This window comes from Phacochoerus africanus, chromosome 16 (genome assembly GCF_016906955.1).
Source record: "Phacochoerus africanus isolate WHEZ1 chromosome 16, ROS_Pafr_v1, whole genome shotgun sequence".
NCBI lineage: Eukaryota > Metazoa > Chordata > Mammalia > Artiodactyla > Suidae > Phacochoerus > Phacochoerus africanus.
Window position 1 is genome coordinate 48,362,936 of NC_062559.1, and position 60,644 is coordinate 48,423,579.

General features: G+C 49.9%; 2 protein-coding genes across 2 annotated transcripts; both read right to left on the reverse strand.

Moving 5' to 3' along the window:
- Positions 1-3,322: 3,322 nt before the first annotated feature.
- On the reverse strand, positions 3,323-24,869 carry UPP1 (uridine phosphorylase 1). The gene is made up of 8 exons (XM_047763646.1): positions 24,652-24,869; positions 14,455-14,518; positions 10,860-10,974; positions 8,641-8,799; positions 7,682-7,796; positions 4,812-5,021; positions 4,425-4,571; positions 3,323-3,524 (listed from the first exon to the last, which is right to left on the reverse strand). Exons 2-8 carry the CDS (start codon positions 14,496-14,498, stop codon positions 3,385-3,387), a joined length of 930 nt encoding a protein of 309 aa, XP_047619602.1. The 5' UTR covers positions 14,499-14,518; positions 24,652-24,869; the 3' UTR covers positions 3,323-3,384.
- Positions 24,870-36,386: 11,517 nt separating this feature from the next.
- C16H7orf57 (chromosome 16 C7orf57 homolog) lies at positions 36,387-58,167 on the reverse strand. Its single transcript, XM_047763337.1, has 9 exons — positions 58,064-58,167; positions 57,678-57,836; positions 50,744-50,929; positions 48,586-48,694; positions 45,993-46,149; positions 41,503-41,600; positions 39,805-40,007; positions 37,934-37,948; positions 36,387-36,904 (listed from the first exon to the last, which is right to left on the reverse strand). The coding sequence occupies exons 2-9, from the start codon at positions 57,730-57,732 to the stop codon at positions 36,858-36,860; spliced, it is 870 nt and encodes a 289-aa protein (XP_047619293.1). The 5' UTR covers positions 57,733-57,836; positions 58,064-58,167; the 3' UTR covers positions 36,387-36,857.
- Between the last annotated feature and the right edge of the window lie 2,477 nt (positions 58,168-60,644).

A 60,644-nucleotide genomic window follows, 5' to 3' on the forward strand; every position in this document is an offset into this window, starting at 1 on the left:
GCTCTAAGAGCCATGGTGATCTCTCCCGGGCAGGGAGAGAGGCCGGCACCCCTCTCAGGTGGGCTCTTCACATCAGGCCACACAACCTGTGCTTGGGCAGAGTGGGCCCACGTTTGAGCAGCTCTCCTTTCCCTCCAGATAGTGGAAGCCTCTCTGTAGGGAACGACGGAGAACTGCAGAATGAACGCAGTGTCCCATGGCTGTTCCACTCCCCTCCTCGCCCAGAACCAGGGAAGCAGAGCAATCCACTACGAACAAGCCAGTAAGAAGGCAGCAGATCTAGACATAAACATAGCCCATGCCATGAGCTGTGATCATCAAACTGGGACACCTTTGGTGCTCAACCAAAGAAAAACTAGACCCAGCCATCAAGGAATTGCAATGGTGTGAGGACTCCTGGGACCAGATCTAAGCACAAAGCGAGAATGCAGTTTATCAAGGGAGAACCCAGAAACTGAGACAAGAGCGTTGGAGTAAAAAATAGTGAAGCCTTAGAGTTCCCATTGTGGCTCAGCAGTAACGAATCTAATATCCATGAGGAAGCAGGTTTGACCCCTGAAGTTGCTCAGCAGGTTAAAGATCCAGTGTTAGCATGAGCTGTGGCGTATAGGTTGCAGACGTGGCTCAGATCTGAGTTGCTATGGCTGTGGTGTAGGCTGGCACTGCAGCTCTGATTCATCCCCTAGCCTGGGAACCTCCATATGCCAAAGATGTAGCCCTTGAAATAAAAAAAAATAAATGAAAATAAGTAAAAAAGGAGTTCCTATCGTAGCTCAGTGGTTAATGAACCTGACTGGCATCTGTGAGGACACAGGTCCAATCCCTGGCCTCGCTCAGTGGGTTGAGGATCTGGCGTTGCTGTGAGCTGTGGTGTAGGTCACAGACGTGGCTCGGATCCCACGTTGCTGTGGCCCTGGCATAGGCTGGTGGCTACAGCTCTGATTCGACCCCTAGCCTGGGAACCTCCATATGCTGTGCAGGTGCGGCCCTAAAAAGACAGACAGAAAAAAAAAAAAAAAAAAGAGAGAGAAAGATGTCAGTTAAGGAAGTTGTCTTGGAGAAATAATATCTTTCATGACCCTGAAGCTGGATCTCGGGCCTGGTCCTTCGTTCACCATTAAATCCCCGCTCCTTCAAGACCTCTGTGAACTGCCTTTCCATCTGCAAAAAGAGATGGCAGGACCTAGTCCTGGGACATTTGTTGAGCTGATTCCTGCTGCACCTGGGAAAACCCCACATCTGACTGTGGTTGTCCGGGGCCTGTGTGGCCTCCAAGTATCTCCTTGATGCCTTTATCCCATCACAAGAGTTCAGCCAGTGTCCCTCACATGGGGGCACCAGCCAGCCCTCGTGCAGGCCATTGTGTGGTCTCACAACCCCCTGTGAGGCTGGGGAGGGGGTCTCCCCAACAGGGGTGCAGAGCCCCACGGGCTGAGACCTGCCCTCCCTCCCATGACCAACAGGGGGTGGCACAGGCCCGCCTAGGAGCCTTCACGTGGCCTCAGCGTCTATGAGGAAGACCCTCACCCAGAGTCATCTACCTGGGCCTCACCCCAGAGTGCGGGGAGGTGAGCAGGCTCCTGGATGGCTCCCAGCAGTGGATACAGTGGAGGGGCTGCCCGCAGGGGGTCGCCGCAGTGACAGCCATGGCAGGAAGACCAGCCCTTCTCTTGCTGGTAACATGCTGCTAATGCGCCCAGGTTCTGTGTTCTCTGCTTTACCACCTGGGACCTGGCTGCTACACTTGCTGGGGTGTGGGAGGGCTGCAAACTGGACCAACCTGCAAGTTCCCCATGGGATACAGTGATGGGCCCCCTGGGCATCCTCAGCCCAGCCCCGGGTCTGGTGCCTACATGCACAGGGATCAACCACCGTCCAAGGGGCTGCCAAGGCCACAGGTCATCCAGCCAGCCCAACTCAGGGAGCTGGGGCATGAGGTGGCACTGACCTGGTCTGGGCCTGAACCAAGGTTTGTCAGAGACATGCACCCCAAGGCACCCAGCAAAGTCTCACTGAAGTCTGGGGCGTGAGGAATGGAGGGGCAGATGGGAGCATGGTGACAAGAGCCTGGGAGGAACCCCTGCAGCTTGTGCCAGGGTTAGAGGCCACCAGCACCAGTGGACACACACATTCCTTGACCTTCCAGCCTTCCCCAGGCTCTGGTTGGAGGTTGGACCCCACCCTCCACCTGCTCCCTCCTGGGTAGCCTCAAACACGGGGTGCAGCAGATAACCACCAGAAGGTTCCATGGGAGAGACTGCAGGCAAACCCCTCGCCACACTGCAACCCCCAGCGAGAAGGGGGGCCGGGAGGAGCGTCAGCATCTGGACAGGTGCACAGCTAAGCACGTCTTGAATGAGCTGCTGTGGACCCTCAATTTGGAGTGCATCTCGGCATCTCAGGCAAGTCTTTCTGAAGAGGGCATGGGCCACACTTTCAACACCACCACAGCCCCAGCACTCTTCCCCGTACCTGGAAAAGTCACAGAGCTAACTTCCAAGGAGCACAAGGGCATACCTCAGTGTGCCATCACTAAAGAACACACCTCAAGCCTTTAAAACCAAATCATGGAGTTCTGGTTGTGGCCCAGTGGGTTCAGAACCCAACACTGTGTCCATGAAGATGTGGGTTTGATCCCCAGCCTCACTCAGTGGGTTAAGGATCCAGCATTGCCACAAGCTGTGGTGCAGGTCATAGATATAGCTCGGATCTGGTGATGCTGTAGCTGGGCCCAGCAGCTGCAGCTCTGATTTGACCCTTACCCTGGGAACTTCCAAACACTGCAGGTGCGGCCCTAAAAAGAAAAGGAACAAGAACAAAAACGGGATTGAACACACAGATGTACACCTGCTGAGAAGTCAGCTGGGCTGGGGGACCTGGGAATACCCCAAAAGCAGATGCTGCCAGACTCACCTGAAACAGGCAGGGACACCCTGGATTCCCCCTTCCAGCCACCCTCCAGTCTCACCCCTGGGGCAGGGGGTGGAGGGCCACACGCGCCTGACTCACCCCAGGAGGAAGCTGAGAAACATGGAGGCGTGGATGTAGGGACAGTGCCAGGCCAGGAGCCAACCTGATTTCTGGCTTAGTGCGTGAAACCTGATTAACCATTCCCACTTACAAGTCTGAAAAATTTCCTCCGAAATATTTCAAATATTCAGAGGAACACTCTTCAAGAAAACCCAAATCAGGCAAATGGAGTGGAAAATCCTCCAATGAGCTTTAAAAAACAAAAAACTCCTGTGGAGTTAATGCAGGATTCTTTGCCTCTAAAACGCAACCCAGTCCCTGGATCCCTATAAAAAGCAAAGTCACGCAGAAGGAGATTGTGGTGATGATTTTATTTGCAGCAATAACACCACTCGTGTCCAGAGATGAGGGACCTCAGGCTGCTGAGAGGCGCTTCTTGATGAAGTGGCCCACCAGCCGCTGGGGCCGCTGCTGGTACTCAACCAGCACCTCGTGGGGGCTGCTGATCTGGTCGCCTTCCAGGCGGTTGAGAAGGGTGACACACACCACCGCCGCTGCAAAGAGCAAAAGCCAAGTCAGTGCAAGGGGTCAGATTTCCAGCTTAGGTCAAGGGATCAGATGAGGTGTGACACCTGCTGTCACCTTGGGAGAAGGGGCCAACAGGGGCTTTGATAGATGGAGAGCACAGAAAGGCTGAGAGGGTTACCCTATCCTGCTCTCCTGCCTTTGCTTCCCCAAGAGATTTCCAAGCAAATCCCAGGAGGAGCGCAGGGACCCTGTACTGCCTGGAAAAGCAAGGCGATGGCCAAGGAGGCAGGACTCTGGACCGCAGAGCTGGACCTTGAAAGGTGAGCCGCTAGGAACTGAGGCGGATAAACCTCTGTTCGGGAACCCAAAGAGCTTGGAAAAGAAGATTCACTGTAGAGTTGACAGGGAAACCTGACCTGAGCTGAGATGAAACGTTCTCATCCTTTTTTTTTTTTTTGTCTTTTCTGAGGCAGCTCCCGTAGCATATGGAGGTTCCCAGGCTAGGGGTCTAATCAGAGCTGTAGCTGCAGGCCTATGCCAAAAGCACAGCAATGTGGGATCCAAGCCAAGTCTGCAACCTACACCACAGCTCATGGCAATGCCAGATCATTAACCCCCTGAGCAAGGCCGGGGATGGAACCCGCAACCTCATGGTTCCTAGTCGGATCCGTTAACCACAGAGCCTCGATGGGAACTCCTCATCCTTCTCATCCTTTAGTGGCACATGAGTCACTGCAGAGACACTGACGAGCCTGCATTTGACCACGTGACAACTCAAGGATGTTGGATCACAAGGGCGGGAGTTGCACCAGGTCCAGAAACATGTCTCGGGGGCAGGGCGGGCGCAAGTCCTATGCTGGCGGTGGGTGGGGGCCCACGAGGCCCTAGAGGGGAAGGAAGGGGGGCTGTGGCCCCCGGGGCCCCACCTCGGAGGCCACAGGCGTTGCACATGGCGGCGAAGACGGACGATTCCATCTCGATGTTGCGGATGCCAGCTGCGTGGGCCGCGTTCAGGTACTCCTGCTTATCCTTCTCCGCGTAGGAGCAGAGAGCGCCGTCCAGGCGGCCTTGCCCTGGAGAACGGAGAGAGCCAGCACTGACTCGGGAGCGCGCCCTACGCACGTAGTAAGCCCCTACTGCATACTGGCCCTGCACCGTGCTACCCACCACACGCAGAGATGCTTTCAGCCCCACGGGCCCCGCCTGCCCTGAACGAAACCGCCCGCAGTGGAAGTGATGATGAGGCCGGAGCCCGCGGCAGGGCGGAACCCCCCAGCCCCCAGCCCAGGCAGGAGACCGGCGCACCCCCTCACCTTCGTAGAAGTCCAGGGTGCACATGGTGTTGCCCACCACCGTGGGGAACTCGCCCAGGTCCGCGGAGCACTGCGCCAGCTCCTCCATCAGCAGCTCATCCAGGTGGGTGCTGCGGACCACCCGCTTCCCGAGGACCACCTGCTCGAACTCTGGCTTGAAGCAGGGGTCCACCGCCTGCCGGGTGATGACCACAGAGCCAGGCTCCAGACCTGAAGGAACAAGCAGGTGTCCAGGCCGCCAAGGGGCACAGGAACGCTCGGGCAGGAAGGAAAGGGTCCTGTCCGTGCCCGGAAACACTGGGGAATTTCTTCTAGAAAGAAACAGGCAAGGATCTCTTTCTGCATCCGATTTTGGGGTTTTTTTTTGGTTTGTTTTTTCAGATGATAAAGGTGAGACGTGCACAGGCAATACAGAAAACATGGCAAAGTGCAAAAGGTGACATTGCCAGAGTGTCCCATGCCCACCAAGTGCTTGTGGTTTCCTAGTTCCTGCTGTCTTCAGTGTCTAGTGCTCCCTTTCTAGAATGTGTGCAGCTGGTCCGTTTTTATTTTTTCATTTCTGGCCGCCCCAAGGCACATGGCATTCCCAGGCCAGGGATCAGATCAGAACTGCCGTTGAACCTACACCACAGCTGTGGCAATGCCAGTGCCAGGCTGGGGATAGAACCCGTACCCTGGCTGCTGTAGAGATGCCACGGATCCCGTTGCGCCAGAGTGAGAACTCTGACTGGTCCCTAGTTTGTGCCTTTTGATTACTTAAGGTGCCAAGTAAATACAGAAGTAGACAAGACCGGGCTCCAGCAGTGCCCAGCTCCTGATGGCCTCCTTTCCCTCCAGGTTCTGCTCCTCGGTCTCTGGTCTTACACTACGTGTGTGGGGTTTGACCCACGGCCTTGCCACACTTACTTTAATGGGATGTCAGTTTTTCTAAACCTTTAGGAAGGAGGGAGAAGCCTGGAGATGATCTGTTGCAAAGGCCCCACACCAGCTGCTTTCGTGAAACATTAGCAAATTGGAGCCAGTTGTCAGGCTCTGGCTCTGCTGGGCCACCTGCGTGCTTATCTGGACTTTCTCTCCCCAGCTGCTTTCCTTCTCTGGTCAACACAGACCTTCTTCGGCTTTCTCCCCACAAGGAGTTAGGGCCTGGATGAAAGCTCAGACGATGGCTTTCAGGAATTCATGGGGCCTAGAATTTTCAAGCCCCTTCAGACCTCAAAGTGGAGGCTGCAGACCCGCTTCTGGCAGCTGCTGCTCCTCACACAGGCCCCACCCTTCCCCGGGACACCTGTGGGCCCCACCCTTCCCCAGGACACCTGTGGGCCGCTGCGCAATCTCAAGTCCGTCAGAAACCCTGGAGTCGCCCTGTGCTTCCTTCCGGGCAGGGGCCCATATGCCACCCGCCCTCTGTTCCTATTTTGGGGTTTGTGGGGATGCCATGGCACACTCTGTCACCAATACTGTCAGGCTTTGGGGTCTGTCTCTCTAGTTGTTGGGCCCATTCTTATGAGGGCAATTTTGGGCAACTTGAAACCCACCCTATCCTTTTCAGAATTCCCTCTGATTATCTAATTTGTTATTTATTTATTTATTTATTTTGCTTTTTTTCTTTTTACGGCTACACCTGCGGCATATGGAAATTCCCAGAGCCAGGGGCTGAATCAGAGCCGCAGCTGCAACCTATGCCACAGCCACGGCAATGCCGGATTCTTAAACCACAGATTGAGGCCAGGGATCAAACTTCACATCCTTATGGATGCTATGTCAGGTTCATAATCCACTGATCAGAATCAACAGAAACTCCTTGAGTATTGGTTTTAAAATCTCTCCGAAACAAGAACTCAAGAAGGATTTGCTAAAGGTCCTGGCCAATGCTGGTGCCATGTGCACAGCTGGGAGTCCATCAGTCGATGGCATCACAGATTAAATGTATCGGACCAAGGAGTTCACGGTCATTGGGATGTTCTCCCAAGAACCCCTTTAAACTTCACATTGCAATCCACAAACGCCAATTTTACATGTCAATCTGTCTACACAGTGAAAGGAAAAAGGAGATCATGTCGCCAGAAGATTCAAGGTCTACAGCAATCCGCTTTCATAGTGAGTAAACCTCAATTTTAGAATTACCCTATAGATGCAGGGGAGGTCAGGCCTGGACCATCAGCAACAAATGCACAGAGGCCGGGCCGACAATAGCAAGCCTCCCTCCAGCAGCTCCCAGCTCCTTGGCAGGAGTGAGAATTGCTAGAAGCCAGTTTCTAGACAAAAACCCAGCCCAGAACTGGGATGTTAGAGGGTAGGACAACTTACATAAAACGAATTTGCCTCAAAGACTTTGGCTTAAAAATGCAACACAGTTTTAAGCGTTTCGCCTCTCACTGCACCCTCTGCTTTCTTTGCTGTCTCTGTGATGTTAAAAATATATGTTGAGCACCGGGGACTTTTAGGCAACTTAAGGACACTTATCTTAATTTTGTATGCCACCTCTTTTCCCCCTTTGGTTTTCCTGTAGGTTTTCTCATACGCTGCTTCAAATCCTTGCAGGAAGAGGGAGGAGGAGTGAGCAAAGTAGAGGAGAAAGGCAGAGAAAAGAGGGATTAGAAAGACTAAAAAGAGAGAATCAAGCAAATAAGATGGCACCCGTGTGTAATCCCAAAAGGATGCGTTTTCGAGGACACGTGGCCTGGTGGTGCCTTTTCTAGCCTGTTTCTGGGGTGTGGTTTGGGAGCAGTAGCTGGGCAAACAAAACAATGTATCGCTTCTTTTCATGCCTGCTGCTGCTGAGCTCTGCTCAAACACAGCCCAGGCAGAAGCTCTGGGGCCCCACGCTGCCCCATCCACGCCCGCATCCACGCGGTGCTCTGCACACTGACCTATCCCGCCAGAGGTGCCGATGCGGATGATGGTGACGCCGGAGCACCGCGCGTGGTACAGCAGCTTGATGAGCTCGTGCAGCATGATGGCAATGGAGGGGATGCCCATCCCGTGCTGGAAGCAGGGAGAAATGGCAACGTTAAGCTCGAGCCGTGCCTCCACGTGTTCTGTGGCGCATTGCAAACTGGTGGTAACAGAAGATGAACCTCAAAACATAAACTGAAACACTCCTAACGCCTTAGGAAGGGTAAAGGTTTGCACAAAGCTGACGACCCCATCTGATGTACACATCCGGTGAAATAGGGGACCCGAGGTTCAGCAAAGAGGCACCAGCCCATTGTCGCTACATAATAAAGAGCCCCTTGGCACTGGAAGCCCTGCACACATTCTTCCCTTTGGGCCAGGAGCTGCTCCTTCCTCACAGGACTCCTTGGAGAATATGCTTGTGATGGAACCTGGCCCATGGCAAGTGCTTCCGTGAATTATCTAGAATTGAATACATCTTGGTTCTTGTGTGTGTCCTGGATGCCTGATGCTGCCTAGGGAGGTGGGGCACTTAGCCTCAGGGGCAGCCTGAACTCCCATGCTGCCTACAAAGGAAAGCAAACCCAGAAAACGAGAAGCACCAGAGATTGCTGTGCTCACTCATTGCTAAATGACTTGCGAATGAAGAAACTCACTGGGATGGGGGGTGGGGGGCACCCGGGACCTGGCCCTGGTCCAGGGAGGGCACGTGGGCCCTCGCCGTGTGTACACAGCCGGGTGTGTCTGCATGGGTGTTTGCAGGTGTATATCGGTCTCTCCTGGAGACGGGCGCCACCGCCTCTGCAGCCCAGCTCCAGGCTCCCTCGTCCCCAGCAGGGCAGAGGAAGCAGGGGTAGAGGGGACCTGGTCTGGGGGTGGAGGGCAGGCGGGGGTCCGGGGGCTGAGCCCACCCCCGGGGAGGGATGGTACTCACGCTGACAGACAGCACCGGGCCCACTTTAAACATGGCATAGCGGTCGGTGCCCACACAGATGTTGGGATAGTCTGCGCCTGGGACGTCAAGGCCCAGCTCCACGGCCACGTACTCGATGAAGGCTTTCATCCGGGAAGGGCTTCCCCCGACGCACACAAACTGCGGAGAACAGAGCCCTCGTCAGAACAGGGACCCTCAAACCACCGCCACCAGCAAATCCCAGAACTTGCTCAAAACGCACATCCCTTCCCCAGCCTCCCCGCAGACTTACTGTGTCTGGGGAGCCAGTAGAGTATGGGATATGGAGCCCCGTGGTGTCTCTCGTGCTTGCTCAAGTTTTGGGGGGGGGTTATGATTTTTATTTTTTCGATTATAGCTGGTTTACAGTCGCTCAGGTATTAAGAAGCACTGGTTCATGGACTCGCAACTCAGTCCAAGAGGCCCCAAGCGTGAGAAGCAATCAGGTGAGCAAAATGCAGGACGATCACAGCCTTATCTTCTTGGGGAAGCTAAGTCCAGCCTCCATGCCTGCCCTGCCTCCATCCACCACGTGGCCAGCAGCTCTCTGCACTGCAGGGAGCCCAGGTTTGGACCAGGACGGCACCAGCCCCTCCATGTGCAACCAGGGCCCCAGAGCCCATCTGTAAAATGGGCTTCTACCTGCTGTCTTTCCCAGGAGTCCAGGGGGCCACATAGCCAACACATGGAAAGAGCCAGGGACCCAGTGGGGGCTCAGGAAGTCATAGCTCTGGGGGTGGGGGGTGCGGTGAGTGAATGGCTATCAGAGAAGTAGAACCTTTATTTTTGTTTGTTTTCTTTGTTTTGCTTTTTAGGGCTGAACCTGCAGCATATGGAGGTTCCCAGGGTAGGGGTCAAATCGGAGCTGTGGCTGCCAGCCTACACCACAGCCACAGCAATGTGGGATCCAAGCTCATGGCAACACCAGATCCTTAGCCCACTGATGGAGGCTAGGGATTGAACCTGCATCCTCGTGGATACGAGTCAGGTTCTTAACCCACTTAGCCACAACAGGAACTCTGGAGAAGTAGGACCTTTAAACAACAAAATGCCATACACGAAAGCTTACAAAAGAAAAACAAGTAAATAAGGCAGCTTTGAGTTGATGATCAAATAATTATTAGTCTCTAGACATAAAAATAAAATTTCTATAGCCTAGAAAAAAATTATAGGTTAAACTTAGTGAAAGGATTTTTTCTTTTTCTTTCTTTTTTTTTTTTCATTTCTGTCCCTTGCTTTGAAATGAAGAGCACAAAAGAACTCAGCAGCTGTCAAGATATAACTCAGTCATGATGTTACAATCCCATGAGGAGCAGTGAATTCTAGGGTCACTGGCTTATTTCAATTTTGAGTTCTAAACATTAGCCCATTTTTTTCACATGGGGATTAGACACTTTAAAAGTCCTCTGTGATGGAGTTCCCACTGTGGTGCAACAGGATCAGTGGTCTCTCTGGAGTGCTGGGACACGGGTTCGATCCCCAGCTCAGCACAGTGGGTTAAAAGGATCCGGCATTGCCAAAGGTGCAGCATAGGTCTCAACTGCCACTCGGATCTGATCCCTGGCCCAGGAACTCCATATGCCATGGGGTGGGGCAGCCAAAAAAAAAAAGGTCCCCTGCAAGGATAAATTAGAACTGAGGAACCTAAGGCTTTGGCGGGGGGGAGGGGGCTGGAATCTGCATTCAGCAAAATAAGCCATTAAAGGCAACTAACTGAACAGTATCAATATGCATCTTGAATTACAGGCAACAGACAGCGGGATTACTCTTCCTGTTCCCTGTGTTCCCCTAGAATATCTACTCTTTTCTAGTCTTTCAATGAAGCATTAGGAAATTTATTTATTTAACTTTTATGGCTGCACCTGAAACATATGAAAGTTCCTGGGCCAAGGACTAAACTCTACCCCCTGCCAAGACCTATGCTGCAGCTACAGCACCTCGGGATCCTTCAGCGGGAACTCCAGGAAATTTATTGTTTCAATTATATACTAAATTTGTATAAGTAGAAACCCATATGACAATATTTGCAATAGTTTCCCTTCACTTAATAGTTCACATTCTTGAAGAGGGGCAGGTTACAAAAATCTGATTCACATATAACTTTATGAGCTTGGGCTCTTGTCACCTCTACCCTCTGTAATGCAGTCTACCTATTATCACCTGAAAGGCAAATCCCCAGAATCAAAAGCCCTGCTTTGTACCTTCACATCTCCAAACATAGCCGGGAAATCGTGGGTGCCTGTGCTGAGGCTGAAATGGTACAGAACGTCTTCTTTCATCGTTGCTAAGTGGGGATTGCTCAGCCGTACGAAGTCACTGTCCCAAAACAGGAAAGTAGAAAGTCTGTAGAACCAGCATCCAGTGACCAGCTGGCCACAGAGGCGCCCTGTGCCAGCGAGGTGTGTGAGGCCACAGCAGACAGGACGATCCCGGCTTCAGAGGCTCCCCCCATTCCCTCCTCACACCCAGGCCTCCTTTTGGAGGATGATCGGAAAGAATTCGGGAGAACACAAAAAGTACAAAATGCGGATTCTGCCCCCATGATGCGTGTAGCCAGTTGCTACCCAACTCAAGTTCATTCAACATATAACCTTGGATTTGTGTTAAAAATAATACATTGGGGAGTTACCGTCATGGCACAGGGGAAACAAATTCAACTAGGAACCATGAGGCTGGGGGTTCGATCCCTGGCCTTGCTCAGTGGGTTAAGGATCCGGCATTGCCGTGAGCTGTGGTGTGGGTTGCAGACACAGCTCAGATCTGATGTTGCTGTGGCTGTGGTGTAGGCCAGAGGCTACAGCTCCAATTTGACCTCTAGCCTAGGAACCTCCATATGCCACAGGTTCAAAATAAGAATTTCAAATATTTCAAAAAGCAAAATAAAACTTCATAGTATTTCAAAAAGCAAAATAATAATCATACACTAAGGAGTTCCCATTGTGGCACAGCAGAAACAAATCCAACTAGTATCCGTGAGGATGTAGGTTCAATCCCTGGCCTTGCTCAATGGGTCAGGGATCCAGTGTTGCCATAAGCTACGGTACAGGTCACAGACGAGGCTCATATCCCTGTAGGGTAGGATGGCAGCTGCAGCTCCAACTCTACCCCCGCCTGGGAATTTTCATATGCCACAGGTGCAGCCCTAAAAAGCAAACAAACAAAAAAAAGAAAGAAAGAAAGAAAAGAAAAGAAAGAAAGGAAAAGATGCAAACAAAGTATTACGAAGAGACAGACCTTTTTAAAAAGGGGAGGGTGCTGGAGGATCAAACATCTCTGGACCCATCACTTAACTGCCACCAAGATCACTAATGGACTGTGCTGATGGCCAGCTCACAGGACCACCCCAGAGAGACCGTCTCCCTTGGGAAGGACAATTAACCTGTCCAAGCCAGCATCTGACCATGCCGCCTCGCTATCAGAGTCATGCTTAGCTTTACTCTCCTGGGGCAGGGAGGTCTCTTTCCAAGGGTCCAATCCCAGTTAGGACAGACCCTAAGTTTCCCAGAATGCCTTCTCCATCTCCAGGCCAAGCTGAAATTCTAATTCCTAACCCAGTCACAGCATCTGAAGTTCCTTTAATGACAATTATTTCAGGGGGAGTTCCCTGGTGGCTCAACAGGTTAAGGATCCAGCATTGTCACTGCTGTGGTTCAGGTTCGATCCCTGACCCCAGAACTTCCACATGCCATGGGTGCATGCAGCCAAAAAAAAAAAAAAAAAAGGTAGGTAAAAGACGATTATTTCAATGTAATTCCTATTTCCCTTCAAGATGTTTTGACCAGAGTACAAAACAGAAGGGCTAACCTGCAAGCATCGGAACTGATGAAACAGGATGTGATAAGACAACTTGGTCACATATTTCAAAATAGAAAACCTTTCTTTCCTCTTTGATTCCAGGAAAGGAAATAGGGCGTAACTATGAAGACCAGTCAGGACTTAAAAATATGTAAATTGGACATGGAACACAGTGAAGAAAGAGCTCGGATTTATTTCTGTTACTGTCGCTGACTCACAGTATTGTGTCCACTTCAGACGTACAACGAAGTGGTTCCATTTTCTTTCGTAGGTTCTACTCCAGGTTCTCAAAAGGATTTTAAAAGAACAAAGACATATATACCACTTGCAAAATGACGTCTCTAGTCTACACACAATTCGAAGTGACTTTATCTTGCTTTATTCTGCCTCTTTATTCGCTTAACAAATACCCGTTGAGCGCCTACACAAAAAAAACTTCTGAGATGAAAACTAAATGAAAATTGCCTTCTGGAGTTCCCGTCATGGCGCAGCAGAAACGAATCCAACTAGGAACCATGAGGTTGGGGTTCGATCCCTGGCCTCGCTCAGTGGGTTAAGGATCCGGCGTTGCCGTGAGCTGGGGTATAGGTCGCAGATGCTTTTTTTAGGGCTGCACCCATGGCATATGGGAGTTCCCAGACTAGGAGTCAAATCAGAGCTGCAGCTACACCACAGCCAGAGCAACTTGGGATCTGAGCCACATCTGCAACCTACGCCCCAGCTCACAGCAACGCCGGATCCTTAACCCACTGAGCGAAGCCAGGCATCGAACCTGTGTCCTCATGGATACTAGTCGGATTCATTTCTGCTCTGCCACAACGGGAACTCCCTACCAGTGTCCCCATTTTAAAGGATCATGGTCACATCTTTAATAAAAGGCTGCACTCCTGAGCTCGACTTCAGAGCTCCTAACAGCAAACAGTGGCCTCTAGAGAGTGGACCACGGCACGTTGGCATTGACCATGAAACTACCAAGAGAGGGTAAAACAATTACGAATCAAAAGGAAGGGGTCACTGTTCCGTGGAGTCCCGTACATGGCATTTGAGGCCCAGCCCCCCCTTCTCCAGCCGTCATTTCAACCACCCCCTCCACCAGCCCCCCCAAAGCCTCAACCCATAGGAGGAGGTGAGGGAGAGAGTGGCTCGGAAACTGGGGACAGGGCATTTTTGGTTGTCCATGATTGAAAGCACCAGGATTCTATTAATTCAGTTTAAAAATGGAGTTCTCCTGCAGCACGATTAAGGATCTTTCATTGTCACTGCAGCGGCTTGGGTGGCGGCTGTGGCACAGGTTCTATCCCTGGCTGGGGATTCCACATGCCTTGGATGGGGCCAAAAACACCTGTGCCTTGAACAGCACACCCCATAGCCACCTCTTCCTGCAATCTGTACCCTCCGGGCACGAACCCTTCCTGAGTTTCCATTGTGGCTCAGTGGGTAATGAACCCAACTAGTAACCACGAGGATGCCAGCTCAATCGCTGGCCTCACTCAGTGGGTTAAGGATCTGGCATTGCCATGAGCTATGGTGTAGGTCACAAAGGCAGCTTAGATCCTGAGTTGCCGTGGCTGTGGCATAGGCCAGCAGCTGAAGCTCTGACTTGTCCCCTAGCCTGGGAACCTCCATATGACACAGGTGCAGCCCCAATAATTGGGGGCAAAAAAAAGACTGCAAAGAAATGAGGAAAGAATTTAAGGAACAGAACCAGGAAGGAGCTGGGGGAGAAGCAGGGGACCGTGACTCAGAAGAGTGTCCAGGTGGAAGGAAATTGCACTGGACACAGATCTGAGCACTGGACCAGCACTCAGACGTTATCAGGAGACAAACATCCCAAGGCCATGAGCAGAGGCCCTGGCACCGGATGCCAGGGGTCTTCTGCCATTTGACCTGTAAGCCTACTGATGTTCGGTCCTCTAAGCCTCAGGCTCTGTCGTAAGAATCAAGGTGTTCATACCACAAAGTATCACAACCAGCCCAACCCTGGCAGCATCCGAGCCTTACTTGTCATTTCCAAGTTTCTTTGTTTCAGCCCCTGCAGAGGCCATCTCTCAACTGAGGCAGGACCCTAGGGAAAAACAACACAGAAGCTGTTAAAAGAGAATATTAAACATTTTAGGAATTTATTTGTGCGCACATCAATTGGAACCAGTGGTTGCCAACGGAGCAGGGGAGAGAAGTAGAGAGAAGGTGGAAGCAAAGCCAGGACATAATTGATGGGCTAGAGCATCAGGCCGGGGTGGCTGTATGGGATTGGTTGTCCTTAGCATTTTGATTTCGTAACCTTGAGGCATTTACAGCTCAGATTTCAGTTTACTGACACTGGATGTCTCAGCATTAGAGCCACCTCACTCCAACAACAAAACAAGTAGGGTTCCTTGTTTAATTAAAGTTCAACCCTCGTAAATCCCGCCAGCAGGAACCAAGGCCCCTGAGCATCAGCAAGCCCACGCCAACTTGTGAAAGATGAGTGTCATCAAGCAGACTCTACAAATTTGCATCACGTACAGGTAGGTATGAGACCTGGAGGGCTGCTCACTTAGAGGGGTGCTGGCAGAAATATGCCAAAAGCCAGCATGGGTTGGCAGCTTATACTCCAGTGGAAAAGCTTCTTCACCTCCTGGCCGCTGGCCTGAGACAGCCTTCACCCAGCAGACCACACCTGGCTGCCTCAGCCTTCTAGAATCTTAGCCTTCCTCCATCAGGCCTGAAGGACAGCTCAGGGGGAGGGAACGACCTGGGGGAGGTATGGATCAAGCATCGCCACCCCCCCCACCCCCCCCACCCCATTCTGCTACCACTCCAAAGCTGGAGGAAGGGAAAGCCACAGGGACAAACAGCAGTTATTGTACTGGGGCTCAGCAACCACGACCCCGACCCTAAGACCTTAAGACCCCATCCCCGCGGAGCTGAGCCTGAGCACAAACCAGAGCTGAACTCAGTCAGCAAAGTTACCGTCTCTGAGCACCCCTGCACCTGCCAGTGCAGCTCCCCTGTCCCCCACCAGCGTGGCAAGAAAGGCACAGCTCTGGCTCAGCAACAGGAAAGTGAAGCCAGGCTTGAGCAAGGACCTGAAGGTGACAAAGAGTCTTTGGGGCGGCCAGTCTCAGGGAGGGAGGAGACAGATGGGTCCCAGGCTGAGCGATGGGAATCTGTCCCCTGCGGACAGATACTTTAAGAGAAAGATTATGACAGGAACAAGGACGAGCTGCGTTCTGCTTGGGAAAAAGATGGAGACCATCCATCCTTGAGGTCAAGGAGACGTCGGAACGACACGCTCGCAAAGAGGTTCCTCGGGGGACAGTAAGGGACAGACGCCAGACAAATAGTGCTTCCTGTCAACTTCCCAGAGATTCTGGTGATAGAATCCATCCAGGCTCCAAGATGCGCGTGTGCACAGGGGAGAGGCCTGAGTCAGGCCAGACAACATGAGATGATGGGCCACGAGCAGCCTGGTCCATCGAGTGAGCGAAGCCACCTCCAGAGCCCGCGCTGCTCTCTTCCTCTGTCTCTCTCTCTGCCCCCACCCCTCACTGGAGCCAGCTTGTGCTTTTTCCACACCTATCTGCTCGCTTGTCTCTCTTTTTCTTGTTTTTTAGGGCTGCCCCTGTGGCATCTGGAGGTTCCCAGGCTAGGGGTCGAATCAGAGCAGCAGCTGCCGGCCTGCGCCACAGCCACAGCCATGCAGGATCCAAGCTGCATCTGCGACCTATACCGCAGCTCACGGCAACACCAGATCTTTAACCCACTGCATGAGGCCAGGGATCCAACTCAGGAGTCTTCGTGGATGCCAGGCGTGTGTGTAACCCGCCAAGAGCCACAATGACAATCCCTCTCTTCTCTCTTAATAAAACACTCTATTTGCTTCACTACCCTCGGTTTCTTGCTGAATTCTTTCTCCAAAGGGACAAGACCTGGGGACCTGCATCAAGGGGTGAGAGGTCAACGCTCTGACCCCAGAGCCACTGGAGGGGGAACACCAGCATCCACAGCTCAGGCTCTCAACCGGGGGGCCTCACCAGCCACACAGCAGAAAAAGAGCCCACCAAGCTAAAACCCAGAAAGCCTTTTGGGAGAAAAGGACTGATAACTGTTATTACACAAATACTGACCATCTTGTAGCAAATTCTGAAAACCAAAGCATAGTCTAATCGTTGGGTCTGGCGCACAAATTTTCCCGGAGTGGCACCTTGTCTCCTTTCTTCTGGCTTTCATGCCCTTTTTTATAGGACACTTCTCTGGAGATGCCAGTCTCTCTCAGGCCAACTAAGGGCAGCTGAGGAAGGGAGGGAGGTTTAAAAGAGGTACCAGCCCTCACCCTGTACCACCAGGGCCAGCCCTCAAGCCTGTGCAGAGGGAAGGAAACAGGAGCAGTGGGCAGTCAGGGAAACGCCCCTCAATGAAGGATCGCAGACTTCCGGTCAGCCTTGTGATTAAACATTTATCTGGTCTTGGAGTTCCCGTCGTGGCGCAGTGGTTAACGAATCCGACTAGGAACCATGAGGTTGCGGTTCGGTCCCTGCCCTTGCTCAGTGGGTTAATGATCCGGCGTTGCCGTGAGCTGTGGTGTAGGTTGCAGACGCGGCTCGGATCTCGCGTTGCTGTGGCTCTGGCGTAGGCCAGTGGCTACAGCTCTGATTTGACCCCTAGCCTGGGAACCTCCATATGCTGAGGGAGCGGCCCAAGAAATAGCTAAAAAGACAAAAAAAAAAAAAAACGAAAAACATATATCTGGTCTTGTCCAGTTTCTAGCACAGAGTTCCTCAAACACTGGGAATTTCCTGGATGCGAGAGCCTAAAAATGTCTCTTGCTAGGTTAATGAGGTGATTTAGGAAAGCACCCTGGGAATCCTGCTGGTTGCCAGGAGAAACAACAGCAGCCTTAAAGGACTGGAACTCACCTAGACCTCTGAGGGGAGAGGGGCTGGAGGTCGAACCACCAGCCAGCAGCCAATGATCTAATCAACCCTGCGAGGGTGCAGCCTCCATAAAAACCCAAAAAGGCAGGTTCAGAGAACAGCCAGACTGGTGACCACGTGCAGATGTCCGGGGTGGGGCCCTGGGGAAAGCACGGAAGCTCCTCGCCCCTCCCCCACACCTTGCTTCTGCATCTCTTCCATCTGGCCCTTCCCAAGTTACAACCTTTTATAATAAACCAGTAATCTAGTCAGCAAAGTTTCTCTGAGTTCTGTGAGCAAATTGCCAATTGACTGACTATGGGACTAACCCCCTCACATAAACCCCAGGAGGGGGTTATGGGAACATCCCATCCATAGCCAGTGGATTAGAAGCACAGGTGACAACCTGCACTCGGGATTGGGGTGAAGGAGGGAGGAAAGACAGTCTTGTAGGACTGAGCCCTGAGCCTGTGGGGTCTGACACTATCCCCAGGCAGAGAGAATTGAGTTCAATAGTAGGGCAGCCAGCGGACGTGGGCAGTTGTTTGTCAATGTGGGTAAAATTAGAACTGTAATTGGTGATCAGAATGTCAGGTCATTAATTTGCCTTTACAGCATCCATCAAACACTTATGCTGGCAGCCCAGCTTCTTTCTTTCTTTCTTTCTTTTTTTGGCTGCCCCATGGCATGTGCAAGTTCCTTGGCCAAGGATAGAACCCGAGCCACAACAGCCACCCAAGCAGCTGCAACCCACTTCGGCAAAAGAGAACTCTGCAGCCCAGCTTCTGAAGAAGTCTGGCTTCCAGGAAATGCAACCACCCAGGCCACAACAGCCACCCAAGCAGCTGCAACCCACTTCGGCAAAAGAGAACTCTGCAGCCCAGCTTCTGAAGAAGTCTGGCTTCCAGGAAATGCAACCACCCAGGCCACAACAGCCACCCAATCACTGCAACCCACTTCGGCAAGAGAACTCTGCAGCCAAGCTTCTGAAGAAGTCTGGCTTCCAGGGAAGGTCTACAGTCAGCCCACAGCCTGCCTGGGGTCAGGGAGGGTCATGGGCAGGACGTGTGGGGGTGGGGCGGGGCAATGTCTCCCCGTAAGAGCAGCACACCTCCTAGCCACCTTCTCCTGCAATCTGTCCGCTCCAGCCAAGCCCTTCCTTTCAGGGTAAGGAGCTTGGTGGGCTGGAGCAGCAGCCCCAGGGAACTCGAAAGATCAAGAGTTAGAGGCACCTTCCCACAGGGCAGCAGCTGAATCAGAAAATGCACAGCACTTCCTGCAAGGCCCCCCAGAGAGAATCCAAACCCTATTTTCCAGGAAAGCAAGCTCAGCCCCAGAGAAGACACCCTGTCTGGCTTTGCAGAGAAAGCATTACCCTCTGGGCCTGGTTTCTTTTCTTTTCTTGCTTTTTAGGGCTGCACCCGAAACATATGGAGGTTCCCAGGCTAGGAGTCGAATTGGAGCTGTAGCTGCTGTCCTACACCACAGCCACAGCCGTGTCAGATCCAAGCCGTATCTGTGACCTATACCACAGCTCACAGCAATGCCAGATCTTTAACCCACTGAGCGAGGCCAGGGACTGAAGCCGCATCCTCCTGGATACCAGTCGGGTTCATAACCATTGAGCCACAATGGGAACTCCCTTGGTTGCTTCTCTTGCCTCTGAACCGAAAACCCATTTCCCCTACCTAGTCCCTGCCTCTGCTGCCCCAGACCCTGAGTCGGCTGGGGGCCTGCTTCCACCAGTACTCTGGGTGCCTGCAGGCACTCCCCTCCAGGCCGTGAACCTCCCCAGAACAACAACTCCTCCAGCCTGGGCCCGAAGCCAGCAAGGCTTCATTTAACCGACTTTGTGCACAGAAAATTGCAGACTTCTGTGATGCTCTAATTGCTAAGTTCCCCAGCAAATCTAGAACCCTCATAGGGGGAGTGACCACACATGCAGGTTTGCCTGGGGACTCCTGGCATAGTCCAAGCTGCAGCATAGTCGGCAAATGGTGTAGGCTGGCAGCTGTAGCTCCAATTCAACCCCTGGCCTGGAACTTCCAAATGCCATGGCTTAAAATTTTTTAATTTTTTTACAAGTGAATAAAGATTGTGGGGAAAAAAAAAAAAGTCACCTGCCATTCCTGTAAACAAGGCTGTTGTTGGCTCCATCTAGTCCTAGTAAAGATGCACATCAAGGATTCCCAGATTCGAATCCGACTAGTATCCGTGAGGACGCTGGTTCGATCCCTGGCCTCGCTCAGTGGGTTAAGGATCTGGCATTGCCATGAGCTGAGGTGTAGATCACAGACACTGCTGGGATCTGGCGTTGCTGTGGCTGTGGTGTAGGCTGGCTTCTACAGCTCCGATTTGACCCCTAACCTGGGAACCTCCATATGCTGAGGGTATGGCCCTAAAACAGACCAAAAAAAAAAAAAAAAAAAAAAGATGCACATCAAGGGAAAGATTTCAGTGAGCCCAGACTCTTGCATCTTCTCAGACACAGAAAAGCATTAAAATCATTATATTGAGATGTCTGGCTTTGTGATTAGCAATCATCTTTTGATATTCGACTACATGGTTTTTTTTTTCTCTCCAGCAAAAACTCCTGTTCTACTTAACTCTTTGGAAGAGTCCCTCAGAGTTACCTAAGAGGTTGTGATGCTGGGCCACAGTCCTCAGTAAAGCCCCAAATAAAACCTAATTCCCAACTTTTAGGTTATGCTTTTTTTTCCCCCCCTCCGGTCAACTAACTGCATTTTGTCCAAACTTCAAAGGAATCCAGGAATAGGTCCAAGGAGTGTTGCCGTTCCTTTCCTATTGAGGCCAGAGTCTAGCCCACTGGGGATTGTCCAGCACTGTCTTTGTACAGTTCCACCAGGAGAGCTCATTCAGAAATTTTAGAGAATAGAGAGTTTCTGTCATGGCTCAGAGGTTAACGAATCCAACTAGGAACCAAGAGGTTGTAGGTTTGATCCCTGGCCTCGCTCAGTGGGTTAAGGATCCAGCGTTGCCGTGAGCTGGGGTGTAGGTCACAGATGCAGCTTGGATCCCGAGTTGCTGTGGCTCTGGCGTGGGCTGGCGGCTACAGCTCTCATTAGACCCCTAGCCTGGGAACCTCCATATGCCTCGGGTTCGGCCCTAAAGAGACAAAAAAAAAAAAAAAAAAAAAGGAAGAAGAAATTTTAGGGGATATTTCTGACAACTGCTTATTAAACTGTTTTACTGAAATAACATTATTGTGCGCCTGGACCTTTTTCCTCCAGCAGATAACACATATAAGCATTTCCTAAGGATACCATCGATGCCGTCCTGAGGACGTCCAGCCTCAGCACCATCTCAGACCCACACCTGGGCAGCTGCCACTTCCGGTTTCTTCCAAGGTTGCGAAAAGCCAAGTTGCCAAACCCTACCCCTGCATGAGCTCGGCAGCCCTGCACACCCCGGAAAGGCTCAACCCATCCTGCCTGGCCCCTCTCCTCACCCCTCGAGCAATGGCTGGTACTGCCAAGCCGGGGTTGGGGGAGTGGGGGTGTCCTGGTGCTTGCCCAGGACTTTAACTTCACCTTTGCGGTAACGCGATGCCTTTCTATACAAGTATCTGTAAGAGAGCAGAACATGCTCAGAATTGCAGGCATCACGCAAGTAAAATCATCGAGCTGTCCTGGCTCCATGAGGTGTGTGAACCTGTTCAGTTTAGATGCCGCCTCTGCTGTGGTTTATGGTTTGAGGGATGAGGAAGATCAGGACTCAGAGCAGCTGGAGTCTGGTGAAGCAAGTATGTGTAGACCTGAACCCCCGTGCAGGTCCGCTGAGAGAGAGACAGACAGGTCAAGGTGTAAACACCGCCCCCCCCCCCGGAGGTTTCTTTCCTTCAGGGTGAGTAATGGGTTGGTTCTTAAGGGGCCCTGACTAGGAACAGTCAGGAAAAAATGCAGCAGAGAGAGGCTAGTATTTATAGCAAGGAGACATGAAAGCCCCACGGAGGATACAGAGAGAAACGGCTTGGCCAGCTCAGCCTGGGGGTGGCACTAGGCAGCTGGTCGGGAGCCAGGTGCCCAGGCAGTTGTGTGTCACCACCAACAATGTAACACCATCTTGGTGGGGACAGGGCGGGGGACTCTGAAAGGTTGGAAGCGAGGAATAATAGAGACATATTTGCATATGAGATCCACATAAAAGGGGCCAGAATAAGTCAGGGTCACGTAACAATTATTCAGAGCTCAAGACTTTTCTTTTTAATGGCCACACCCATGACATAAGGAAGTTCCTGGGCCAGGGATTGAATCTGAGCAGCAGCTACGCCCTAAGCCACAGGTGAGGCAATACTGGATCCTTTAACCCACTGTGCAAGGCTGGAAATCAAACCTGCCCCTCTGAAGCAACCTGAGCAGCTGCAGTCTGATTCTTAACCCACTGTGCCACAGCAGTAACTCCCGAGCTGAAGACTGAGTTCCTAAAAGCCCTTACCAGCCGGACCAGAGCCTTCCCAAACAGTGCGGTCATCCAGAATACCCTCTAGGAAAACAGTCGCCTCTTGGCTTCAGTTAAAAAACACAAACAGATATTGTCCCCTATCTTATCTCTCATCTTTCTTCCTAAAGGACCTTTTACCTCTTCAAAGTCATCTGTGTTGCCTGGAGTTCCCTTGTGGCACAGCAGGTTAAGGATCCCACGTTGTCACTGAAGCAGCCCAGGTCACTGCTGTGGAGTGGGTTCCATCTCTGGCCTGGGAACTTTCACATGCTCCCAAGTCCTCAGTGTTCCTAAGTGCCCTTTCTGCTCCATTCGCCTTCTAAGCATACATGTCTTCCCCCAGAAATGCTTCCCTGCCTCACCCCATCCCCTATTAAGTTGGTATAAGCCTTAAATTCTAACTACTTCCTGAAATCACATTTTCCTCAAAACTCAATACATACATTAAAAAAAAAGGAAGAGTCTTTATGACAGATTTATTATCTTTGCTATGGTCATTTCTCTGGCTTGAGAACAGTTGCTTGTTTTCGAATTATTTCGTTTTCTCTCTCTGTTGGACCAGGGGTTGAATCGGTGCTACGGCACAGTAACGCCAGATCCCAGCTGCATCTGCAACCTACACAGCAGCTTGCACCAACATCGGATCCTCAACCAGGCGGGAAAGATGTTGAGTGTTTATCTTTAAGAAGTAAGAAAAGCTGGGAGTTTCATTTTCTGTTATATATTTGTTTATTTTTTTACAATGAGTTTGTATTAATTTTATGATCAGTAAAGACAACAAAAAAGTCCACTCGGACCAAAGCCAATGTAAAGGAAAACTACTTTTGGAGTTCCCTTTGTGGCTCAGCAGTTAACGAACCCGACTAGGATCCGTGAGGATGCAGGTTGGATCCCTGGGCCTCGCTCAGTGGGTTAAGGATCCGGCGTTGCTGTGAGCTGTGGTGTAGTTCACAGACATGGCTTGGATCCTGCGTTGCTGTGGCTGTAGGCCCGTGGCTGTAGCTCTGATTCAACCCCTAGCCTGGGAACCTCCATATACAGCAGGTGCAGCCCTAAAAAAGCAAAAAAAAAAAAAAAAAAAAAAAATCCAGCCTAAATTCATGTCATGTTCTCTACAAAGCCTCTCCTCACTCACCTCTTTCCAGGCTTCCCCTCCTGGCCCAGTAGAATCTCTGGCTTCCTCTCTGTTATCCACAGCATCTTGTAATACTTCCACCAGAGCACCTGTCCACCTACATTGCAATGTTTTATTCAAGTGTCCATTTCCCACACTGGTCTGAGACCCCCCTGAGGTCAAGGATAATGTCTTGATCATCTGTAAATCCTCAGAACCAGCCCATCACTGACACACAGCAGGCTGGATAAAAGATGAATTTTATTCGCCTAAACCATGTGAAGATGCCATTTTTTCTAGGCTACCAATGGTCAGGTACCAGCAATTTCATATGGCTCAAATTATTATGGTAAATGTTTTCAGTGTCTTTTTTCATGCAGCTGAAAGCAGCTAACAAGCATTGTGTAGTTAACCCTGGGGAAATTCCTGTAGGATAGCATGAAAAGAAGAAAGAAAAGAAAAAAAAGACAAAAACAGCTTTATCTGTTTTCAACCACAATGTTAATTCAATGCCCACGAGTGTGGAAAGTCTGCCCAATGAACCTGTGCTGAATTAAAGGAGTCTGCGATTATGAGGCTTACAAAGAAAGAACTGGAACGTCAATGTGGCCTCTGAAGAGAGAAAAAAGAAAAAGAAAAACTAATGGGAGATTGACTGAAAGGTAGGAGAGTTGGGGCCGGGGGCTGACAGACTGGCAAATGAAAGGTGGAGCAGACAGTGGCAGTCCCGGGAGGGGGCGGCAGGAAACCAGATGAAACTTTCTTTTCAGGGAAATCACAAATCTTTTAAAAGCCAAGGCATAGCCAATGAATGGAACCAAAGTTCTCTTTAACCTGGGAGACAGCGGGAGGCAAGAAAGAGAAGCAGAAGAGAGGCCGGGCTAGGCAGGTCAAGGTTGAAAAGCTGGACCGGAGGATGGAAAAAGCCGGGGGGCAGGGGCGGAGGGAGGGAGCCCGAGCAGAGTTGAAGGTCATCAGACCCCCGAAGAGGCCTCAACAGCCTTACAGGAAATGGCCCCATTCTAATTTGGATTTCAGACAGGATTTCCCTGCACATGCCACAGAGGGGAGCCGCCTAGTGCAAAGCTGACCTCGGGCAAGGAGAGCCAAAGACATGTCAGGTCCCGGGGGCCGGGAAGTCTGCAGGCTGGTGACTTTGAGTCTCCAGCTCGAGCTCAGCCCCTGAGAAAGTCAGTTTAAGAACAGCTTGCCATATACAAGAATTGTAAATTAACCCACTGCCTCGTACAAATTATATTTATTTATGTCATATATTTATGACTGTAAAGTTTCTCTTCTGACCTGCCCGACAACTGGATGCCAGTATTTTATGCTGTGACACTTTAACTGTTGGCTCAACCTATATACTTGAGCCCGTCTGAACTCTGCAGGTCTGGTAACAATTATTCTCCAAAATATAACTTTTCTCTCTCGCCCCCAGGAAAAGAAGTTCGAAGTGGTTTGATCCCCACTCCCGGTTCAGGTTTGGGCTGAGAGTACCTTGGCGGGTTCCGCCTCCTCGCGCGCATCGCCTCCACCAGGTGGATCCAGCATCCGGGCAGAGGGATGCCGGACAGAAGCCGCGGTCAGCGGATGCGAAGACGCGCGCCCTGCCCGCCCGCTCCCGGCTCCCGGGGCGCGCCTTCCCCGTGTTCCCCCCTCCCGCGGTCCTCCCCGCACATCCTTCCCGCTGACCCTGAGGGTGTCTGCGAGCCCCAGTCGCCTCACCGGCAAGATGCTTCCCGAAAGCAGAGCGCCGGCCGAAGACCCTTCACCGCGCAGGGACCGCCACACGTGTGCGCCTCCGGCCACAAAGATGCGACCTGGGGCCGAGCGAGAGCAGCTCTGCGGGCTCGTGGAGCGCGGGGCGAGGGGCGGCGCTCCTCCGCAGGTCCCAGAGGTGCGGGCGAGCGAGCGGAGTCCCGGCAGATATGCGCGCGCCAGGCCAGCCGGGGGGGTCCCCAGCGGCCCGGCCCCGCCCCTCCCCGCCGGCCCCGCCCTCCCCGCGCCCCCGCCCCCGCCCCCGCCCCCGCCCCCGCCCAGCCCGCTCCTCCTCCCGCGGTTTCCTCCTTCCTAGCGGGCGGTGGCGAACGACTGGAGAGACAACCCGGTTACTCATTAAGCCGCTGGTTTGACCAAACGAAACCTCCAAACGGACACTCCCTATCTGACAGCACCGACCTGGGGAAAAGAGGCTGAGCACCCGAGGTCACCCCGCTAGTGCCCGAGCCCGAGCCCCCGCCCCGAACGCGAGAGGGGGCGGCCCCGAGAAAGTGAGCACAACCCTGCGGAGCCAGCCCCCGGGCCTGGCTTCGGAATGCGGGCTGGGCCGGGCGGGCTGCGGTCCCCGAGGTTCCTCAGCCTCAGTTTCTCTTTGGGACCTTCCTGGTCCTAGGAGCACCCGGCACCTGGGCAGGGCCTGGGGACAGGGCTGAGCGGAAGTGACTCATTCATTCAGAGCCACCAGCTGAGAAGGCAGAACTGTCCCCAGGCCTCCAAGTCTCTCCGGCCAGCGCTGCGTGTCTCTCTGTCACGTACCCGCTGCTGCGGGGAAGCCCTGGCTGAGTTCCCTGGGGAAGTGGACGGCAGGGGCCTGCCACTGCTGAGGGTGTTACCCTTGCTGAAACACGGTGCTGGAAAGGAACAGGCAGAGTTCTGGAGAAAGGAGGAAAAAAAAATAGCTTTATTGCTTTGCCAGGCAAAGGAGGCCACAAGCAGACTAATGCCCTAAAGACTGTGCCCTCCCTGGGAAGAGATTAGGACGTGGTTTTATAGTTTAGGAGAAAATAGGGCCACAGATAAGGATCAGGGTAGAAGCAAGCTTTCATTCTTCAAAGTTAGTGTCTAGGAGTTTCCATCATGGCGCAGTGGAAACAAATCCGACTAGGAACCATGAGGTTGTGGGTCGATCCCTGACCTCGCTCAGTGGGTTAAGGATCTGGTGTTGCTCTGAGCTGTGGTGTAGGTCGCAGACGCGGCTGGGATTCTTGCTGTGGCTCTGGCGTAGGCTGGTGGCGACAGCTCTGATTGGACCCCTGGCCTGGGAACCTCCACATGCCTTGGGTGCAGCCCTAAAAAGAAAAAGACCAAAAAGCAAAGTTAGTGTTTAGTGGCCCCAAGATTGGTCCTGGTGGTCCTCCTCCCCAAGATGTTCATTTGTTGGGGGTTTAGTTCTAAGGAAAAGCTCAAGGATATTGTTATGCATCTTCCTTAAAGAGGGAACCAAGACCCCACCCCAAGGCTGCCCTCCTGTCTCTGGACATCACCCAAAGACCCCCTTGTCGCCCTTTGGTTTTCTGTTTGTCTGTTTGCCTTATTGTCTGCACCCGCAGCATGCAGAAGGTCCCAGACCAGGGTTTGAACCCTCCCCACAGCATCAGCCAGAATGACAGCAGTGACAATGCTAGGTCCTTAACCCACTGAGTCACAAGGGAACTCCCTGTGTCTCCCTTTCATTGCACACACTCACCCCCCCCCCCCCACAAAATGCCTACCCTCAGCCCTATCCATAAGCCCTGGCATCACTTCACTTCTAAAACTGGTCATCTTGGAATTCCCTACTGGCTCAGCAATGTAAGGAACCAGCATTGTCACTGCTATGGCTCGGATTGCAGCTGTGGCTGAGGTTCAATCCCTGGCCCGGGAACTTCGCATGCCTCAGGTCCACCAAAAAAAAATTGTTAAGTGAATAAAATGGGCCATTTTGAAAATGTTATATGCGTGGAAATATACAGTATCTGCCCTTTGGACCCGGCTTTTTACACTCAGCGGAATTCCCTGGAGATCTGTCCACATCATATATATCAATAGTTGGGTCCTTTTTGTTGCCGAGCAACATGTGGAACTGCCATAGTTTGCTTAGCCATTCACCTGCTGAAAGACATCGAGGCTGGGAGTTCTCATCATGGCTCAGCAGTTCACGAATCTGACTAGCATCCATGAGGACGCTGTTTCAATCCCTGGCCTTGCTCAGTAGGTGAAGGATCCAGCATTGCTGTGAGCTGTGGTGTAGGTTGCAGATGCAGCTCAGATCCTGCGTTGCCATGAGCTGTGGTGTAGGCTGGCAGCTACAGCTCCGATTCTACCCCTGGCCTGAGAGCCTCCATAAGCCTCGGGTGTGGCCCTAAAAAGAAAAAAAGGACATCTAGGCTGTTTTCAGTTTTTTGGTTTGTTTGTAATTTTTGGCCACGCCCAAGGCAGCAAATTTCCTTGGCCCGGGATGGAACCCAAGCCACAGTAGAACCAGAACCACAGCAGTGACAATGCCGGATCCTTAACCATTGAGCCACAGGGGAACGCCTCTTTCCAGTTTTAAGCTATTAAGAATAAAGCTGCCAGGAGTTCCTGCTATGGTGCAATGAATTAAGGATCCAGCGTTGCTGCAGCAGTGGCATAGGTCACAGATTTGGCTTGGATTCCATCTCTGACCCCAGAACTTCCATACACCATGAGTATGGCCAAAAAAAAGAATAAAAGTGCAATTAAATTTAATGCCCAGGGGTTTTTTGTTTGTTTGTTTGTTTGTTTTTGTCTTTTTGCCTTTTCTAGGGCCGCTCCCGTGGCATATAGAGGTTCCCAGGCTAGGGGTGAAACCAGAGCTACAGCTGCCAGCCTACACCACAGCCACAGCAATACCAGATCCAAGCCATGTCAGCCACCTATATACACAGCTCACGCAACCCTGGATCCTTAACCCACTGAATAAGGCCAGGGATCCAACCTGAAACTTCATGGTTCCTAGTCAGATTTGTTTCTGCTGAACCATGACAGGAACTCTGAGAATTTTTTTTAATTTTGATGAGATCAATATTTCAATTTTCCCTTTTACAAATCATGCTTTTGCTGTCAAGTCTAACTCTGCCTCACCCTAGATCCTGAGGATTTTCTCCCTGTCTTATTTTCAAAAACATTGGGGGGGGGGGTTGAAAATGCTCTTTCTTTTCTTTTTTTTTCTCTTTTTAGGGCTGCACCTGTGGCATATGGAATTTCCCACAATAGGGGTCAGATTGGAGCTACAGCTGCCAGCCTACACCACAGCCACAGCAACATAGAATCCAAGCCATGTCTACAACCTACATCACAGCTCATGACAACACCAGATCCTTAACCCACTGAGAAAGGCCAGGGGTCAAACCTGTATCCTCATGGATATTAGTTTGGTTTGTTACTGCTGAGCCACAACGGGAACTCCTCTTTAAAAAAAAAAAAATGCTTCAAAATTATCGTTGATTTACAATGTATGGATTTTCTAAAAGTTTTATCGTTGTATGTTTTTCCTCTAAGTTTATAATTCACTTTTAGGGATGATGGTTGGGAGAAGTTTTTCGGGGTCTTGATTTTGGGGAATTTCTTTTTGCTTATGGATGTCCAATGACTCCAGCATCATTTATTGAACAGGCTCTCCTTCCTGCATTGAATTGCCTTTCGACCATTGTCAGAAACTGGTTAAGCATGTTGGTGTGGGGATTTCTGGGTTTTCTATTTTGTTCTAGTCATTTCTGTGTCAATGCAGCACTGTTTTAATTACGACATAGTAGATTCTATACCAGGAAAGTGAGTCAGGGTCCTCTGAGGCTGCCTTGTGACTGGGCCACACCTTAGGCTGTGCCTGCTTAGTCGTTTTAGCAGGAATTCTGCTGAATGAGTTAGTGGTTAGAGGACTCCCCACCCTTAGTGTTACGGACTCTTTATGTCCCCCATGTTCCTCATGTGATGGGGTAGGAGGGAGGTGGCGCCTTTGGGAGATGATTAGTTAGCTTTGTCATGATGTTGGGGCTCTTGTGATGGGATTGGTGCCCTTCCAACAATCAGATCTTTCTTCCTCTCTCTGCTCTCTACCAAATGAGGACAGAACCAGAAAGTGGCCGAGTCCCCCTTGTGGCTCAGTGGCGGTGAACCCAACTAGGATCCATGAGGATGCAGGTTCGATCCCTGGCCTTGCTCAGTGGGTGAAGGCTCCAGCATTGTTGTAAGCCGTGGTGTAGGTTGCAGATGCAGCTCAGATCTGGTGTTGCTGTAGTTGTGGCATAGGCCGGCAGCTGTTGCTCTGGCTGTGGTGTAGGTCGGCAGCTATAGCTCCGACTGACCCCTAGCCTGGGAATTTCCATATGCAGCAGGTGCAGCCCTAAAAAGAAGAAGAAAAACAGAACAAAACAAAACCCAGAAAGTGGCTATCAGCAGCCCTGAGAAGGTCCTCACTAGAACCAGGCTGGCCATGCTGGCGCTAAAGCAACTGAAGCACCGTAATCTCAGAATTCCAGCCTCCAGCCCTGTGAGAAATAAATCCCTATTGTTTATAAGTGAGAAATAAATCCGTATTGCTTAGAAGTGACAACTTTGTTACTTCTGATAGAGGAGCCCAGGGTCCATACTTGGGATATGCTCACCCTCAGTCAAATTCCTCCTGCCCACCCTGGAAACTTTATCACCTGGGCCTGTCCAGAATGCTGAGAAGTCCCTCCACCCCTGATGTAAATTTTTGTTTCCGGCTCTTTGTATATATTTAAATCCAGGGTAAATAGAGGGGACCTGCTCAGCTATGAAAATGTTGGGAGCCAGTAGGAGGTCCCTTAGGCCCATTTAACTTTTTTTTTTTTTTGGTCTTTTTGCCTTTTCTAGGGCCACACCTGCGGCATACGGAGGTTCCCAGGCTAGGGGTCTAATCAGAGCTATAGCTGCCGACCTACACCACAGCCAGAGCAACGCAAGATCAGAGCCACATCCTAGACCTACAGCACAGCTCACGGCAACGCCAGGTCCTTAAGCCACTGTGCTGGGCAGGGATCCAACCTGTGTCCTGGCGCTGCAGAAGCAATTTGCATCGCAGCAGGAAATTCAATGTCTTCATGGACTTTAGACTGAAGATATATCACCCCATGTCTAAACTGAGTAAAATCTTGCTGGTGCCTTTTACACTGAGGGTAACTAAACTCAGTCTTCCAGAGAGGAGTTAACACCACAGAATAAAACTTAGAGCCATTGTCCAATAACGGAGATCTTAGCCAAAGAGGAGACTCCCTGAGGAGGCGGATGGGCACAAGAGGTCTCTTCTGGTCCTGAAAGCAGGCAGGCCCTGTGGGGTTTCTGGGCGCAAAAGCCTTTCTGTACCCCTCATGTCTTTTTCTTTCTTTCTTTCTTTTTTAGCAAGCAAGCAAAGTCTTTATTACAGGAAAGCAAATAGCTCCCAGGGCTGCTGGAGCGGGGAGAAGAGGCCCCCTCCCCATTTCTTGTTCTTAGGAAATGGGCCTCATTCGGCCACCATGACCTTCCCTACGTTCCTAGGGACAGGTTCAGACAGTTGCTGATCAGAAAAGGGAGGGGAGGCAAAGACGAGGGAGGAAGGGTCAAGGTCAGCTCAGTCCTTCCTTGTCCTTCTCCCTGACTTAACTGCACCCTAAGCACAATCACCCATAAGATTAAGATTAGGCATCCTGAGCACAATTGCCTGGGGGTTAAAGATTATTAGCACATGATGTTTTCAGAAGCTTTCCTAGTTTGTTCTAATTTCTGATCAATACGCCCTGTTCGCAAGTACTGTTCCTCTAGGCACTAACCCGGAAGACAAGCATCACAAACACCTGACTCCAGTTTTGATGACTCAGATTCCCCCAAAGAAAGAATAATGCATGTTTGTCCGAATCCTGATTCTTATTCGAAAACCTGTTTTTCTCCTTTTTACAGTAAAACTCCTCAAAATTCTTTCTAACGGGGGGGGGGGGGGGGCACAGTCTTTAGGGCATTAGCCTGCTGTGGCCTCCTTTGCCTGGCAAAGCAATAACGCTACTATTCTCTCCTTTACCCAAAACTCTGTCTCTACATTTCAACTCAACTGGGCATCACCAACAGAGCCCGAATTATGGCAAGAGTACCAGCTGCTCCAGATGTTTGTAGAGTTCAGGCAAAGAAGAGAGTCTGCTCTGGCCCCTTCATCATTGGTCATCATAACTGTCAACGAAAAAAATCACACACCACCTACAAGTTGAGAATCCTACTTTATTCAGTGGACACACTGATGACTTAAGCCCAGGAGGCTGGATCTCAGGAAACCCTGAGAAAATTTCCAGGAGGTGAGGGTGGAGCTGGATATACTAGAGTTGTGCCAAAAAGGGCAGGTAGTAGGAACAAAAGATTACTGTTAGGGAAAGAAGACTGGCTATCTCCGGTTAAGGAATGTGGTGCTTTTCTCGGCAAGGGCCCGGGCTCCCTGAAATCGTTCCTTTGATATGCACCTCAGCCCGCAGGGGCCTGTGGTTGCACATCCTGAGGGCTCACCCAGGGAGGGGCTCCCGTGCGCTGGCTGATAACGGCAGGGGCAGGTGCTGTTCGTTTCCTTCCAGAGCTCTCCCCGCGCTCCTCCTCAGAGGTGGCTGCAAGGGCGGATGACGAGGTCATCCTTTGTTTACGGATGAGGAAGGCAACGTTTTATTTCTCAAGCTGATGACACAGCACGTTTATGGATGCGGATCTTTAATTCTCATTATTTTCATCAGCCTTTTGTGATTTCAGCACACAATCCTGGGCACATTTTTCGTGTGTTTACGCCTATGTATCCTATTATCTCCGAAGTCACTGTAGGCATGGTGATTTTAACATCAGTTTCCACATGGTCACTCTTATAGGGAGACAGTGCGATGTATTTCTAATATCCTGCAATCTTGCTAGAGCTATCCGTTCTAGGAGGGTTTTGTTTTGTTTAGTTTGTAGGTTCTTTGGGATTTCCTACTCGAACATCCTGTCATTTGCAAAAGGAGGCAGGTTTATTTCTCCCTTTCCTGCCTGTTTGTCTTTCATTGTTCTTTCTAGCTCTGCTGCAGAGGCAAGGCCTTCCAGCACGTTGACTAACGTGATGAGAGTGGGTGTCCTGGCCGTGTTCCTGATTGGTGGAGAGCAGCCTTCGATTTGTCACCATTACTACGTAGGACACCAACTGCAGGGCTTTTAACAGACGCTCTTTATCAAGTTCAGGCGGCCCCCCCTCTATTCCCACTTTGCTGAGAATTTTTATCATGAGTAGGTGCTGAATGTTGCCAGACGCTTTGTGTCAATTCAGAGAATTTTTATTTTTCTCCTCTAACCTGTGTATGTGGTAGATTATGTTTATTGATTTTTGCATGTTGAGCAAGCCTCCAATACCCATGATAAATCTTACTTGGTAGTAGTGTTGCAGGAAGGGGGACCTCGTCCTGGGCCGAGCATGGGCTCTTGTCTAACACGGGGCAATGAATTGTCTGAGGAGACACAGGTACTGACAAAGCAAAAGTTTTTAGGAGTTCCCGTCGTGGCTCAGCGGTTAACAAATCCGACTAGAAACCATGAGGTTTGGGGTTCGATCCCTGGCCTCACTCAGTGGGTTAAGGATCCGGCGTTGCTGTGAGCTGGGGTGTAGGTTGCAGACACTGCTCAGATCCCGAGTTGCTGTGGCTGTGGCATAGGCCAGAGGCTACAGCTCTAATTAGACCCCTAGCCTGGGAACCTCCATGTGCCCCGGGTGTGGCCCTAGGAAAGGCAAAAAAGACCAAAAAAAAAGCAAAAGACTTTATTGGAAGGGGTACCCGGGCAGAGAGCAGCAGGGTATGGGCACCCAGAACTGCTCTGCCACGTGGCTCACAGTCTCAGGTTTTATGGGAATGGGGTTCATTTCTAGGTTGTCTCTGGCCAATGGTTTTACTGGACCCACACTTGGTCTGGCTCAGGGTCCCTCGTGGTGGTGCGCACACCCCTTAGCCAAGACAGATGCCAGAGCCAAGTGCTCTGGGAGGTTGGTCATTTCCCCCCTGCTATTGGCTCCTCTCAGACTCTCCCAGGTAGCCTTCAGGACAGCACTAAGCTCCTTATCAAGGCCTCTGTTGCGAGAGGATTCATTCAAGCGGCTGTTGCTGTGCCTGGCCAAGGAGGGAGGTTTCCGTCAATGGTCCCCTAACAGTAGCATGTAGTTCTCTTTATACATTGTTGGATTCCATATGCAATATATATATATTTTTTTTTATTTTTTAGGGCCGCACCTGCAGCATATGGAAGTTCCCAGGCGAGGTGTCAAATTGGAGCTGCAGCTGCTGGCCTTCACCACAGCCATAGCAACACCAGATCCGAGCTGTGCCTGTGACCTCCACCACAGCGCAGGGCAACACCGGATCCTTAATCCACTGAGAAAGGCCAGGGATCGAACCCACATCCTCATGGATACTTGTCGGGAGCCACAACGGGAACTCCCAGGAAGTATCCATTTTATAAAGTAGGATACCAAGCTTCAGAGCTCAGATCTATGAGCTGAGGCTGCCAGATGCTTGTCACAAAAACATCAGAGCACTGTAAGGGTATGTGTGCATGCACACACGTGTAAAATTCATGTATGTGTATATATATATATGAATATATATATATGTATGTGTATATATATATATGAATATATATATGTGTGTGTGTATATATATATAGATAGATATCTTGTCTTTTGTCTTTTTAGGGCTGCACCCATAGCATATGGAGGTTCCCAGGCCAGCCTACACCACAGCCACAGCAACGCCAGATCTGAGCCACATCTTCGACCTACACCACAGCTCACGGCAACACCGGATCCTTGACCCACTGAGCGAGGCCAGGGATAGAACCCCTGTCCTCATGGATACTAGTTGGATTCGTTAACCACTGAGCCACGGTAGGAACTCCCTAAAATTCATATTTAAAAATTTTTTGATGGTTTTAACTGACAATTTATATTTAATGTGGTCTTTTCATTTAAAAAAACTCTTTTGGCAAAACTCCTTTACTTCAGAATAACTTGATGGAATGTGCAAATCTTCAGTTTTCATAAGTTTGTAGTATATGACCACATAAAAAGTTGACTGCAAGATGGGCATATTTTTCCTCTTTTCATTAAAGTATAGTCGATTTACAACGTTGTGCCAATTTCTGCCGTGTAGCAAAGTGACTCAGTTTCACATTCTTTTTAAAATATTCTTTTCTGTCATAGTCTATACCAGGAGATTGGATATAGTTCCCTGTGCTGTACAGTAGGAACTTGTTGTTTATCCACTCTTTTTTTTTGGTTTGTTTATCCATTCTTTTTTTGTTTACTTGTTTGTTTTGCCTTTTCTAGGGCCGCTTCTGTGGCATATGGAGATTCCCAGGCTAGGGGTCTAATCAGACCCTAGCCACCGACCTATGCCAGAGCACAGCAACTCGGGATCTGAGCTGTGTCTGTGACCCACACCACAGCTCACAGCAATGCTGGATCCTTAACCCACTGAGCAAGGCCAGGGATCAAACCTGCAACCTCATGGTTCCTAGTTGGATTCATTAACCACTGCGCCATGAAGGGAACTCCTTGTTTATCCATTCTAAATGCAGTAGTTTGCATCTGCTAACCCCAAACACCCAGTCTATCCCACTCCCAATCCCAATCCCTCCCCGCTCCCGCTTGGCAGCCACAAGTCTATTCTCTATGTCTGTGAGACTGTTTCTGTTTTGTAGACAGGTTCACTTGTGCCATATTTTATTTTATTTTATTTGTCTTTTGAGGGCTGCACCTGTGGTATATGGAAATTTCCATGCTTGGGGTCAAATCGTTGTTACAGCTGCTGGCTTACACCAGAGCCACAGCAATGCCACATCTTGGACCTACACCACAGCTCATGGCAAGGCCAGATCTTTAACCCACTGAGCAAGGCCAGGGATTGAACCCACATTCTCATGGATACTGATTGGGTTCATTACCCCATGCCACCCTGGGAACTCCCACTTGTGCCATAGTTTAGATTCCACATATAAGTGATATCATATGGTATTTATCCTTCTCTTTCTTACTTGGTATGGGAATTACTTGGTATGAGAATCTCTAAGTACATCCATGTTGCTGCAAGCGGCATTACTTCATTTTTTATGGCTGAGTAGTATTCCATTGTATATATGTACATCTTAATCCATTCATCTCTTGGTAGACATTTGTTTCCATGTCTTGGCTACTGTGAAAAGTGCTTCTATAAACACAGAGGTGCATGTATCTTTTTGAGTTGTAGTTTTGCCCAGATATATGCCCAGGAGTGGGATTGCTGGATCATCTATGGTAATTCTATTTATATTTTTCTGAGGACCCTCCATACTGTTTTCCATAGTGGTTGTACCAATTTACATTCCCACCAATAGCGAAGGGGGGGTTCTTCCCTTTTCTCCACACTCTCTCCAGCATTTGTTATTTGTTGACTGGTTAATGATGGCCATTCTGACAGGTATGAGGAGGTACCTCACTGCAGTTTTGATTTACATTTCTCTAATAATTAGTGATGTTGAGCATCTTTTCATGTGCGTATTGGCCATCTGTATGTCTTCTTTGGAGAAATGTCTGTTTAGGTCTTCTGCCCGTTTTTCGATTGGGTTGTTTTTTGTTGTTGAGTTTATGAATTGTCTGTATATTTTGGAGATTAAGAGGATGGGCTTTGTCCATAAGAGATCCTGGCTGCCCTGTATGGAGCCAAGATCTGATCACAGGTCCTTACTCCAAACTCCATGAGTTTTTGTTACTCTAACATGCTAAAAAGGGGCGGTCCCTTCATGGCTCAGTGGCTAACGAACCCAACTAGGATCCAAGAGGATGTGGGTTCGATGCCTCGCTCAGTGGGTTGAGGATCTGGCATTGCCATGAGCTGTGGTGTAGGTTGCAGATGCGGCTCGGATTCCATGATGATGCTGTGCCTGTGGTGTAGGCAGGCAGCTGTAGCTCCGATTAGAACTCTAGCCTGGGAACTTCCATATGCCACGGGTGTGGCCCTAAAAACAAAAACAACAAAACAAAACAAAATAAAAGATGTTAAAAACGATTAAAGAGCTGTAAGCTACTGATCTCTATTCCTGGTGGTTGTCTCTTAGGGTGGGAGTTTGAGAATGAGGTAGGGATTGAGGCAGAGAAGAAAGGGGGGGGAGGGAGAACCGAGGGAAACGCAGCACCTTCCTCTCCCAGCACACTCTGTTCAGTGCACACACCCCTCACGGTCTCTCTCAGCTGCTCAGCCTCCTGTTGCAATCCGATCCAATGGCAGAGACACACCTGCTCCGTTCAGTATTTCATTTAAAGAATTAATCGAAGACCTTTACATTTTAAGTGAGAAAGTGCATGATAAGCTTATTCTGGGAGAGAAGCTAAAATACTTCTGACCTTATTTGGCTCTCTGAAAATCTTCCAGCAGAAAATTATTATTTTATTAGCAAACTAAATGTACAAAATATACAACTACATTTTTATGCTGATTACTTACATATAAATAGTCACAAAATCTACAAAATGAGATAATTCAGTAGGATTATTCAAATATTTTAAGATGATTAAATATTGCGATTAAACATATTTTTACTTTAGGAATATAATAAATGTTTACTATTATGACTTTCAGTTTATGCAAAAAATATTATCAAAAATTTAAAATTAGCAAATGCTACTATGTTTTCATAGTAAATGTTTAAAACTTCAAGGCATAATAAGTTCATCTTTTTTTAATATGAACTATATCACAATATTCTGGAATTAAATACTTTTTTGTAACAGGAAAAAATATTTCTACAAAGTTACGGGACCCAACAGTGAAAAAGGCTTAAGGCATTTGCATGACCTTCTTCTATTTAAGAGTCTAAACATTTGACTTCAATAGAAATGGTGCCGGCAGAGGCTCGTACGGTAGGAGGTGATGTCAGCTGATGAAGAGGAGGACGTGGCTGGTCCAAGATGCTAAGACATCCCAGGTCAGCAAGGCACAGTGCCTCCAAGGCCACATGCCCAACATCCCAGAGAGACACAAGAAACAAGACACACCACTTGTACCGTTTACGCAGCAGTGATGTCAAGTCTGTTCTAAGAAAGATTATTTTATAAGAATCTATGTTAATAACCTATAGCAGGGGCCTTCTAAATGCATCTGTAACCTAGATCCTAGGTGCTGCATCAGGGTTTATTTGAGTCCTGCTGGTGCTGATGTGGAAGGAGATGCTGCTGGACCTGGAATGCAAAATAGAGCAAAGAGCTGATGGGTAAGGAGGCCAAGATGCCAAGTTTTTATAAAGTGAAAATTTTAACCTATTAATTTTATTTAGCTTTTTATTTTACTTTTTTTTCCTATTTATTTATTTATTGTCTTTTGTCTTTTTAGGGCCACACCACCAGCATATGGAGGTTCCCAGGCTAGGAGTCAAATCGGAGCTACAGCTGCTGGTCTTTGCCACAGCCACACCACCACCAGATCTGAGCCACGTCTGGGACCTACACCCCAGCTCACGGCAACACCAGATCCTTAACCCACTGAGCGAGGCCAGGGATTGAACCCACAACCTCATGGGTCCTAGTCAGATTCGTTTCCGCTGCACCACGACAGGAACTTCCTAACCTATTAATTTTAAATAAAAGAAAGCACGTCTCTCTCTACCTCTTATAAGGATTATTACTGAAGTCTGTATAAAAATCTAGCATAACCTTATGCTAATATCAAATGATAGCTCCTTGACTAGATCAGATATGTTGGTGGTGACAAAGTAAATTCTATCTACTTAAAACCATACAGAAAAACAATGCAAAACATCCTAAGCTACCCACTGCAGGAGAAGCCGTGCATCTATATGTAAACTGGAGGCCTCTCTTGGCTTCTCACTTCTTTCCCATGATTTAAACCCACCTCTCACAGGGTGTGTAATGAAATGTATGTCTCTGAAATAAACTGAAACATGCTTTGCCTTGTGAAACATAAACTGAAACATGCTTTGCCTTGTGTGACATGCATAAAAGAACCATCCTGTTGTAATAACGAAAGTGGTCTTTCTTTTGCTGTCCCCAAAAAGTGCGTTTCTAGAACTCTGATTTTTTAAAGGCGTGAGACAAGCACCAGCTTCTGTCATCAGAATACATGCAGTTTGGAGAGGGACCTCTCAAGCTTCTGAGATGCTTTGTTTCAGATTTTGGAACTATGTCCATCCATGTTTTGTGTTTGAGACACTTTACATTTGGATGCAGGTCAGTTTCTCTACAAATACTCACTTGGAGGAGAAGACTCTACAATAAAGAACAAGTACATTAGTTGTTCAGTTTAACAAAACAGGCTAATTTTATTTTATTTATTTACTTATTTTTTATTTTTTTTGTCTTTTTGCCATTTCTTGGGCCGCTCCCTCGGCATATGGAGGTTCCCAGGCTAGGGGTCTAATCGGAGCTGTAGCCACCGGCCTACGCCAGAGCCACAGCAACTCGGGATCCGAGCCGCGTCTGCAACCTACACCACAGCTCACAGCAACGCCGGATCCTTAACCCATTGAGCAAGGGCAGGGACGGAACCCGCAACCTCATGGTTCCGAGTCGGATTCGTTAACCACTGTGCCATGACGGGAACTCCAACAGGCTAATTTTAAAAGAATTACTTTTAATAATTACATTTAAATTCATAAAAGGTTTTATTACTTAAAACAATGTCACAGAACATAACTGACACTGCAACGCTCAAACGTGACTTTTTTTTGTGTGTGTGTGTGTCTTTTTAGGGCTGCATGTGGAGCATAAGGAAGTTCCCAGGCTAGGGGTCGAATCAGAGCTTTAGCTGCCGACCTACACCACAGCCACAGCATAGCGGGATCCGAGCTGCATCTGCGACCTTCCAAAGTGTACTTTTTAACGAGTGAACTTGCCACTTATTCTTCACGACAACAGAAATAGAATGTCATTAATACACTGGCTTGGAGTTCCCGCTGTGGTGCAACAGGATAGGCAGCGACTCTGCAGCACCAGGACACAGGCTCAGTTCCAGGCCTGGCACAGTACGTTAAAGGATCCAGCATTGTTGCAGCTGTGGCATAGGTCGAAACTGCGGCCCAGATCTGATCCCTGGCTGGGGAACTCCATATGCCAAGGGGCAGCCAAAAAACAAAACAAAACAAAACAAGACACATTGGCTGGGCCAGCATGGTGCCTGCTGGATGGGAAAAGCAGGCAGAGCTCTCACTTATCAACCATCACTTAAAGCCTGTCAGATGCTTAAAGAGACCTAACACAGCTCCTTCCTCCTTAATCAGAGAAATGAAGCCTCCGAGTGGAAACACGTTGCCGAAAGGCAAATGGTCTATAATTTCTAGGCTACAGAAACCAACGTAATACTCCGTAGAACTGGCCAAAAATAAGACTGATCCCCCTGTGACAGGGACTGTGAAAAATCATGGAGTGTATGGAACAGGGAAAGATTTAAACTATTCAAAGTTTAATAACAAGGTTTCAGAAATACTGATAATGGAACAACTTCACGTTTGAATTGTTTGGAAAAGAACTGAGGGCTTTTCATGGAGCTGCCTCAGAGAGGACCAAGCATTACAGGGGTCAGAATTTTGGGGACCCAGGAGATGAAAATTGATATGAAGGGTGTGGTGTACAACAAATGAAGCGTCAGGATGTTTAACAACTAAAAATTTGTAAAGCCACCGAAATGATGACTTTTCCTATTCATCTGAATAAAGAGAAAAAGGGGGAGTTCCCATTGTGGCTCAGCAGTAATGAGCCTGACTAGTATCCATGTGGATGCTGGTTTGATCCCTGGCCTTGCTCAGTGGGTTGAGAGGATCCAGCGTTGTTGTGAGCTGTGGTGTAGGTCACAGATGTGGCTCGGATCCTGCATTGCTATGTCTGTGGCTGGCAGCCCTAGCTCTGATTCAACCGCTAGCCTGGGAAATTCCATACGCTGCACCTGCGGCCCTAAAAAGAAAAAAAAAAAAAAAGAGGAAAAAAGGAAAATATATATCATCTTCCTGTGTATTTGTAACCTCAGTACTTCTGTAGGTTTTAACACGGTTTTTAGGTCACTTATTATGAGAAACGTAGGAGACAAGAAAGAGCCCCATTGCTGCCGTGTCAGGGGCCTCGCACTTCACCTTGGCCTTCCTCGGCGCCGCCCTGGGGAGCCTCTGGGTCTGGGGGCTGCTGGGCATCCTTCGGGGATGCAGGCGATGCAGATGCCCTGGTCGTCAGCGGGCTGCCCTTGGCCGAGTCTGCTCGCTGCTGTAACCACTCATCCTTATATCCGTTGCTAATAAGTTTGGAAAAGTTTGTGGGTGAACTGGTTTTTTGACCAGGCCTCAAAAAGAAAAGAATTGATGTACACTTAAGTTCAAAGGGGAACAATCATCTAGAGGTCTTCTTGGAGAGCATCCGGACGATAAATGAGATGCGCTTCGGTCCCTTAAGACACAAAGACACACTCTCCCTCCCTCTCCCTCCCCCTCCCTCCCTCTCTCCCTCTTTCCCAAGCTCTCTCCATTTTCAGGCATAAGGAAGCACACCTCCAAGCATTCCTCCTACACAGGGAGCACATACTTAGTTCAGTTTCCAGAACTTCCCTTCCGATCAGCCCCTCAGAGAGAGAGTCATTCTGGCATTTCTTTAGAAGACGCTGCCCCTTTCCCTGGGGAGCGTAGAGGGCCTCGGACTGCACCATTTCTCAAGAAATTATTACATTATGAGTTCTTCCTGGTTCATATTCAAGATTACCTGCTGCCTCTTTGCACGGCTTTGCCTTCTCTCTGTCATTTACCTCTGTTGCTGCAGCTCCACAGACTTTACCACAACCTACACGAGGCAGGGCGGGAGGACCAGAGAGGCGGGAGCAGCCCGGGCTTGGGTGTCCAACAGGCGACACATATCACCTGTTCTCTCCGCGCCTCAAGTTTCTTCCTTGTAAGACACTCTGTTGTTAAGGGGCTTCCTAATGGCTCTGATGGACTCTCTCTCCCTCCCTCTCTCTCTCTCTCTCTTATATATATATATATATATACGCACATTATTTATATTTACATCTGTAGCCATATATAGAGAGAAAGAGGCAGATAGATAACAGAGAGAGACAGACAGATATAATATTTTTTGCCATCCCAGTCTGAGTGTGGCGTTCCCATGGCACTTGTCACACCTAATGTAACTGACTGTCCCTCCACCCCACCCACACTAGTCGAGAAGCTATTTGAAGACTAGTGAGACAATCAATGGCATGAATTCCAGCACTAAACTAGTTTTCTGGGAGAGTGAAGAGAAACCGAAAGCCTGGGGGACTCCCTCTCCAGCTGGGAGATTATCCAAATGTCAGAGCACCCGAGAGAGGTCCCAGCCCGTCGCGGAGCCAGGCGCTTGCCAGGCACAGACAGCAAGGTCCAGGTCCAGGTCTTGGTGACAGAAGATGTCAGAACTGAGCACCACACACGTGTAAGGACAAGGGGTCCCCAATTTACAAGAGGAGCTTTGGTGCGGGTGGCGTCCCGAGGTGGGCCAGGCAGAGGCAGGCTGATGGAGAAGAGAGCCCGTGGAGCAGCTGGGCATCCACAGGGCACGAGGACGGGCAGGGGAAAGATGCGGTCCCCAGGGACCTAAGGAGGGGTCAGGGAGGCATGGGAAACGGACCAGGAGCCCCACAGCCAGGGCCGGGCCATGGAAGCTGTGACACTGATGTCACATTACCAAAGCCAACTACTGGGAAGCGAGTATCACTAGGTGGTCGTCAGCACTGCAAGTGGTGGCCACCATTGTCACTGTTGTCACCTGGACCAAGGACCAAACCCACACCGAACCCAGGCACTTACATGGGTGGAAAGGACAGTTTGCTTCCTGCAGGGTCTTTGGGGCCAAGTGGGGTCCCCACTTTGCTCGGATACTTGGGCTTGATGGCTGGCAGCCTCACCTGTGCAAAGAAACACAAAACCCTGATTCAGTGAAAGGCATCAGGCAGCTCAGATGCTCAAGAAGAAAATTCGCACACATGGAAGCAAAAGTACACACCGTGCAGGACGGGGTTTGCAGTGTGGTCTTATTTCACTGGTAAAGAGCCTCAATAAAACACAACTCAACAATCACCCCCATTCAACACAGCGGTTACATAAAAGAAATATCAGGAGTTCCTGCTATGTCCCAGTGGGTTAGTGGGTTAAGAACACAACTAGTGCCCATGAGGATACAGGTTCAGTCCTTGGCCAGGCTTGGTGGGTTAAGGATCTGATGTTGCTGCAAGCTGCAGAATAGGTCACAGATGCGGCTCAGATCCAGTGTTGCTGTGGCTGTTGTGCAGGGCAGCAGCTGCACCTCCGATTCAACCCCTGGCCCAGGAACTTCCATATGCTTCAGGCACGGCCCTAAAAAAATAAGTAAATAATAAATTTTAGAAAAATCAGTAGTTCAAAAGCAGCTGCTGTATTTAAGCAAAGATGCATCAACTCAGGAGGAAAACCAGGGGACAATTAACAGTGTGAAATACTAAGAGGTGTTAAGGGAGGATGTGGTCCTGCAGGGGCTCCTGAGAGGACAGGAGGGTGGGCGGCCACCCGTGCTGGCTTTGGGCAGAGGCTCCTTGAAGGCACAGGGAGGGCTGTCCTTGAAGACTCTTGGACTTCTTCCTTCAGCCTGAACCCCCAAGAGGAAATGAAGGAAAGAAAAGGGGGAAGGACACAGATTAGGGACCTGTCCTCGTCTGATCACACAAGCCAGCTGCTGAAGGAGAGCTGGGCCCGGCCCGGGGACCTGCCCGCCCTGCCCTGGTGCCACCCCACCGAAGACACGCGAGCATGTGTCACCGAAGGACTGAGGCAGACAGTCTGCTCCCACCTAAGACACCCAGGAGGGCCAGGGCCAGGGGAGGAAACTGGGAGTGTGTTAGGAGAGGGGCCTTCATGTACAGGAGAAACCAGTACAGCGGAGCGGGGTAGGGAGATGGCCCCGTGAGATGGGGGTGGGCTCAAGGGAGAAAGGCCAGCAGGAGGGGGGATGGGGGGCATCCAGTAGCTCAGGTCGAAGGTCAGGGACACCCACACCCCGAACCCCAGGGCAGCAAGCGGGCAGGAGAGTGGGGCTGATGCTGAGTGGAACTGGCCAATGAGGTGACTCCTGACATGAAAGCCAGGTGCTTCGCTGGCAATAAGAACGTGGGGAAGACAGCCCTCGAGTGAGCTTAGAAGGGAAAGGAGCCTGGAGCAGGTGAGGGGCTAAATCTGGATAAAGAACAACGACTTTTAGACAGGAGTTCCCTTGGTGGCTCAGCAGTAACAAACCCGACGAGTATCCATGAGGATGCGGGTTCAATCCCTTGCCTCACTCAGTGGGTTAAGGATCTGGCATTGCCATGAGCTGTGGTGTGGGTTGCAGACGTGGCTCGGATCTGGCGTTGCTGTGGCTGTGGTGTAGGCCGGTAGCTGTAGCTCCCATTCAACCCCTAGCCTGGGAACCTCCAACCTAAAAAAAGAGACCAGACTTAGTTGCCAGTGATGGAGCAGGATAATGCAAGAAAAAAGAATGTATACATGTATGTGTGACTGGGTCACCTTGCTGTGCAGTAGAAAACTGGCAGAACACTGCAAACCACTATCATGGGAAAAAATAAAAACTATTATCAAAAAAAAGACCAAAAATTTACATAAATATAAATGAATATTTTCTTGTTGTAAAAGATTCAAACTATAGGAGTTTCCGTCATGGCTCAGTGGTTAATGAACCCAACTAGTATCCATTAGGACGTGGGTTCCATTCCTGGCTTCACTCAGTGAGTTAAGGATCTGGTGTTGCTGTGAGCTGTGGTGTAGGTTGCAGATGTGGCTCGGATCTGGTGTTGCTGTGGCTCTGGAGTAGGCCGGCAGCTACAGCTCTGATTGGACCCCTGGTCTGGGAACCTCCATATGCCATGGGTATGGCTCTAAAAAGACAAAAATAATAAAATAAATAAATGTCAATGTCTGCGTATCAATTTTCAAATTCTGCTGTATTTGTACGTAACATAAGCCTTTTCCAAAGCAACACATTTGTTGCTGAATTAAATGATGTTTGGGTAAAGTTTTATAAATTCAACATGTGTATTTAATAAAAATCAGGGAAGGATGCCTGTCAAATTCACACAGAACCCACTAGCTTTATAGGGTGGCTCTTTTTATGTTAAATTCTTCTTCTGGAGTTCCCGTTGTGGCTCAGCTAGTTAAGAAACCAAGCAGCACCCTGGCCCCACCACACCATCATCACGAGCAATGTTTATTTCGACAAACCAAGTTTATTTTGACTTCCCGACCAGAATGGGAAATCAAGCTTTCAAAACAAAAGAAAAAGGAAAAACAGATTGCCAGCCTCCAACGAATACCTCAAGCAGGTTTATGTACAAACAAAATTTACAAGTACTGGAGTTCTCACTGTGGCTCAGCAGGTTAAGAACTCAACTAGGATACATGAGGATGTGGGTTCGACCCCTGACCTCGTTCAGTGGGTTCCCAGGGGGGTTCCCAGGGGGGTTCCCAGGATCCAGTGTTGCTGCAAGCTTTGGCGTAGATTGCAGGTGTAGCTCATATCAGGTGTGGCTGTGGCATAGGCCGGCAGCTATAGCTCTTACCTGAGCTGCAGGAACTTCCATATGCTGCTGCTGTGGCCCTGAAAAAAAGAAAAAGAAAGTTCTTATTCTACCTGTGCCAGCAAGTCCGACAGGACAGGGAGAACTGCCCCCACCTTCAGATGTCTCAGGAGGGGGGCCCTTTCCCCCGACCATGCCCAATCAGGGTTTGCATTTATAATCACAACCCCATGGCATCCTACCTCCTACAGGCCCTAGAACGGGCTTTCTTCCTGCTCTTAGCTCAGCTAGCACGGCTTTGTCAGTGGTGTGGGGCCAGGATACATTTAGCCTTTTTTTTTTAAATGCCACAGGGAGGCTCCCAGGCTGGGGATCAAACCCAAGCCCCCGCAGAGACTCGGGCGGCTGCAATGGAATTCTTAACCCATTGTGCCACATCAGGACTCCCGACATTTGGCATTTCAAGTTCCTTGGCAGGTGACCTGTGTCCATCCTGAACACCAAAGGGTGCTATTTATTCCGAAGTGGTGCCACCGCTTAACATATCGCCAAAGACACACCAGATCCTTAAAGCAGTCCATCTCAGGATCGTGCAGACAACCCACAGCCAGACTCAGGGCTGGGACAAGAAAACAGCTGGCTCAGATGCAGGCAACTGACACACGCCCACGGCGCTCAGCTCTCTGCATCCTGAAATAAACCACCGGGGGGTTCTCTTCCAACTGGACACCGAGAAGCTTGCTGGGGTTCAGGCACGGATGGCTCCCAGCACCAGGGCCCTGGAGCCAATGCCCCTTCACAATCCAATCCACCCTGGGTGTGTACCCGAGAGAAGCTATTTCTTCTTCCCTTCTTGTCCACAGAGTGTCCCAGGGAATTTTAACTTAAATTCTTAAACAGAGTGGACTTGTTCAGAAACCAGATAATGTGTTTTCTTTTCTTTCTTTTTTTTAGGGCCGCCGGTGCGGCTTATGAAAGTTCCCAGGCTGGGGGTGAAATCACAGCTGCAGCTGTCAGCCTACACCACAGTCACAGCAATGATCCAAGCCACATCTGCGACCTAGACCTCAGCTTGAGGCAAAGCCTGACCCTTAACTCACTGAGCAAGACCAGGGAACGAACCCTGCATCCTCCTGGATAGCAGTCGGGTTTGTAACTGCTGAGCTGAAATGGAAACTCCCAGATACCATCTTTTCTTTTCTTTCTTTCTTTCTTTTTTTTTTTTTTTTTTTTTTTTTTGCTTTTTAGGGCTGCACCCGCAGCATGTGGAGGTTCCCAGGCTAGGGGTCAAATCAGAGCTGTAGCTACTAGCCTACACCACAACCATAGCAACACCAGATCCAAGACTCATCTGCAACCTACACCACAGCTCACAGCAATGCCGGATCCTTACCCTCTGAGCAAGGCCAGGGATCGAACCCGCAACCTCATGGTTCCTAGTCAGATTCGTTTCCGTTGCGCCTCGATGGGAACTCTGATAAGATCTTTTCTAGGAGAAGTGTTGGGCCAGCTGTCCCCTAGATGAACGTCAACTCATTAAAACTCACTCAGTAAAAGGCGGTCCTACCTCACAGAGTGCATATTCATATGGAGAAAAAGGAGCTAATACTATCGTGGCCTCTTGCTTTCTAGCAGATCAAACTTAAAATGCAGATCCCGTGGCGATGTCACAGCCACGAGACACACCGGCGGGCAAGCCCATCACGAGTTCAGGGCAGCAAGCAAAGCCATGCCATCGGTGAGGGCTCCTGTCACCTTTCTTTTCTCCTTTTCAAGTTCCTCGGCCTCTCTTTGCCAAACTGTCTTCATGTCAAAGTCGAAGGGCCCTCTTCTGAACTCGTAGTTACCACTGGACTGATCGGGGCTGAACTCTTCATAAACCATGTAGTCAGGTATGGACACAGCAGGGACTCTGCAGAAACAGAGGAGGGACTTGAAGTCTCAGTGCCACTCCCTGACCTATCTCCCCGCCCCCTCCTCCCAGCAGCTGGCACTGCATCTTTTCCAGTCCGCACCCCTCCCCGCTCCCCCCAGCCTGCTCCAAGCCCAGCCTACTTCAGTCATCTTTCAGAACTGAAAATTTAAAATTCACAGAACACTCTAAACCAGCTATAACGGAAAAAATAAAAACCATTTTGAAAAAAAAGAAGATGAGGGCGGGTGGGGGGAAGAATTGAAAATGTGTGAACCACTCCCCCTTTTCCTGGCCCCTCACTTCTGCTAGGATAAACTCCCAGCTCTTAGCTGGGGGGAGGGAGGAGAGCCAGGGAGGCAGGAGGCCTCCAGGCTGCAGCAGTGTCCGTGTCAGTATGAGCTGGGGACGGGGAATCAGCAGAGCACCAGGCAGGACGGGAGGGAAAAGAAGGGTTCCCGGGCATCACGGAGACAGACAGCGGGCTGCAAGGAGGCAGCTTGGAGGCCCCAGAGGTCACAAGTTGAGAGGTAAAAGGGAACAGAGGTCAGGGCCTGGGAATGCAGGCCTGGGAGGTGACCGCCACGCGGGAAGAGAGGCCACCAGCATGAAAGAGTTGCTGTGGGCAGAGGTGGGAGTACAGGTGAGGGAGGAGCTGGGCCACCACCAGGGCCCTGGGCTCTACCCACGCATTTCAGAGGCTGTAGAGCAGGAGGCACCCTCAATTTCTGGGCTTCTTTCCGAGCAGGAAAAAGCCCAGGGGAACAAAATAACTGAGGAAGGGACAACCTCAAGAAAGGTGTTAGACAGTGTGAAACCACAGCTCCGTCCTTCCCGAATGTTCACTGAAGGAACGTTTCCCCTTCACCTCCCTCCCTCCCCGTGACACCCCCAGGGAGGCCAGGATGGCAGATTCGGACACGGGCCCAGGAGCCAACACCCGTGCTCTCTGCCTTCCGACCTGGACTGGGGACAGACAGGGACAAAACCTAAGCGGGAAGGACTGTCCACGTGGGGGTGGAAGAGGAGGAGCAGGCTGGCCCGCTGGCCCGTCCCAGAACCCCAGGTGACAAAGCCAGCCCCGGAGAATGACAATAGGCTCAGAGCCAGAGCTCCGCCTCCCTCGGCTGCGGGGAGCCTGATGGATACTCCGAGCCCAGCAGCCACAGGACAGCTGGGCACCTTCCACCCCGGGTCGCTGCAAAGCCCTTCCTGGGTGCACCTGCTCCGCCTGCCCCTTTCTCTCCCAAATGATGCTGATGACACAGGTCAGGGTGTTAGCCAGAGTGTCAGCGTTAAGGAAGAGGCAGCAGGAATCCTGAAGGTAAAACTGCACTCTGAGCACAGGCAGAGCCTTTGAGTAACACGATGACGGAGGGGAAACACATCTGTGTTCCTGCTTTCCGGGCCAGGCGGGGACGCTGATTCTTCACATGACTCCTCAGTCCCAGGGGTGGTTTGGTAGCTTTAGTTTGCATGTCCAACCTGAGGAATTCCTTAGATATTTCCAAGGAAGGAGACAGTCGTCCCCCCTCCCCACACCCCCGCTCCCTGCCCCACGCTCCCCACTCCCCGCCCCACGCCCCCAATAACTCTGTAACCAGAACAGAAATTTGGGTCACCTGCATTTCTGGCTTTGTGTCACAGCCTTCTTCCATGAGAAGAAAGCTTTGGGGAGTTCCCATTGTGGCTCAGCGGTAATGAACTCGAGTAGTATCCATGAGGATGCAGGTTCAATCCCTGGCCTTGCTCAGTGGGTTAAGGATCTGGTGTTGCTGTGAGCTGTGAGATGTGGTGTAAGCCAGCAGCTGTAGCTCTGATTCAACCCCTAGCCCAGGAACTTCCATATGCCCCAGATGTGGCCCTAAAAAAGGCAAAAAACAAACAAACAAACAAAAACCTTTGGGATAGGCTGTGTTTCTGGGAGGGAGACATGGCGGGCCCTGAGAACAGACAAAACCAGAGGCAACTGCACCCACAGCAGCCTTGAGAGAAAAGGATGCTAGGGTGGAAACCCCACTGAGCTTTCTAGAATCCTGATGCTCCTATGACGTGTGCTGCCCCAGAAGAGCTGGAGCTGTAATGCCACACTGTCTGTATATTTAAAATCCAGGAGTTCGTGTTGTGGTTCAGTGTGTTAAGAACTCAGCTAGTATCCCTGAGGACACAGGTTCGATCCCTTGCCCTGCTCAGTGGGTTAAGGATCTGGTGTTGCTTTGAGCTGCGGTGTAGGTTGAAGATGAGGCTTGGATCCTGCTGTTGCTGTGGCCATGGTGTAGGCCAGCAGCTGTAGCTCTGATTCACCCCTAGCCTGGGAACTTCCATATGCCGCACATGTGGCCCTAAAATGGAAAAAAAAAAAATCCAAATCGAGGTATTGTTTTTGTTTTTGCTTTCTATTTAGATAACAACCATGTGGGGCGTCAGGATACTCACTGTCTCTGGTCAGCCGTCGGTGGCTTGCTATGGTGGATGTACCAGTCTGGCAAGGAGTAGGCAACGGGGGAGCCCGTCCTGGTCCCAGGGGCAAAGTGCTTCAATAGATCTGGAAGCCAGAAAGAGGCAGCTGTGAGCAGCCCCGTCCCCACCGAGCGTGAGCATCACCCGGGGCAGCTTGCCACTGACAAGGCAACCCGGACTTCTGCGGCTACCTCTGGGCTCCGGGGCTACGGAACAGCAGGGTGTCCTGCTCCTTGTGCCTGGGCTGAGATGGCGTCAGGAGGACAGCTTTCCCTCCCCCTACCCTGACCCCCGGCCCCCAGCCATCCTCCCTGGTACCAGCCTGCGTCCATGCCTGGCAGTGTCCACCCATTCCCGGGGGGGATCCATCTATGGGGACAAAGCTCCTCAGGTCCCCAAGGGGCTGCTTGTTGACTGTCTCTCTCAGCTGTCCCCTTGCCCCCTTGTAACCTAGGACAGTCTGTTCTCTGCCTCCCCCCCACCACACTTCCCCACAAGGCATTTCTGGGATAAGCTGCCCCCTCCAGGTTTCCAGTGGGAAGCAGGGCAATGGCCCCTCTAAATCATGGGGTAGGGGGGGTTAATCGGTGCCCCCTTCCCCCTGCTCCCTGCCCCCTGGAGCCAGACTGAGAGGGACAGACTCATTCTAGCTCCAGCCCAGACCCACCCCCTTCCCCTGGGCTTTCTTCACTCTCCCCCGGCTTGAGGGCTTTTCAGGGGTGGGGGTCAGGTGGGGTATCAGCAGGCAGGGATGGTAAAGGCTGGTTTTGCCTGCTGAGCAAAAACAGGGGTTGGGAGGGAAACAGCTAACATGGAGGATTCTCACCATCAGTAAGACTGCGTGCGTGCGTGCGTGCGTGCGTGCGTGCGTGTGTGTGTGTGTGTGTGTGTGACCCTGTGGCCTCTGGAGTTCCCAGGCCAGGGATCAGATCCTAGCTGAAGCTGCACTGGATCTTTTAATCCACTGTGCCAGGCAGGGATCGGACCTGGATCCTGGCGCTGCAGATACTCCACCAATCCCGTTGCATCGTGGCGGGAACTCCAGTAAGGCATTTTTAACTTATTTTTTGAACTTTTGATTTTTACATATTTCAGACAGACCAAAGTTGCAAAAACGGGATGAATTCTCCCATCTTCACCCAGATTCCTCAAATGCTATGTTTTGTTTCATATTGGCCTTATGCTTCTTTCTCTATTGACCAGTGTGGTATTGTCACTGTCACTGCTGTTGGGGGACCGTTCAGGATGTCTCCAGTGACAGGTACGACATAATCACAGCATAATGATCAAAATCAGGAAATTAATGTGATGCAATCTTTTTATCCAATTTTCCGATCCTATTCAGATTCTGCCAGCTGTCCACCAATGTTCTTTTACCCAGTGGCTGGGGAGCAGGGAAGTGAGTCTAGAGACACACAGGGGCACCATTTCTGTGCCTTCCGTGCAGTGAATCAAATGGCTTGTTCTGGGCTTTTCACCGTTAAAGCCCAGATGCTGCCATCCTGTCACCAGCTTTCCCCGTCACAATCTCCATGAAGGGAGGGTGGCCAGAAAGAAAGAGAGGCCAGTGTCAGGTGTTTAATTAGAGGTGACTCCTTAACCTGGCCAGCAATTTAACTAGCACAACTAAGCAGGACTTTCTCAGTTGAATCATGGGTAAGAGTTTTATGTTTGTCAGCATCACCGTTGACACTCACCCATGGCCTTCACTATTTAGAGTGTAGTCATACACAGGAGAGAGACAATGAGACGAAACAACACGAAGCGAAAATGCTTCCCAACTTAGGAAGCGGTGGCCCCAAGCAAGGCATTCAGAGGGCACAGACTGACTGCTGACTTGGCAGTTTCCTAAAACCCTGCAATTCGGTGGCGGGGTGGGCACTGCAACCAACATACCCCTCGAAAGGAAAATCCTGCACAGCCAAACCAAGGAATTCAAAGTCCCATCGATCCTTCTCTTAAACAGCAGCACATCCCTGAAGGGTCTGCCCCCAGAACTGTGTCAACTAACCTGGACTTGCAACAGCATGGGGCAGAACTTATACATTTTACAGTCATATTTTTATCAGGAAGTCACGATGCCCAGACGACTGTGACACTCCCCGCACCGAGCCAACGCCTCTGCGGGGCTTACAGGGCCGGCCACCCTGCTTCGCCAGCTTCACATACTCCGAGTCTGTCTCCTTCACCCAGTACCTCCGTGGCCCGAGTGCGTGCCCATTGCGGGGTGCCCGCAGATCGCTGAGACCTGGAACCTGGGACGCGGGCGGGGCATCCACGGCCTTCTCGGACCGCTTCACAGGATGGTGGTAATACCAGTCTAGGGGAGAGGAGGCCCAGGGTCAGGTTGGTGCCTGTGGAGTCCAGGCTGGTTTGGTCCCCTGCCCAGAAGACCGCTTTGCCAGGGAGGCGGGGGGGTCGGGGTGGGGGGTGTCTCACCCTCCGCAGGAGTTACCGTCCTCTTGTGACCGCCTGTCACCTGAGGCATAACCCTGCCAGTTGTGTGGTTAACTGTCCCTAACAGCCACCAGCAGCATCCATGGTGCCCAACAGATGAAGAGACCTCCTGGGAGACCTGCTGGCCTCTCCTCTATGCCACCCCTGCCCCAAGGCAGTGAGAGCAGAGCCCCTTCCCTGGGGTTTCCAGCCTCCCAATAAGGCATCCAGATCCCTACGTGTCAGCTCTCTCTCTCTTTTGTAATTTTTCCATGGACTTTCTGGACATGTCAGGGAACACACATTCCTGAGTGATCCCAAGTCACTCAAAGCATGAGCAAGTCTATGGAATACGTAGCCAAATGTTGGCCAGGATTTAAAAACCACTGAGATACTGGAGCTCCTGCTGCAGCACAGGAGGTTAAGAATCCAACTGCAGTGGCTGAGGAGGCATAGGTTTGATCCCTGGCCTGACACGATGGGTTAAAGGATCTGGCATTGCTGCAGCTGTGGTATAAGTCACAGATGAGGCTCGGATTCAGTTCCTGGCCTGGGAACTTCCATGTGCCCTGGGTGTAGCCATAAAAAAACAAACAGCAGCAACAACAACAAAAACCCACTGAGACATCATAGTAAAAAACTCTTCCCAAAGTGGGTACAGAGGGAACATATCTCAACATAATAAAAGCTATTCAAGACAAACACACAATATAATACTCAAAAGGGAAAGGCTGAAAGTCTTCCCACTAAAATCTGGAGCAAGACAAGAATGCTCATTCTCCCCACTTTTATTCAACAGAGTATTGGAAGTCTAAGCCACAGCGAGGAGCCCAGAAAAAGAAATAAAAATAGGAAAGAGGTAAAATTGTCATGATATGCAGATAACATGATACTATATATAGAACCCCCCCCCAAAAAAAACCTACTAGAACTGATAAAATCAGCAATGTAGCAAGATACGAGAATAACGTAAAGAAATTGGTTGTATTTCTTTATGCTAACAATGAAGATTCTGAAAAGGAAAGTTAAAAAAAAAACAAAAACACCTTTTAGTATGGAGATTCCTCAGAAAACTAAAAATGGAATTACCATTTGATCCAGCAATCCCACTCCTGGGCATCTCTCCAGAGAAAACCATGACTCTCAAAGACACATGCACTCCAATGTTCACTGCAGCACTATTTGCAATAGCCAAGACATGGAACCAACCTAAATGTCCATCGACAGAGGAGTGGATCAAGAAGATGTGGTCCATATACACAATGGAAGATGACTCAGCCATTAAAAGGGATGAAATAATGGCATTTTTAGCAACATGGATGGACCTAGAAATTATGATGCTAAGTGAAGTCAGTCAGACAATGAGACACCAACATCAAATGCTTTCACTGACATGTGGAATCTGAGAAAAGGACACAATGAACTTCTTTGCAGAACAGATACTGACTCCCAGACTTTGAAAAACTATGGTTTCCCAAGGAGATAGGTTGGGGGGTAGGGGAACGCGCTGGGGGTTTGGGATGGAAAGGCTATAAAATTGGGTTGTGATGATCATTGTACAGCTATAAATGTAATAAATTCATTGACTAATAAAAAAAATACATAAAGGCAAAAGAAATTAAAAAAAAAAACCCTTTTAAAATTGCATCCAGGAGTTCCCATCACAGCTCAGTGGTTAACGAATCTGACTAGGAACGATGAGATTGCAGGTTCGATCCATGGCCTTGCTCGGTGGGTTATGGATCCGGTGTTGCCGTGAGCTGTGGTGTAGGTTGCAGATGCGGCTTGGATCTGGTGTTGCTGTGGCTGTGGTGTAGGCTGGCTTCTACAGCTCTGATTAGACCCCTTGCCTGGGAACCTCCATATGCCACAGGTGCATCTCTAAAAAATAATAATAATAAAATAAAATTAAATTGCCTCCAACCTGACCAAGGAGGCGAAAGACTTATGTGCTGAGAAATATAAAACATTGATAAAGGAAATTAAAGATGATTCAAAGATACCCCATGCTCTCAGGTTGGAAGAACTAATATTGTTAAAAACGACCACACTCCCCAAAGCAATCTACAGGTTTAACGCCATCCCTATCAAATTATTCATGACATTTTCCACGGAACTAGAACAAATAAACCTAAAATGTTTATGGAACCATAAAAGATCCCGAATTGCCAGAACAATCCTGAGGAAAAAGACCCAATTTGGAGGCATAACCCTTCCAGACTTCAGACAATACTACAAAGCTACAGCAATCAAATAGCATGGAATTGGCCAAAAACATACGGATCAATGCAAGAGAAGAGAGAGCCCAGAAATAAACCCACACATCTACGGTCAATCTTCGACAAAGCAGGCAAAAATATACTGTAGAGAAAAGAGAGTCTCTTCAACAAGTGGTGCTGGAAAAGCTGGACAGCTGCATGCAAATCAATAAGGTTAGAACACGCCCTCACACCACAGATGAAAATAAACTCAAAATGGCTTCAAGGCTTAAATATAAGATATGACGCCATAAAACACCTAAAAGAGAACATAGACAAAATATTCTCTGACATAAATCTTAGCAACATGTTTTTTTTTGTTTTTTGTCTTTTTAGGGCTGCACCTGCAGCATATGGAGGTGCCCAGGCTAGGGGTTGAATCAGAGCTGTAGCCACCAGCCTACACCACAGCCACTGCAATGCAGGATCTGAGCCCCATCTGCGACCTACAGCCCAGCTCACAGCAACGCCGGATCCTTAACCCACCGAGCGAGGCTGGAGATCAAACCCACAATCTCATGGTTCCTAGTCGGATTGGTTTCTGCTTCACCACAACAGGAACTCTGAGCAACGTTTTCTTAGGTCGGTCTCCCAAGGCAAAAGAAATAAAGGCAAAAGTAAACTAACAAGCCTGAAGTGTAAAGGGTGTGGGATTTCTAGGATCTGGGGTCTGGGGAAGAGGAGGGAGGGAGGACGAAGGTAGGTACCCGAAGGCCAGCCTGCTCTCTGCCCTCTCTCCCCATCAATCTAAGCCCCTGGAGAGAGGGACCACGGGCAGTGAGCTGAACTGGCCTTGGCAGGGCCCTGAGGGCCCCTCAGTGGGCACCCAGGACAGAGCCCTGCAGGCTGCTTTGTGATCAACCTGTGAGAGCCCCTGTCAGGATGGAGAAGTTTCAATAGGAGCCCAGGGACCTATAGTTATCGGTGTCCACTTATGACCTCACAGAAAGAAGACATGGGGACACTTGGACTCTTTGTGTTCTGGTGACTCTTTGCATCAAAAACTGATTAACTGAACATCCAAGTAGAAGAAACAAACATAGCTGATTGAAAACTTTGGAAACAGGAGCTCCTGTCGTGGTGCAGCGGAAACGAATTTGACTAGGAACCATGAGGTTGTGGGTTTGATCCCTGGCCTCGATCAGTGGGTTAAGGATCCAGCATTGCCATGAGCTGTGGTGTAGGTCACAGATGTGGCTCTGATCTGGCGTTGCTGTGGCTGTGGTGTAGGCTGGCTGCTACTGCTCATATTGGACCCCTAGCCTGGGATCCTCCATATGCTGCTAGTGCGCCCCCCCCAAAAAAAAAAACTTTGGAAAAAAAGTCCAGGGAGAATGTGAGATAAGAAAGATGCCACTGTTACAGCACAAGTGACTTTTGCATTTAAGAGTTTACTGGGGAGTTCCCATTGTGGCACAGTGGTTAACGAATCCAACTAGGAACCATGAGGTTGCGGGTTCGATCCCTGCCCTTGCTCAGTGGGTTAAAGATCCGGCGTTGCCGTGAGCTGTGGTGTAGGTCGCAGATGCAGCTCGGATGTGGCGTTGCTGTGGCTGTGGTGTAGTCTGGCTCCTACAGCTCATATTGGACCCCTAGCCTGGGATCCTCCATATGCCATGGGAAGCGGCCCTAGAAAAGGCAAAAAGACAAAAAAACCCCAACTTACTGGAACCAGCTGTCAAAAATGCATGATGTTTAGGGTCCTACACGGGACTGGCTCCTGGCAGGTGTGATGGGTAATTTTATGTGTTCACTTGGCTAGGCCACAATTCCCAGATATTTAGTCTGGCATGTTACTGTGAAGGTACTTTATAGATAAGATTAACATTCAAATCAATAGGCTTTGAGTAAAGCAAATAAGTCTCCCTAACATCTTATGGTGGGTCTTATGCAATCAGTTCAAGAACTTAGAAAAAGATGGGTTCCCCTTGTGGCTCAGCAGTAATTAACACAACTAGTATCCACGGGGATGCAGGTTCCATCTTTGGCCTCACTCAGTGGGTTAAGGATCCGGCATTGCTGTGAGCTACGGCGCAGGTTGAAGATGAAGGTCGGATCCTGTGTTGCCATGGCTGTGGCATAGGCTGGCAACTGTAGCTCCATTTCGACCTTAGCCTGGGAACTTCCATATGCCACAGGCTCAGCCCTAAAAGACCAAAAAAAAAAAAAAAAAAAAAAAGAACCGAGACTGAGGTCTCCTAAGGAGGAAGGACCCCTTTGGACTCTGGACCACAGCATCAGCTCTTTCCAGGGTCTCCAGCCTGCAGATTTTGGACTTGCCTCCTCCACAATTGTGTGGGCCAATGTCTTGAAATAAATCAGTCTCCCATTCTCCCTCTTTCCCCCTCTCCCCGCCCCCCCTCACTTGGTGCCATGGCTCTGGAGAACCCGAACACAGTAGGAGCACAGGCAAACAGCACTGAATAAATCACTCCGCATAAGCACGCATGGATCCTACAAAGAAGACATAACTGACCTCTAAAGCTAACTGCTACCCGTCCAAATTCTACTCAGAACTAAAGTTGGGTTCCCTGAAGGAAAGTGAATATTCATGGAAAAATCTCTTCAATAGCTAATGAATAGTAATTAAATGAACAGTATAATGAAAACACTATAGTTTTGAAAAGAAGACAAGGAGTTCCCAGTGCGGCTCAGCAGGCTAAGAACCCAACATAGTGTCCCTGAGGATGTGGGTGTGATCCCTGGCCTCGCTCAGTGGGTTAAGGATCTGGCGTTGCTGTGGCTGTGGTACAGGCCGGCAGCTGCAGCTCCCATTCCACCCCAAGCCTGGGAACCTCCATACACTGCAGGTGCGGCTCTGAAAGGAAGGAAGGAAGGAAAAGAAAGAGAGAGAGAAAGAAAGAAAAGGAGACGAAGAGCCCACTGGGAAAGCTTTAAAGAATTGTGTGCAAGCTCACAGAGACTCCACTTAAAAACTAGCACTCGGGGCTTAGCAACATTTTGCTCTCGGATCATATTTGCTCAGATGTTTTCTTTCAGAGGGAGGGCATTCAATGCTTTAGTTTTCCTCTCTGTGTTTTGATGACTAATTAATCCACAGAGAACAGAGTACCTTCTACTTCTCATTACTGGAAGCTTTGGGCAGGCACTGAACTCTAATCGGGTTGGCCATTTGTAACTGCATGCCTTGCTCAGAGAGCCAGGGAGTAAGTCACTGAACCAACTGTCACCACCACCACCACCACACACACACACACACACACACACACACACACACACACACACACAGAAAGAGAAAGAGAGAGGGTCAAAGGGACGAGAACTGTCTTGTGCTTAAAAATTATTAGTACTTGTGTGGCACTGACCACTTGCTATTGGGTAGATTTCTTTACATAGCTTCCCACCTCCTCATGTGCTAGGTAAAGGGACACTTGATTTATCCATAAGGAGACAGGCTGACAGAGGCTGCAAGATGACCCAAGCCCCGTGTGAGAAAGTGTTTCGAACGGTGCCTAGCATGTGTTGGTATATTTACTGCTGCTCACACAGGGGGAATCCACTCTCTAAGGCTCCGAGAAGTCAGACCAAGGCTGAGAGCCCACAGTGGACAAGAGGAACCCAGGCCTCCTGTGCTCCCCTCAACCAGTTCCCAGCACAGCCACGGTGTCATCAACAGCAGTCACAACAGAGCTCTGGGCAGGAGGCACCCTGAGATCGCAAAGGCCACGCTCAGCTCCCCTGCCCAGAGCCCGCCTGCCAGCTGCCACCCTGCCTCTCCCAGCCCGGCTCCAGGACGTCCTCCACCCTCCTCCACATGGGGAAGAATAAAACAAAGGCCAAATCAGACACAACAGCAGCAAGCGTCCCTTCCCTTCTCCCACCTTCACAGTGAGAAGCCCCACAGAGGCAGACACTTCCACTCAGGGCTTGTGTCCTGTGTCCAGCCACTTAAAGCAGGAGACATAGTTACCTTGGCTGGGGTCGGTGTAAATAAAGAGCAAGAGTAGGTGAAATGAAATACCTGGAGATGCAGCTTAAAATGAAAGTGCTTAAGCCAACATACCGGGAAATACCTGTGAGAGTTACATAGGGTTACTATTGCAGAGAAACTTTCAGAGATGCTATTGCTCCAACAACTTAGGCCACAGTGGGTAGCCTTTTATTGAATATAGGGAAATAGATCAAGCCTCATCCCCCAGCCCTTCCCCCCACCATATTACCCTTGAAGCTTTCCTTTGACACGGGGGCGGCGGGGGGGGGGCACAGGAATCGTGTGCAGCTCCCTTCAAGGGCACCACATATCAGTCGCCCTCTCCTGCCCCCGCCCCCTCCACACAGCGCTCAGGATGCTGGTTTCCGAGCCTTTCCAGAAGCAGAGCAAAGGCAGGTCTCCATTCCTCAGGGGTCACTCACCGCAGGGGGCATAGCGACTTGTGGCTCCGTGCAGCTCCTTGCTGGTGTTTCTCATGCCAGAGAGACACACTGAGCCGGGTGTTCACGAGTGAGTCAGGAACCGTCGCCGGGGCTGAGCTGCAGAGACCAGGTCTGCTCCCCTGCTCTGTCCGCCTCTACCTGAGAGGTATGCAAGGGTCTTACCATTCAAGACATGTGTGCACGTCCACACCCGTATACAGCAGAAACACGTGCAGGCAGGGTATACAGCAGGAGCACACACACACGCAGAGTAGACTGCAGGCTCCAAGGTGGTGCCCAGGCCTGGCGCTCCTCCTTCCCGGCTGACGGATGGCCCCCTTCCCGTCCCGCCGGCACTGCCCGTTTAACTCCGCTCGCCGGCTCACCTAGGGTCTCAGCGAGGGGCCGTCGCAGAGTCGGTGGCGAATCTGTTCCGGCGCTGGGTCTCAAACTCCCAGCGCAGCGCAGAACCTCAGCAACCCGCGTCGCCAGGGCAACGGTCTGGGCCAACAGGCTGTCGCGGCGGGAGTCCCCCAGCCAATCGGGACAGTCCGAGAGCCCGCAACCCGCCAATCAGAACTAAGGGTGGAGCGCGGGCTCCCACAGTCAACAGTCCCGAGCCGGGGGCGTGGCCTCGTTGCTCGTGGGGCTGGGGCCGGCCTCTGCGTTCTCCAGATACTGCCCTGCACCCCAGAGGTCCAGGAAAACTCGACCGAAATTTTCTTGTCCATCTCCGTCTTATTTAATGCATTGTTAAAAAGAAGGCGAATAATTGCATGGGAAAACTCAGCAAACAGCCATTTCTGCCAATTACGTATCAGTAGTAAAATCACCACGCGAACGTCTTTCCTCTTATTTTTTCAGAATTTCCGGTTTGGAAACTGAGAGATCCTTTTATAAAGCCTTTGGCCATGTTTCTACAGAACCGTATTCAACGCTTTACGTTAGTGTGAACTTTTGTCCTGCCTGGATTCAGTCTCCATCATGAGTCATGCTCCTGGCTCTGCTCCGTGAGCTCATGGGCCACATGGGGACCACAATTCAGTCATCGGAGAGCTGCAGGCGGCCCTGGCGGAGGGATGGAGGGGATGAGCTGGTGTTGACCCAGGTGAGTGAGGCGGGCTGCACTACCACAGAGAGCAGTCACCCAAACCCTGTTGCTCCAACCACCCAGGAAGCAGTATGGAGCTGCTTCCTTTGCAGAAAAAGAAAAATCGAGACATTTTGAATGGTGGTCAGTTGGCAACTTTAGTTAAACAAGATGCTGTTTCTGTTACACAGGTAAAGCCTTAGAAATCCACCAGAAGACAGGTGATGTAAAATTGGGTGAGAAGATAACTCTTGTAGCAGGAATTAAGCCTAACTGTGTTTATGCATCTCTGGTGTAATATTTTCAAGATACTCTGCTGGCCCAGTCTTGAAAGTAATCATTTTTCAATGTCAAATGTTTGTCCACTGCATGTAGAGGTACTTAGACTAACTGTCACCAAGAGTAACAGGGCTTCAGAGTCCCCACTGTGGCTCAGCCAGTTAAGAACCTGACGCAATGTCTGTGAGGATACAAGTTCAATCCCTGGCCTCACTCCGTGGGTTAAGGATCCCATGTTGCCACAAACTGAGGCATAGGTCGCAGATGCGGCTCAGATCTGGCGTGGCTATGGCGGCTGTGGCTGGCAGCTGCAGCTCCCATTAGACGCCTGGCCTTAAAAAAAAAAGAGAGAGAGAGAGAGTAATGGGGCTTCCTTTGGTTTTTTTAGGGCTTCACCTGCAGCATATGGGAGTTTCCAGGCTAGGAGTCTAGTGGGAGTTGCAGCTGCAGGCCTACACCACTGCAATGCAGAATCCAAGCCATGTATTCGACCTACACTGAAGCTCATGGCAATGCCAGATCCTTAACCACGGAGAGAGGCCAGGGATGGAACCCACATCCTCATGGATACCAGTCAGGTTTGTGACTGGCTGAGCCGCAATGGGAAATCCCAACAGGGCTTCCTTTTGCATAAGTCATGGCCTTGTTTGCCCAGGGCACTGCATATCAAGAGAACATCATTTTTTGAGATAGTTTATCAGGAATTCCCTGGTGGCCTAGTGGTTAAGGAACTGGTAGTTGTTACTGCTGTGGTGCAGGTTTGATCCCTGGTCTGGGAACTTCCACATGCCAGCAGTACAGCCAAAAATAAATAAATAAATAATAAAAATAGTTTATCATAGTAGAGCCATTATGACAAAAGAGTGTCTTTTTCTATTTCGGAATTGGTTAACAGAAGAGTATAGCACTAACCCAAGCTGACAACCCTCCTTACTAATTGAAATCATAATTTGATTTATAATGAAGAATGGCGGTCATTCTTCAGAATAAAGTTCTGACTTTTGGACTGTGATTGAAGTTACAAGTATTTGCAGCCGCCACATTAAATAAGAATCCGGGTGAGATGCTGTGCAATGAAAACACGACACAAGAAAAATCTATTTAGAATGAAAAATTCTCAATGTTTGTTTCCTACACTTTATCACAAGTGATCGTTCTGTCCTATAACAGCCTCGGCTGTTTAGAAGGATCCAACAGTTCCTCACATACAATCTTACTTCATGCACAGTTTTATTCACCAGGTTATTAGAAGAAAATACATTATTCACTTGTTTGTATATATTTTTATACAATGTGTATGTATTTTATATATGGGTAGGTATCTTATAGATTTATACCTTATTATATCTTATATAGGTATCTTATATAGCTCTCTCCTGCTTATGGATATTTTGGGAAGAGGAAAAAATGTGTTGGAGTATAAATTCCAGTTTTTCAAAGCCCTCGAACCCTTCCTGCCTGCCTGTGGTCTCTTGGTGTGTCCCTATTGTTGACTGAAGCTTGATCTATCCAAACTCCCCAGACACATCCTTCAGGCTCTTGCCCATCCTTCCAACCCAGTAGCTAAAGGCAGGTTCAATTCTTTTTCCTAACGAGCC

What these genes read in the sequence shown, in the direction of transcription:
- UPP1 (XM_047763646.1), bottom strand. Translation starts at nt 14,498, where the DNA reads ATGGCCTCTGCAGGGGCTGAAACAAAGAAACTTGGAAATGACAA. An exon ending in CGGCACCTCTGGCGGGATAG is followed by an intron (nt 5,022 to 7,681) that starts GTCAGTGTGCAG and finishes TTGTTCCTTCAG; the next exon opens with GTCTGGAGCCTGGCTCTGTG. An exon ending in CAACGCCTGTGGCCTCCGAG is followed by an intron (nt 3,525 to 4,424) that starts GTGGGGCCCCGG and finishes TGCTCTTTGCAG; the next exon opens with CGGCGGTGGTGTGTGTCACC.
- C16H7orf57 (XM_047763337.1), bottom strand. Translation starts at nt 57,732, where the DNA reads ATGAGAAACACCAGCAAGGAGCTGCACGGAGCCACAAGTCGCTATGCC. An exon ending in TTGAAAAGGAGAAAAGAAAG is followed by an intron (nt 41,601 to 45,992) that starts GTGACAGGAGCC and finishes TTCTTTGCACAG; the next exon opens with GTGAGGCTGCCAGCCATCAA. An exon ending in AAACTGTCCTTTCCACCCAT is followed by an intron (nt 40,008 to 41,502) that starts GTAAGTGCCTGG and finishes TTTCTTTTTGAG; the next exon opens with GCCTGGTCAAAAAACCAGTT.